Consider the following 72089-nt stretch of genomic DNA (forward strand, 5'->3'; position numbering starts at 1 on the left):
CAACCTGAATCAAATAAATACTTAAGATTGCTTAATATCTGCTTGAGTTGTTCATCTATGGTCTTCTTTGACTTCTCATAAACAAAAAGAAAGCTTTCAAAGCGTGGAATCTACCTATTTCTTCACCATTGCGTAGTTTCAAAAATACTATCAATTAAACTCAAGCTACTGAGATATCATTGGATTCCAATACTTCGATAAATTTATGACCAAAATTATAACCAAGATTATACCCTAAACAGTTTACCGTTAATTTAGCTTTTTTAAACCAATTGTCAAATAATATTTTGTCTAGCAAACGACATCCTTGTGTTTTTACTTTTATCTTCGATCTTTGACGGTTTATCATTGGCTACACTCCCTGAAAGGTCATAAGTCTGGTTTCTGTCTAAAGTCCAGCAATTATTTTAAAAACTGCAACATTTTATGTCTATCCAAATCTAGGAGTCTCATGTTACTTTGTATCTGAGAGTACTTCATAGCATAATTCCATCAATTTGATTGTGGCAAAGTTCAACTTTTTCAAGCTCACTTCTGAATATCAAATATGGTGAATTTTCACCTTTGATTGGCCAATAAGATTATCTTTGTCTCCGCCAAGCACTTATATAATTATCGAATAGCGATTTTCCACGGTCTCTCCCTAAGAATTTCAATGACCGTGAATAATAACCCTGTTATTTCACACTTTGTTTTCGTTCAAATGGCAATAGCATACATTTAGGCTACTGAGTGATTCTTAACATGCTAAATAAATGAAATAGGTTAATACAACCACTTTTAATCCCTTTTTCCTGATTTCTATTAAAATAAGTTATAAGCTGTAGTTGTTCGATCTAAATCATTTTTTTCAATGGGATATGCCTTTAGTTTCGTTAAAAATAATAGAAATAATAGTTTTAATAATACAGTATGTAATTCTTCGAAAAATAGGTAGACCGGTTTTTAACTTTTCCAGACACTTGTATATTCCAAATATATTAATTTTTATAATTCAGGTTGTTATTTTCCGAGTAAATTGTTCAGATCGAATCACTATAGCATATAACTACAAGCTGATTGATCAAAATAAAGACACAGATTTTTTTTTACTTTTTTAGCTATAACAAATTCGTCTATGAAGGGCTTGCAGCTTTGATATTTTTTTCATCTTTTTGTTATCTAATATACATGTTTGTATATTTCTAAATACTTGTAATCTATTTGTAAATTACAATATTTCAATTACGAAGATAAAGATGTATACAAGGTCCGACACTCGAAGTGTAACCAACATCAGCTTCAGTAGCTGTCGCATTGGAATCAGCTGTTTATAAATTTTGAGAATGACAGTTCGGAGTATTGTTCACAAGTGTACAAAAGCGTTTTGCCAAAATTGGACGCAAAAAAACTGATCAGCGATGGAGTCCAAACGTAATACTATGATTGCTTTATATTTAGCAGGAAAATCACAGCCACCAATTGTTCGTGAGCTCAAACACCTTAATGTGAATAAAGTTTTTGTTTATCGCACCATCACTCGTTACAATAATACTGGTAGCAACGCAAAACGCCATGGAGGTGGTCATCAAAAGACTGCAACGTCACGTGAGATGGTTCGAAAAGTGAAGAAGCGACTTGAGCGAAATCTACGACGAAGTGCCAATCAAATGGCTAAAGAACTGAAAATATCCGACCGTAGCATCCGACGCATATTGAAAAATGAGCTCAAGGTCAAGCCTTATAAGTTCCAAACGGCCCATGATCTCACACCGAAGCAGCAACAAGTAAGACTTGAGAGAGCGAAGCAGTTGCTTCGCTTGGCCGAAAGCGGTCAAATTCCGAACATTGTGTTTTCTGACAAAAAAATTTTTCCAATTGAGCAATTCGGAAACTCTCAAAACGATAGGGTTTACTTGACCGACCGTTCATACGAGAATCTAAGTCATCGGTTGGCCACCAGGAGGTAGCACCCGCCACAAATAATGGTTTGGGCCGCTGTCACCGCAGATGGGCGCTCTCCAATTGTTTTCATCGAGCCTGGCGTCAAAGTAAATGCGACATATTATCGGGAAAGTGTTCTGGAGGCTGCTTTGAAGCCGTGGGCAAACAAACATTTCGGTCGCAAGCCATGGACGTTTCAACAAGACTCAGCACCGTCTCACAAAGCGCGAGTGAACCAAGAATGGCTGAAAAACAACGTTCCGAATTTCATTACGACCATACAATGGCTCTCGAATTCACCAGATGCGAACCCAATGGATTATTCTCTCTGCACCATTTTCTAGAGCAAGGTCCGAAGTAAAAAATACACCAGTCTTGAGATGATGAAGAAGGCCATTATGGGCCAAAATACCGGCAAGTCACGTTCGGGCAGCTTGCGATTCGTTTTTTGACCGTCTCAAGGTCATAGTTAATGCAAAAGGTAGTCTTATCGATCAAAAGTGAATTGGTCCTGAATTTGTAATTATTTTTACACATTTTGTACTTTAAAATAAATAAAAATAATTTTCCAAACCGAATTTATGGCTATTTTAATTGGTTACACCTATATAAATAGGCCCATATATACAAATGTGTGTATGTACATGGGTAAACTCATGATCCCTAATTTCAACACTCACATCGTAGTCAGCATCTAAACAAACATATTTATGCGAGAATTATCGGGACATAAAGGGAAACATTTTATTTAATTTGTTTGAATTATTTGCCACCGAACATAAAAGCGCTGCCAGCGACCTTTATTGTCATGTTTACTGGCGCGCTCCTCCACTTCCATACATACATTCGCATATGTATGTAGGTGTGTGTGTATTTTTGTATAATATGGCCGCGACATTGAAGAAACGCCCTGTTGGTATGCAAGGGAAAGTTTAACGAACGCCACAACACTGCAGTTAACAGTATAGTGCAGTCGCCTGTGTTCACACAATCGTTTGGCGCGCTTTTTATTCAACCATCCACAACATGTGTGCCCACTAACAATACGTTCCGCGCTTAAGGAATACACTGCATACTACAATTACAAAGTTTACGAATGCAAAATGTATATATGTATGTAATATGTTCCGCATTTCTGTATAAGCCCCACAATACGTTTCACTGTGAACCGAAGCAAGCCGGTAGCAGCAAGCAGCATATGGAAGCCATTCAAGCTCGCCTGCGATTAATGTGTGAAACCAAACCAACAACACCGAACGTGTCTGAACATGTTGCGCCATGTTTGGCAGCAATTTCAAATGTTTTGATACACACACACACAAATAACAGACACCATCAGCGGCTGCGTGTTTGTGGAACCTAACCTCTTGCCGTTTACAAAACTAACTGTTGCAGTCGTTCAATTGTTATTCAGTTGATAGCAAGATGTCCGTCACGACGGTCGCGTTCTAACGGATATTCTGCAAAAGTGTGCGGCTATTTTAGTTACCGTTAGCGCGAACGTAGTCAGAAATTGGGTGCAAGTGTCGTAATAATTTCGCATTGATAAAGGTCATAAATAAGTTGGGGGAATGTGTTGAGAGTGTGAAACACGCACACATACAACAATTTCTGTGTGCGAGTTTGTATGTGTGTGCATAAGCGAGTAATCGTATTACATGCAACAACAAAGTGATTTAGAAGCAGAAACCGCTTTATTTTCCAATTGAATATGTGTTGTTACTGTTGTTGTTGTAAAAGTGATTTCTATGTGAAAACCACGTGATGGAAACAAGTCTTTTGATATTCGCCTGGAAAATGTGTCAACTACTTAGCTACTAAGCCGTTAACGGTTAACTGTTGCGGCTTGCGACTTGGAATTATTCAAATTGTATGAAATATGCATGTGTGTATGTGTATATATGTATATATCGCGTATAAAAATAATTTCGTAAATAAAACAAGAATATGCTTATTTAATTAATGTGTGTTTTAGTTGTGTTTTTTCTGTTGACAAAGTGTTTTCCAACTGTGCAAATAAAAGGTAAATTATAAATGCGGAATAATGGAAAGCATCATGAATTTCGAACGATAAAAATCGTGTTGAAATAGACAAATAAAATTTATTTGTGAATTGTGACAAATACATTTTATATACATGTGATTGTTAAGTGCGCATAAAACCACATAGTTACTCCCACATATGTGATATAAATCATCAATGCTAAAAAATAATAATTCAAACCCCAGGAAATGTTAGCGCTTGCAGCGCATTGGGTAAGCAGTGGTTCAAAAAAAATAACTCAAATTACATACATATGTATGTGCATATAAAGGTGTACTTGGTTTAGTCCATAATAAAAATAAAAACAATATAAGAACAAAAGGGGGATAAATTAGAAATGCAAAATGGAAAATGGAAAATGAGAAAAATGGCTATAAAAGTGAGATTTATTATATTAACAGTATTGACAAAATGTTGAATATGAAATGTTGAAGCTGTTGGATGCCCTACATAGAAAAATATTTCGCTTTTTATTGTAAAGTTTAACTTCATGGCTGACAAACTTATACTAGTGAAGCAATTTCAAGTAATAACAGAGATAAATATAATTAAAAACAATAAAGTTTTGGAATATTTTAATGTAAATAAAATTTTAATACAAATAAAATCAGAAAATTAAACGTACAAGAATAAAATAAAAAAGGATACAAAAAGCCTTGATTACATCATTAATCCTAAGTGAGTAATATTGGTTAGTAATTAAAAATATTGACTTATTTAAGAATATTTGTAAAATACAACAAAAAAATTTCGGAAACAATTTTAATAAAATTGGGTTGAAATAATATTTTCTTTGCTGGTTTCAGTGCCAGAACGACGATCTTCAAGCACTGTTTCTTCAAGATTTTCGAAATTATCGTCTGGGTGGCCGACTCCAAAGACTTCATGATTTTAATTGAATGATTTGAGCCACTCCGATTATTTTGTTCATGATAAAGGAGACTTCTCAAAATAGGTCTGCAAATTTTCAATGATCGCGTGGCCATGATTCCGTTCTAAACACAGAATTACTAGCAAACTCATGTTTCACATTTCATCCGTGATAAAAGTTCCCACAAAAAATTGTTGCGTACAAATATAAACACACGAGTATCAACAGGTGTGTACCAATCGAAGAAAAATATTTCATTATCGATTAGATTTACAGCACAGCACAGCTTAGATAGACAAGTCAGTGTCAAATTTGATCATATCAAAAAATACTTCAATTTTAACATACTTGTCAGCTACAGATTTAAAGGCTCTAAGAAATCTTCTATGTCAGCCAATTTGTTATTGATGAGTATTAATTTCGCTTAATAAACGTTGCGCCAAACATTTGGCGTTCGCAGAAAATACAGCGGGAATTGCTGTAATCTCAGCTAAAATATAAACTGGTGTGAGAAAACTCAAATCAGAAGCGATGTGAATATGTATGTAAGTCTGGATGTGCATGGAAGCGTCGTAAAAATTGTGGCAGAAGATGGTCAAGTGCTTGAACAATTCTCAAATTTTCTTCTCTGAGATGTATATAATTAAGAAGTCTCCAATTATTGCAGGTACAGGTAGAATCTTAAGTTTTTGAAACAGGTGTATACAACAGATGTAGAGACACATATATACTACTCGTATATGTATATAGTTATGAATTGTTTTGAATGTGTGGTACTGTAAATACCACAATTTTTATTGAGAAAACACGAGAATCAATACTTTCTTTTGACCTTGAATTGCAATGTAATACAGCCTTTTTGATTTAGAACAAATTTTGCATAAAAATAGTGTGAGTAAAAACAGACCCCGATCCGCCTTTAAGGCTTGTGCTTTGCAAATGCAGACATATTTACGTCTATATCGTAAAATTTTACGGTGCTCGACAAAGAATTCATGGAAAATCAACGTGGCAATTTCGTTTAATTTGGTAAACAAATTTGAAATTATTTGCAAGTAGCTTTTGTCTATTTCGTCATATTTTCATGACTTTGTAGCTGATAAGGGCAAACTTTCTACTAGCACAACATACAAGGTCTGTCGCAAAAGAAACAGGATTGCTAAAAAAAAACAACAAAAAATTAATATTTTTCAAAAGTTATATTTTTTTATTCAAAGTAGTTTCCTTGTGCTTCGATACAGCGTTTAGCCCGGTCAATTAGCATTTCAAATGGGTGTTTAAGGCCATTTTTCGGAATGCTCTTGAGAATATCGGTCGTCGCCTTTTGGATAGCTGAAATGTCCTGAAACCAGTGTTCTTTCATGAGCAAATGAGGATTTCCAAATAGGTAAAAATCACTGTGTGCCAGATCAGGTGAGTAGGGTGAGTAATTAATGGTTAATATTGAGTTTTTTGTCAAAAAATCAGTGACAAGCGTCGACCGATGACACGGCGCATTATCGTGCAACAGGCGCCAGGACCCTGCCTCACGGTATTGTGGTCGAGCACGACGAATGCGTGCCAAAAGATGCTTCATAACACCAAGGTAAAACACAGCATTAATCGTTTGGCCAGGTGGGACGAACTCTCGGTGTACAATACCCTCGGAATCGTAAAAACAAATCAGCATTGTCTTTATTTTTGACTTCTGAAGACGACCGACTTCTGATCGTCACAGAGGTCCTCACGACCTTCTTGGAATCGCTTAAACCACTCATGCACATTACTACGGGATAGGCACTGATCACCATAAACTTTTTTCATCATTTGAAATGTTTCAGTAAACGTTTTCCCAAGTTTAAAACAAAATTTAATATTGGCTCTTTGCATTTTACGACCGATGACCAAAAGCTGCTGTCACTTTTTGATCGATAACATCGATTGTAGTTATCCAATTGTTTTAAAATTTTTACGAAATGTCAACAAGAGATCAAACTTTTTATTTCATATACCCACCAATAGGTGGCGCCACCAGAAACAGTTATATTTAAAAAGTTATATTTAATATGCTGACTGCCAGCAGCGCTTCCAATAAAGGCACATACAGGCGAGACCCACTAAGAATTCGTCAAATTCCCCGGTTGAAGGCTATGCTATATATAGTTACATTTCTAAATGCATTCTTTCACATACACAATCTTATATATAAGAAAGTGTTTTTATGTAAGTGAGTGAATGTAATATAACCACAACCGCGTGGGTTCCGACTATGTCTTGTGATTAGTCGTATTCATGTCTCACATTCTGACAGAGGACAATCAAACTACATACATCAATGATGTATAACCAGAACGAATTAGTTTATCGCCACTATTTTGTATATGTAAATAGTTTCTCCATACCCAGGAATGACATACATATACATACTTATACATCTATGTATGTGTTACTAAAGTTAAATTTCAATAAGATTGATAACATCTGAGACATGTCACACATATATAATACACATGCATACATGCAAACATACATGTCGACATATTCCATATTAGCACGCTTTGGATTTTCTTTTACTATATGAGTGAAATGGATCCTTTGGTAATCCAAGTAATGTTGTGTAGCAGAGTTGACAAATGAGTGGTAAAAAAACAACACGTGTAACATATTACAACAAAAACTCTTTCTAAATGCTTGCCTACACTTCACTTAAGTCCACTGAAGTCTGATCTCACCTCGAACTGCAAAGATTGTTGACTTCCTGGAACTAATATTTACTCCAATAACGAATAATTTCATTGAACTTGCAATATTTAATCTTGTAAAGAATATTTTAGTGAAATTAATGATTTATTCTTGTTACTACCTCGTACCAAGATTCAAGAGAAGCCAAAAGAAATAAAACAAATCAAACGAAATATTGAGCCCAGAATAACTCTAATTTATGGGCCATTCCATCATTTGGCGATATGGTTTTGTACCCGTGGTTCTCCGATTTTGACATTTTTTTGCTGTTCATGAGATCAGAGTCCCATATTTTTGAACACTGATTCTTATGTAGAATTTAACGAGGAATCGAATGGAAAAGTCAATTTTGAAAAAAAGTTGGTGGAAAAGCACAAAAAACCGGGTTTTTGGAAAAAAAAAGTTTTTTTTGGATTTTGAAATTTTTTTTGGATTTTTAAAATATTTTTATCAGAAAGCTGCAATTTTTCCATATAAAATTTCTAAATTTTTTTCACTCAATTTTGAGGTCGTTAAAAAATAAAAGAAATAGTCATTTTTTTGTTTGATCTCAATTTGAATTGCGCGCCAAAAAACAATGAAGCAACTTTGACCACTAAAAAGTTAACAGATATTCTTATTTTGGTCTATATTATGATATTCTAAAGTTTAATCAAAATCGGAGAACCACGGGTACAAAACCATGTCGCCAATTGATGGAAAAGCTCTTATATATTGTAGACAAAAATGCAGTAGTACCAATTTCGGACTCTTACATCTGGTGCTTATACTCCTAGAAGTTGGGATGAGCTTCTATTCAAATACCTGCTGTGGTCTCTATATTTTCCAATAAATGCAAGGAGCTGATAGTTCTAAACTGACTCCGAACGTCTAATGGGTTTTATATGAAGTTTTTTCAGGGCAGAAATTTGCTAAAGAAGTAACTGCTATATTCATGACAGGAAATAGTATGTTGTTGGAATCGAATGCATCCTTTCCTCTTTAAATGTATTCATCCTACCTTTTAAATTTCGTTGCAATTAGTGTCCTTTTAAATCCCGAAATTATGGTTAGAGCTAAGTTTGTAAGCAGTGATTCCAAGAATCACCAAATATTTATTTTTGTTTTACCGATTTCTTTACTTTTGTGCTCGCCATGTAGCCATACTTTAATTGAAAATCCATTTCCCGACTTATATCAGATATTCATCACGGATGTAAATGATTTAATATTAATTGTTTTGTCTATTGGTTGTACTTGCCATACTTGTATATCAAATCGAATTTATGTTGAATCGAATAATTCTCTAGAAATCTAGAATAACCGGAAATACTGAAAAACTCAGGATCTTAGTCTCGTTTGTACTAAGAGCTTCATCATTATAACCTCATTTACGGAGTAAAACAAGCGAAAACACTGACGTTAACTTAAGAAGTGATAAATTATTGCTTATATGGGTTCTATATCCGTGTTTGTCAACTGTATAACGTCAAATTAAAATAGGTTATAAGCTTCGTTATTATGAAGACTAAATGCAACTTTAATGCCAAAGAGCTTCTCATAAAGAATCACTTGGTATTCGGTTTTAACGGTTAACATGAAGCCAAAAGTATAGTAAATACATTTTCTTAACGAAATCTACAGTTTGATTGACTGAACTTGATTATGCACGGCCAAGTTTTGAGTAAATGCAGAAATAATACATTTTACAATACAAAAAAAGGAGGTAATGTTCAAAAGTTCTGCAGCCAAAATTTAAATTTAAACTTCGCTGCTCGAAAATAAAAGATTAATATACATAGTTAAGAGAAAAATTTGTTGAACAATTTGTTCGCTAACTTATCGTAGCCAAGCGCTCCGAAGGAACCAAAACGAGGCTGTCAAGCTTACAACTTTTGTTAAAAAAAAAATTATGAAAAATGAAATAAACATGAATATGTTTCAATTTAACTAAACTGTAAGTTATATCCACAAAGCGAAAAGTTTTCACCGTAAACAAATCCTAACGCTAACAAAAACGGTATTAATTTGAATACAAAGGAATTTGTTGCTCCAAGGTTTAGCAGATTTGCCGCAAGCATCATAAACAAAAAAAAGCGAAAAATTCAATTTCCGCAATGAAATTTCCACAAACGAAAGTTGATCCATACTTCAAACCCTTTTAGGGCTTACTCGCCTAAATAACGGCTTTTCTATTAGCCTTTCGTAAAAAATTAAATATTTATAAAATGGCTCGCCAATCATGGCAACATATAAACTACAGTAGACCTATAGACACGCACAAGCGATTGCCGTGAGTGTTAGAGGCACCAACACAGACACACAAAATTAAGTCGAGCTGCGTAAAAGAATTTACTTCCTACCACATACTTATGGTTCGTACTATATGATGATCAGAAGTTGGTCAAATAACATTAAATTAAATTTAATTTTGCTTCAAGACTGGCTCTACATTCCATACACAGATGTCTTTAACAAGAAAGAAGTAAAGTAAAAGCTTGGGTGCAAGAGGATTACACGAAAAACTCCTACACAATTTCAGTGCTATTGACGAATATTTAAAGAGGAAGGAAATATATACTTGTATATACAGTTATTTACTCATTGCTACAGCGGTTCTTATCATTTCTCGTTTTTCCGTTGCACGCATGAAAGCTCACGCGGCAGCAGCGAATTTTTTCATGAAAGCGAAACGGCCAATAAGCCACGAACGTGTAAACTTCCTTCCTAACTTACTTACTTTTAAGCTAACTGAAAAGCGGCAAATGTCTATAGAATTGTGTTTTGCGCATTTCCAGAAAAAATTAATTTTCCAGAGCTGTAATTTTTTTGTGTATATTTATGGAAAGAGAGCCGGCAGGGTGTTACTAATGATATAATTTTGTGGGGATAACGAAATAAAACAAAACAAATTTTGCGAGATCAAACCGCAGCGCAAATTCTGTGCTTTAATCTTCCAATGTGTGCTCTATAATCTTCAACCATTTGAGTATGAGCTACAAGGAGTGTGATTTAATCTTACTCCATACCCAAATATTCATATGTTTGAATATCTGCTTAGTAGAGGACTATCCCCCAAAAGCTAAACAGCGAACCAGTTAGAAAAGATACCATTTTACGGTTAGAATTTCACGACTAAAATCTAAAGAGTACTTAGCTTATTTAAGTTGCTTCATAAAAAGGGCTTATTTCCAATCGAATGGCAAATATTTTCAATAAAAACCGGGAGGACTTACATGAAAGTCTCTTTTTAACCGTCTATTTTGAAGACTAATAGAGTAATCAACACGTTTTAATTACTTTCTTTTCATTTTCTAGTTTTAACCTTAGATAGATAGGTTGATAGATAGGCAAATTGATGCTTTGCACTGCGACCTATGCCCTGTGCCCTCCCCTATATCACATATGTATCCAGCATCCTGAACAATTCCAGGAACCTGCTGGGCTCGACCGAGTTGATGTGATCCCTGTCCTCTTAGTTGACGCCTAAGCCCTTTAGCCTGCTTTTGCAAAAAGCTGGGCAATCAAAAATCAGGTGTTCTGGAGTTTCGTGTTCCATGTCGCAGAACCGGCAGTTTGCGCAGGAGAGTGCTTCCTGAGCCTGTAGTGCCCTGAACACAGCGCAAAAAGGAGGCGGAATTTGTCTCGAGGGTGATTGATTATTTCTCCTCCGTGCGGAGCAGCTGTGGAACACCCCTCCAGTATATGGTTCAGCATCCTGAACGGTGCCACAGAGCGGGCTCATTGTCAGCTAACCCCTTATGCCCCAGCACCCAGATTAGGTGTACCCGCTTGCACGCTGAAAAGCGGTTCAGGCCTTCTATGCACTGTTCTTCAGTGCCGCTTGACTACCAAGTATGGCGATACGCTGGTTGCAATAGTTGCTGCATACTGTTTTATGGCAATGACTTTTGCTTGAAAGATGCACGGAAAACGTCTCATTGATATGGATAGTTTGGTATGCGGTTCCACAATGCCTGCTCCAATTCCTTCCAGTTCTTTCGATCCGTCAGTGTAAGGCAAAATAAGGTGTAAAGAATAATGGATTTTAGGAAAGTTTTCCTAAAACTGGCATATTTTTCATGTATTTTTTCCTTATTAGATTAGACCGGAAGTGACGACTGCTTTACGACCGACTAACATTGGCCGGTTTAAGTCTTCGTATGTCTGAGTCCACTGAAATAAATAACTAATAGTTGAAGATACAGTGGATCAGAGTTTGGTAAGGAGAGCGGTTAAAGGGAACAAATTTTTGCTAAAACACGATGTTTTTGAAATAAAACTCTAAGCGGCTATTAGCCTTCTTCAAGTTTAGCATAAAAATGGTTAATGCATTTCTGAAAGAATCTGAAATCACCGTTCAGCAAGCGAAGGATTGGAAGTAGTAGGGCCAGCTTCTCTTTTTCCAATCTCCATAAGCCTTTTTGATAGCTGCTAAAATAATATTAAGATGTTTATAATACAAACATACTATGTACACTGTTGATTGCGCACTTTTTAGCTCTACTCTTTTCTGATTGACAATTTATATTCAAACATCAAATAACTGGATTTTAACTCAACCAAAACCTTTCATTATCCACAAATAATGCGAAAAATTCGCTTAAGCCTCAGCTATTTTACATACATACATCACAAAAAATGTAAATAAATACCCTTTAGTGCCATTAGCGTTTGTAAACAATCGTTAGGAGTCAGTAGAATTAGCGAGAATGCATATTTGATTTCTTTCGGCGCTGACTGAGTCTTTCTTCGGCTGATTTTGTTTTGCTAAAACGATAAGTGTACCGTGCGATTCCCGTGGCTAATGGCACCCACTGCTGGTTGCTTTTTCGCAGCAAAATTTATTTGAACACGTGCTCCTTATTTTATTTGAAAGCTTGTCTGGCGTTTCTCTCTGGTGTATAAAACAGTTACGATTTTGCAGCAATCTCGTTACGCTCGCGGGCAAGTGAAGAAACCTTATTATAGGCAGCGCTGTTTCTTTTTTCATTGTTATCCACTTATTTATGCTCATGCACATTATTACATATTTATATTTTATATAAAAGTAAAAACTATGTCAAGAAGAGTATGGAAAACAGTTTTTAATCTTTTCACTTTTGATTTGACAGGTGAAACGTGAGAAAAATTAAAAGCTATAATGAAAGGGATGATGGTGAAATTATAATTGTTTTCTTCTATAATTTTTTTATACTCTCGCATCAAAGTTGCTAAGGAGAGTATAATAGTTTTGTTCACATAACGGTTGTTTGTAAGTCCTAAAACTAAAAGAGTCAGATATAGGGTTATATATGCCAAAGTGATCAGGGTGACGAGTCGAAATCCGGATGTCTGTCTGTCCGTCCGTCTGTCCGTCCGTCCGTGCAAGCTGTAACTTGAGTAAAAATTGAGATATTTCTTGGCTTCATAAGAAGATTAAGTTCGAAGATGGGCAAAATCGGCCTACTGCCACGCCCACAAAATTGCGGAAACCGAAAACCTATAAAGTGTCATAACTAAGCCATAAATAAAGATATTAAAGTGAAATTTGGCACAAGGGATCGCATTAGGGAGGGTCATATTTGGACGTAATTTTTTTGGAAAAGTGGGCGTGGCCCCGCCCCCTACTAAGTTTTTTGTACGTATCTCGGAAACTACTATAGCTATGTCAACCAAACTCTACAGAGTCGTTTCTTTCAGGCATTTCCATATACAGTTCAAAAATGGAAGAAATCGGATAATAACCACACCCACCTCCCATACAAAGGTTATGTTAAAAATCACTAAAAGTGCGTTAACCGACTAACAAAAAACATCAGAAACACTAAATTTTACGGAAGAAATGGCAGAAGGAAGCTGCACTCAGGCTTTTTTTAAAAATTGAAAATGGGCGTGGCCTCGCCCACTTATGGACCAAAAACCATATCTCAGGAACTACTCTACCGATTTCAATGAAATTCCGTATATAATATTTGCAACACCCTGATGACATGTACGAAATATGGGTGAAATCGGTTCACAACCACGCCTTCTTCCAATATAATGCTATTTTCAATTCCATCTGATGCCTTCTCTCTATAATATATACATTAGGAACCAATGATGATAGCAAAATAAAACTTTACACAAATACGGTATTTGAAAAATATGTAAATGACGGATAATGAAATCTCGATTATCACTTTATCATGCGAGAGTATAAAATGTTCGGTGACACCCGAACTTAGCCCTTCCTTACTTGTTTTTATTTTTTATTTCATTATTACTTTATTGATTTCGTTTCTTAACAGCTCTCATATTAAAAATAAATATACACATATTCCATTTAACTGTTTCCCTAAGAAATAGATCAGAGAGAAGAAAGTTTTTAAATTGATTGTTCTCTGCTCACATACTGAGAAGAGATAAAATAATGAGGAGCAGCCGCTGGAGAAGGGGTGCAATGAGCTTTTACAATGATGCGTAGACACTAGGGAAAAAATTGAAGGGGAATTTTTCCTGAAAAGAGTATTAAGTTTTATAAAAATATCGCAAATGCAAATGAAGCTAATCGAAATTTTATTCCGGATTTTTTCCGTTGCCACTTGAACCAAACAATTTGCAAACTTGTCTGAAACAACATACTATATGGTCACCGCAAAAAGACGAAATGGGTCGATGAAACAAACACGAGCGAGTTAGGGCGCTGACCTCATAGCGCTTATGCTATTAAACAAAGAAAGTTAAGCAAAAAATATATATTTTATAGATAAGAATGTAGATAACGAAACAATATTATTAATCTAAGTGATTCCGAGTGAGATCTAATGGCCGAATTTGTACTACACAATGAGTCATTTCGCTACTGTTTCTTTTTTCATTGAAAAAATAACAAAAATTTATCAAGTTTTTTGAAGTTACCATTCAGAAGTAATTTGACATATAAACTAATACATAAAATTCCAAAATATGTATATAGTGTTGAACACAATGTTTGGATATGGTCATCGTGACTAAGCCATAGAAAGTTCAATTGATCGATTGATCTCTCCAAAAGATTATATTGCTTTCCAATTGGTCAAATGTCTCAGGAATACCCAGTGACTTGTTTTATATTCACAAAAGCTAGTATATGGAGGCATATCTCATAACCCATTTAGTTGGCCAATGGGCAGGCCTTTTTCTTCATACCATACGGTCCCCAAAAATGTATGCCAGTGAAGTGCTAAACATGTTTTTGCACTAAAAGTGTCAAATGTCATGTGTGTACCTTACATTAACAGTTGTTTTACCACACTAGGAACAGAGAATCTCTAAGAAAACACCACTTATTTTATTATATTTGAACTAGCAATATCTACTAATTGATCAACAATAGACCTGCATGAGAGTTTACTTCAATTATATTATATTTATGTTTGTAAATATACAAGTGTACATCTTAACTGGCTTCTAAGAAGCCTTCGTCAAATTTCCAATTTGTCAAAAACACAAATCTTGCTATTTGCTCGCTTGTACGTGAAACGCAAGCCTTTTTAATTTTGCACAATAGAAGCAATTAAGAGTCTTCTTGATGGCCTCAAAGCTATTCCTATATCTCAACAATGAGCGAGCGCGTCAAGTTGGCCTTGGTCAGTCATACACTACTCGTAGATGTACATAGAAATATACCATAGTGTCGCTCTATATCAGTAGCGGGATTCAGAGGCTAGAAAATTATGAAACAGTTTTATGCTCGCAATCAGATTAAAATCATAAAACAGAGTGAGGACAAGCGATTGCCAAGCGAAGATTATGAATGAGTTGGGTGATTTACTACTTTTGACAAAAAAACTGTTATCCTTTAATGCGTTTATGTTTTATAAAATCACAAGCGGAAAACTGCTCAGACAACAAGTTTAATAATATAATTTAAATTATAATTTTTATGAATACAATTTCCTGTCTTTTTATTTTCAGAATCAACAAGGTGGTCGTACTTGATAATACATACAGAAATGTGAGACGCATGATATATTCCGAAATCTCTCGAGAGTATTAAGGTAATTCAATACAACATAACAACTTTTGTGCAAGAACTAGGAATGAATTGATGTCTGTAAGCAATTTGTAAACTCTCAAAGAGCTATGTTTAGAACGAGCATAAGAAATGCAACTCCATTTTTGTGTTCTCAGCCAGGATTATTCTCTTTCTAATCGTTAGACTCTATACAGTTTTTTCTTACTTAATATGAACCTATTTCAGTAGTGAGGCTTTGAGTTCCAGCAGATGAGATGTTGGGTATGAAACTAAGTCATCATTAACAGAAAAAATATTGCGCAATCTCACTTTAAGTGTCTGCATTCCAAGATATTTCTGTGTTTGTTTTCAGAAATATTAATTGTAAGATATTTAATGTTGATAGCTACTTTTTATGGTTCAAACACATACATACAACTATATATTCAACTGTATCCAACTAAGTATTCATGCAAGTATATAAATATGTTTGTATTGTGACCATTTTTCGTTTGTAGCACAATCTAAGCGCATCGTAAAAGCACTTTATGTATGAACATAACTGTTTAAATGTATATATATATATAAACATATGTATGTGTCGGAAAGCATTATTTACGCGTGTTTTATGTGCGGCAAAAGTAAACAACGCTTTTGTCCGGCCGAAAAGAAAGTTTCTTTAAAAAGTTTACCGCAAAGGGGATGTGCCAAAATAAAAGTACTTTTTAGGCAGACATGTGCAAACCTATATACAAAGTGCGTTCCAAAGTAAACAGGACTTTAAAAAAAAAAACAGAACAAATGATTTTTTCGGCAAACTCAATTTGTTTAATTCAAAAAAGTCTCCTTCTGCTTCAATACAGCACTTTGCACGGTCCAAAAGCATGTCGAACGAGTGTTTTAGCTCGTTGGCAGGTATGTCCGCCAGTATGCCGGTGCAAGCCTTTTGAATGGCCTCCCACGTCTGCATAACGCCTTCCTTTCATGGGCAAATGCATTTTTCAGAAAATGATGAAGTCGCAAGGTGCCATATCAGGTGAATACAGGGTGTGGTTAATGGTTAAAATGTGATTTTTGTTCAAATAATCGTCCTTCGAATGTTGGATTCTGAGCAACTTTTGGTCGTCAGTCAATTTGTGCGGAACAAACCGTGCACACACCTTTCGTAAGCCCAAATGTTCAGTCAAAATGCGATAAATCGATGTTTTGGAGATGTTCAATTCCATTTCCATAAATTTCAATGATGATTTCGGCTAATTTTTGATGAATTCACGCACAATTTCGATGGAATTTCCGGTGATCACGGATTTTGATTAGCCCACATGTTGATCGTCATTTATGTCCTCACGATCACTTTGAAAACGTTGAAACCACTCGTGCACTCTGCTACGGGATAGGCAATCATCGCCATAAACTTGTTTCATCAATTGAAATGTTTCGGTAAAAGTTTTACCAATTTTAAAACAAAATTTAATGTTGGCTCTTTGTTCGATGCTCATTTTCGCACCGATAACACAAACATACTGACGCTTAAAACGCAATAACTTCACTTTCAATCAATGAAAAGTCATGAAATTCTCACTGGACAATCGTTATAGAAGATAATTAATAATTAATTAATAAACTTTGAAAAAGTTGCCTCAGTTTTTGCTCTAAAAAACGATTCAGTATGTAGTTCGCCTTGCCGTATGAGCAACAAATTTTGTATAAATTACTCTTATGAAGGTTCAGTACATTTTATAAATAACTTTGGCTGCTTATAACTTTGAAAGGAATGTTTTTAGAATATCTCTTCTTCAAAGTTTATTTTTATGTATATTTCCATCTATTTATTCAAACATTGCTGAGCCAAGCAAACACAAAGAAAAATAATATTAATAATATATTAAAATACTTAATTTTGCGTTGTCGACAAACAGTAATAAGTATCTTCACAATAGTCACATCTTCATACTCCCCATTCCATCCGCTACCGAAAACAACAACTCATTTTAGTCCTCAGTGGAAGCAAAAACAATCGAACCCTAGACAATGCCACTCACTTTGTGAGTTAGTAAAAACAATTAGAGAAAGCTGCAAAAAAATGTGTCAATATGTTTCTGACATTACGCCCCAACAAAATACTATTAGCAAGTAGAAGTGGTCCGCATGAACGCTTATAATGTCGTCAAGCAGCTTCATCAACGAAACCAATTAAGCGGAAATGGCAAAGCATTCCGTGAGGGAAATGTTTAGAATTAAGCAAAAGTGTATTTGCATATAAATATATTTTTAGTAAATTTGTTGAGATTCTCTTTTAATTTTAAAAGGCATCTGAGAATGCGAAACTCGCCATGCTTATTTTAAGTAAAGTACAAATGTCTGTGGGACGATAATCAGAGTTAGTTAGTTAGCAGCTAATTAGCGCACCGGAACAAGCTTGTTATTTGCTTAACCTTGTATGCATCATCTAATAGCAGTATGGATTTTCCTAGCAAATGGAGTCCTCTTTAAAATTAAGTCACTTGAGTAATTGATTGTCTATAAAGAGGACGCTGAAGAACATTTTTTGACTATTTTTAGTAAAAATTAGTTGGCGATTGGCGAAACCGTTTTTGTTTACATAGAGCAAATAGGAATATATACGATATATGTATTAAAAGAATGGTCAATGACGTTGAGAACTTTTTATAAACTTTCAGCTTTTGTGAAATTTTTCTAAACTAAACATTTTGGAATTTAAGTTGGAGTTGGTCCGGTACTAAAATCTAAGATCTTTAAGAACACTCATTTCTATGGTATTCTAAGTAGACCCGAGATCTCAAGTTGTACCAGTCTCCAAATGCTGAAGATCAAATGTGTCCCGGATAGGTCGGAGTCTTCGTACCATCGTCAGTGCCTAATACTATGGTGCTATAACACCATAAATTTTCCGGAATTATAAATAAAAGGTTCAGTCGAGTAGAACCCGATTACGTCCAATATTTCAAGTACAATAGGACCGTCCAATTTTCTCGAGCACATTCATTCTAATACGTGATAGTGGTTTTTTGTAAAATTATCCGCCATTATTGCCGGTTTCGGGCACCTAAAGGGGTTCCTTCAAATCCAAAGCATAATCAAGCTGAGGCTTGTCAAATCAATCTTTACGGTATGCCACCGAAGGGGGAATAGTCCCCGTTCAATCTAAAGTATGATAGTGGTGCCAACGGAAGCTAAGGCTAAGCACTTAATGGCTTAGCATCCTTTCAAGATGTTTTTCCTTGTCTGCTGTAGTCAAGCGCTTTCGGAAAAGGCATTTTCTATAATCCCACAGTGAGACCCTGCTATGCCTAATTTAGCTACGCGATATGCAAAATTTTATTAAATCAGTCACCTAGATACATGAAGTCTTCAGACTGAAAAGCTTTAAACGGTTATTAAGTAGCATAACATATATACTTTCATACGAGGGCTCTATATATATTCTGGCTAGGGCAACACTAAGTGTTGCCAGGTGCAATCTGACATTTCCATTGGAAAGTCTGACATTTTTTAGCATAACATCACTCAGAACGTTTTGTCATTTAATCATGAATTGTTTTATTTACAGACAATTAAAAAATTCATCTCGGCCAAAAAATGGAATTAACTCGTGAACATTTTCGTGCGATCATTTTTCACAACTTTCGACGTGGATTATCACGACAAGAGTGCATCGATGAACTAAACTCTTTGTATGGCTATGAAGCACCATCCTATAGCACTGTGAAAAACTGATACAACGAATTCAATCGTGGCTGACGCTCGCTCAAAGACGAATTCCGTGAAGGTCGTCCAAAAACAGCCGTTGTGCCAGAAAACATCAATGCCGTACGTGAACTGATAATGCAAGACCGTCATGTAACATACCTTCAGATAGAGGCATGCGTATGCATTTCTCCTACCAGCATACATTCGATATTGCATGAACACCTGGCCGTAAAAAAGGTTTGTTCTCGTTGGATCCCGCACAATTTGACAATCGCTCAAAAAAAGGCTCGTGTGGATTGGTGAAAAGAAATGCTGAAAAAATACGATCGCGGTGCTTCAAAAGACGTCACAGGTGACGAATCATGGATCTATGCGTATGAGCCCGAAAAAAAACAGCAATCGATAAAAAAAAAATTAAAAAAAAAAACATTTTCGTTGATAAATATTCCTATTTACATTATTAGGCCAGAAATATATATAGCAACCTACCTATGCAGATTCTCGACATAATTCATGGAAATTTACTTAGGCCACGTGACCCTTACAGACTTGTATACAGTTAAAGTTGTACAAAAAATGTTCTAAGTACTCATCATCAGTTCATTTTGTATTGCTGCATTGCTCATACGACATGGTGTACACTATGACTGCAGTATATTTGATGCATAATTTTAAATGTGTATAAGTTTTAAGGGAAAAAAAGGTTATTAAGTTTTTATAATTTGTTAGTGCAAATAAAGAATTTATCGCAAAAGATCAAAAAATCCCACAGAAAATAGTTGGAAAAAGTTAAATGATTTAGTATGTTCACATATACATATGCATGACCTCTAATATTAAAGCACATCCACCAAAAGGGTTAGTAATGCAAAATGTTTAAGTCCAACAAAGTCTATGCGTGTATATATTAATGTATGAGTGTGTATATATGTACGAATATGTGTGTTGCATTGCATGTTTGAATGCAGCAAAGGAAGTCCCACACGTCAAATTAAAGTCTATTTTTATGTCACCTCCACTTGCCAGCCAATGCTAGCTGCTAAGTAATGGATGAGCTTGCTTGTATGTACATACAATTGGTATATATACATATTACATATGTAATTGTGTTAAAAGAATGTTTGAAAGAATTGCGTAAACACATTGACAGCACTTTCTTTTAATAATCCCCTGAGGATGACTGAGAAGTGCGTGTAAATGTATATGAATACTAGTATATATGTATGTTTGTATATATGTGCCTGTCACCTAGTGTCAAAACCGAGAATGACTCTGCATAGAGCAGTGACTTGACTTGACGAGGTCTCTTAACAGACATACTAAGTATCTGCTGTCATGGTATCTGAATCACAGCTCATTTGACTTCAAAGTCAAGCCATATACATTTATATACACTTCCATATAGGTATATAACTGCGCTACCATACTTAAAACCGTTATTTACGGTACTGCTTTGAAATCAAATCAGCGGTATACGAGAGAACTTCAAGCACGAAATCCGTAGAAAAGCAAGAAAGGCGTGAGAACTTATAATAATATTCGAGTATATGAAGTCTAGCATGGACGATGACAACATCTGATGAGTCGACGTTACGAATTTTTGAAAAACGTTCTGCTGAAGAAGAAGAAGATATGAAGTCTAGCAGAAAGAATTATTCTTGTATTAAATTGAAGATTTTATATAGAATAATTATAGTGATCCGATTTAGGTTATATATGCACTGCTTTGCTTGATAACTTGTTGAAGATAATTTCATAATGCCAATTTTATAGAAACCCTCGAACTAATTGATAAAAAACGGGGACGGTCGATTTTTACTCGCTGGGTTTGGAGAGGAGAACTCTTCACTCGCAAAATTATTCAACAACAAGTAAGGAAGGGTTAAGTTCGAGTGTCACCGAACATTTTATACTCTCGCACGATAAAGTGATAATCGAGATTTCATTATCAATCATTTACATATTTTTCAAATACCGTATTTTTGTAAAGTTTTATTCCGCTATCATCATTGGTTCCTAATGTACTATATATTATACAGAGAAGGCATCAGATGGAATTCAAAATATCGTTATATTGGAAGAAGGCGTGGTTGTGAACCGATTTCACCCATATTTTGTACATATCATCAGGGTGTTAAGAAAATATTATGTACCAAATTTCATTGAAATCGGTCTAGTAGTTCCCGAGATATGGTTTTTGGTCCATAAGTGGGCGACGCCACACCCATTTTCAATTTAAAAAAAAAAGCCTGGGTGCAGCTTCCTTTTGCCATTTCTTCCGTAAAATTTAGTGTTTCTGACGTTTTTTGTTAGTCGGTTAACTCACTTTTAGTGATTTTCAACATAACCTTTGTATGGAAGGTGGGCGTGGTTATTATCCGATTTCTTCCATTTTTGAACTGTATATGGAAATGCCTAAAGGAAACGACTCTATAGAGTTTGGTTGACATAGCTATAGTAGTTTCCGAGATATGTACAAAAAACTTATTAGGGGGCGGGGCCACGCCCACTTTTCCAAAAAAATTACGTCCAAATATGCCCCTCCCTAATGCGATCCTTTGTACCAAATTTCACTTTAATATCTTTATTTATGGTTTAGTTATGACACTTTATAGGTTTTCGGTTTCCGTCATTTTGTGGGCGTGGCAGTTGGCCGATTTTGCCCATCTTCGAACTTAACCTTCTTATGGAGCCAGGAAATACGTGTACCAAGTTTCATCATGATATCTCAATTTTTACTCAAGTTACAGCTTGCACGGAAGGACGGACAGACGGACGGACGGACAGACAGACATCCGGATTTCAACTCTACTCGTCACCCTGATCACTTTGGTATATATAACCCTATATCTGACTCTTTTAGTTTTAGGACTTACAAACAACCGTTATGTGAACAAAACTATAATACTCTCCTTAGCAACTTTGTTGTGAGAGTATAAAAACAGGAACTGATAATAATCACTTGGCGCCAGATCCAGAACATAGTGTGGTTGAATAAGATCAAACTCCCAGAGCTTGTAGTGAGTGATTGGGGATCTGTGTGCTCGAGCGTTGTATTGATCAAACACAATTGCTCTTCTTTTGGCCAAAGATAGGTGCTATCTTTCTTCAGATCTTCCAATTGTTGACTGCTGTCGCCCTTTCAATTGGGCTTGAAGGAGACAATTGTCAAATTCTATCCTTAATAATCCATTCCCACCTAACCTAACCTCATTATTGTCTGCTCACAGAGATATGGCTTTATAATTTTAATTTAATTATAATCCTTAACACTTTTTGCTTGTCAGCAAATTCATTTAATTTAATCTACTTAGTAAACAACCTTCGCCATAAAGTTTTGTCGAACAACTTTAGAAGCCAAAAATCTAATCTGAATAAAAGTGTAAATATTTAATTTATGTCTCAAAGTGTCAAGGCTGCCACCTTATTAGTCTAATGAAATGTAATGAATAGTGTAGGCAATAAACAACAAGATTACAAACAATTAATCTGACGATTGGTAATGCGTGGTTATGTCATATACCAGAGTGTGTGTGTCCGTTTAGGTGCTGGGGCCTTCGTGCAGCTAGCAAACAGTTTTCGGTTGCTAATGAGGGTCGGAAAATGCTAAATATTGTATCTTAATTAAGTTTTAATTTATTTGTCACAACGATATTATAAAGGACACTTGTTTTGCTGGCATAGCCTAACGTGTGCTGCGTAGATCTTGTACAAGTTACGCATTATAGTCAAAGATGAAAAGGGTTGATTTTAACTATGAGGTTTGTGGCCTCAATTTTAACGTCCTCAAAAAATTCAACAGCCCAGAACTCATTAACCCAACACTATTTTAACAAAAGTAACACTTCAACACTTTGAAAATTGATATAGACCTTTGAGGTTAGACATGACACTAAATGGAAAAGGGCATAAGAAGTAAGAAGCATTACGTTAACTAGAAGCTTAGCTGTCAAATTAGCTGTGAAAGGTAACATTTGTTTGATAGTAAGGTTCCGTGGACTAAATTGTGCTGGGTTTCCGCACTAAGCATTGTAACGGAGTTTATGAAAATACTTGAAATTTATATTAAATATTTCCAGATACAAAAATACACTATATATTGAAGGTATCTGCTCTCATGAAAAGGACCTCGCTCTCTTAGTCTCCAAATTTCTACAAAAATTAATCTTGCCTCGACCTTTACCGTTAGCTGGCCAAGACAATAACAGCGTTCGTTGTCGGTAACTAAGAAAAGATACAACAAAAACAACAACTGTAATTGTCAATAACTGACTTTTGCCATTGAAATATCCGCTCCTCACTTGCATTCGAGCTGACACAACACACCCACGCTTTAGCGCCTAAAATTAGATTAGAATTTATAAACATTTAAATGTGTTCACTTTCTAATTTTGCGATTTACTATGCATGAACATTAGCATTTTGTGTCAATTGAAGTTGGTCAAAGCAAAGTTCAACGTAAATGAGCAAATTTATTCAATACCATTCAGTGGCGGACAGTGGCTTTGGTCCTTAGTTGCAAGAGTACATACTTACAAATATATATATGTATTAGTATTTACATATGTATTTGCGTTATGTATTTGTATATAAATATAGTAGAAATATTTGAACTTTCACACTTGCTGTGATTGTGTTTGCCCTCCAACCTTCCCTGCCATCAGACCATTTTGTAAGTTTGTCCGTTTGCCAGCTGGAGTTCGAAACTCTTAAGCTTCTTGGGAAACAAAAGTTTTCTCGCATCTACAATTGGGATTCTTCTCATAGATAAACACAGCACTGTGGTGTGAGTGACTTTTCTATGCCCTTCACACTTTGTTTTCGTTCAAATGGCAAAAACATTAAATACAACAAAAAGAGCAACAGTAACAAAAACAAGAATGAAGCTTAAAGTCACAGACGCATTTCCGCTGATTTTTGACCTTTTGTTGATTGCCGTCCGGAGACATTGTGATTCTGCCTCGCAGTCAAGGCACCAACACACAGCAAAAGATATGCACACAGGCACAACATGGGCACTTTTCCAGCCGAAAAGTTTCGCCAACCTGTCAAAGCCGATCTGCTTGTGCTTTGTCAACCGTTATTTCGTCGGTACAGCGGACAAAATATCTCAAGTTCGGTATTTGTATTATCAATACGGTAAATATAAATGAGTGTATTGTATATATAGACGCATGTGTGCTTATTTATTTGTTTATAGCATACATTTAGGCTGCTGAGTGATTCTTAAACAGCAGAGCTGCGAGATGAATAGATAGTGCTAAATAAATGAAATGAGGTTAATACGACGGGCAGAAGCTACAAAACAAAATAAACAATAAGATGGAAAACAGAAAACACACGCTCAAGTGATTACCCTAGAAAATCAATTTGTTCTCACGACAAAAGCGGTTTGCCTCCAGTGTGAACAACATAAACAAGATTAAGAATTCGTATCAACAATGATATACTCGCACGTGTGCTTTTATATATACAAATGTTTAAGCAAAGTATGTGTGTGTAGTTTTTTAAAGTCACACATATATATGTATGTGTGAACTGCAAATATTAAAATTGATTTTCTATGAAAAAGTTCACCTATAGTCAACATATTGAATTTATATTAAGTATTGGATTTTACGAAAAACATTTTGAAGTTACTGAGGTTGAAAATAACAACAAACACATAAACACACTTGCACATACCTAACTATATGGCTGAGTAAGCAATGAAATAAACAATGTGTTGATAAGACACGTAAAGACCTAAATTCGAGGAAATAAATAGGATTAAGTTAAAAAAATAAAATTAAATTGAACTGTGTTATAAAATGGCGTCTTCAGACAATTTTCCAACTCATAACAAAACATATTGTACTATTGTTTTTAATTGAAACAAATATTGAACTTAAAATGAAAAAAAGTCGTGGTAGTCACACTCAGTGATAGCGGTCGATAATTTAACGTTTCTCATATGCCATTCGAATAAAAAATTGACAAAATAATGTTGATCAGTCTTTAATGACAAATTTTAGAAATTTGAAATAGGCGTCTATTTTCCCACAACTCTAGATGAGATTAATCAATTTCTACCTCGTCTGAACCATACATAAATAATTAACGGTTTTTCTCCAAATGTATTGGTTTTAAGTCATAGGTTTAGCAGAATAAAGCTTACGATCACTCGATAATGAAAGCGAATATATATATATATTTTCATACAGTTGCAACTTTTATCAAGAAAAATTCATAAACATTACTTATTTATTTATAAGAAGCCCCATTTATTTATCGGAAATCCCATTCATTGCGACATCATATCAAAGAGTCGCCCCCTGTTTTAACTATTATTTTTTGATAAAATATATGAAATATTACTCAATGTTACCGCATTAAACATCTCGTACTAAGTTGTATGCAAGCACAGAGAACTACTCTGCGTATAGGTAACATTTAACGAAAATCTTCTTTGATATGCGTACAAATGTAAGTTCAGCCTCAGCGAAGGCGAATAAAAAAATTCGAAAAAATAACGTGATCAATCTTAAATCATACTTTTGGAAATTTGAAATATCAATTTGATTGAGTACCTTTTTCACGTCAAATATGATGACCATCACCTTTGTAGCCGATAAGACAATCTTTGCCTCCACCAAGCACTTATATAATTATCGAGTAGTGATTTTCGACGGTCTCACTCTAAGAAATTACCTTGAAAAATAACCGCACTTTACTTACAAATCCCTTTGTTAACATAAGTAACACGAAAATCACGAGGGAGTGTACGCAATGCTACTTTCTGCACGTATTCTTCTATGATCTCCAACAAAAACAACGCTGTAATAATGCTTTATAGGCATTTGCTTTGACACAGCAGTTTATTTCATGAACACACTCCCACTAAGACTGAAACGAACAAATATAGAGTCTACGAACAAATGAAAGTTCGCCGAAAAATTTAATTTAGCCTCCGAAAGGCTCGACAACTCACGGCCTGCACTTCTTCTTTTATAAAAAAAAAACATTGTTGGGAAGAAGATGTTGTTGTTGTTGTTGTGCGACGTGCTAAACTCCTAAATATTTCCAGACACGAAAATTTCCGAAAAAGCTCCTGCCATTTACGGAATTTGTTAGAAACGCTGCGGCATCCACTCAGCGATGAGTATCAGTATGAGGCATATACTTGTTGTATAATCAATTAGTGAACGAAAGTGAAGGTTTGTAAATGTGTAAGTGGTTGTATGTGTCTTTTCACCAATTCCGTGCTAAGTACTCATGTATGCGGTCTTATTATGGCTACGCAATAAACGCACACTTTTGTAAAAACACAAACAGTTAAGTATTCTCATACCCACACTCGCTAGTTATCAAAGGATTTCGTGAGCTAAAGGTATAAAATTCTTCTTGGAATTTTGAATGTCAATTTAGCATAACCACATGTGAGAAAACAATACAAATGCATGTGTGGTGGCTTAGGAGCACATATACATACATTTAAACATAGATATAACACATTCGGTTACACTTTGAAGAGTCTACCTTCAGCTCGGCATCAGTTCACACATTTAAGATGAACTTAGGCAAGCAAAAATTATATATATTTATTTGTATGTGTGTGTTTTTTACTTGTGCGCCTTTGCATATGCTTCAGTTTGTGCGTGTTTGCTGTTTTCGCAAAATTTAATACAATAAAACTGTCATAAACATTTAGAAACAAGACAAAACGTAAACTTCACTTGCGCCAAATCCATAATACCCCTCACAGTTGTATTTTTATGAAATAAATATTATTTATCTTGATATTGATAGGTAACTTTTTACGGCAGCTATATGCTATATTGGTTCGATCTAAATATTTTTTCAGAGGTTGTTCAGCAACAATCTTTGCAAAATTTCGTGAAGATATTTTTTTAAATAAAATAGTTTTCCATATAAGTTTTTAATTGTGGTCGCTTAGTTTTTGTGATAGCTACATCCTATATTCCTTTGATGTGAACCATACGTTTCGTGATCATAGCGTTGCTTTGGTTAATAATATTTGCCAAATTTATTGAAGATATCAGGCCAAATGTAAAAGTTTTCCGTACAAGAACTTGACTTCAATAGATCAGTTTGTATGACAGCTATAACCTTTAGTGGTCCGATTATAATGGTTTAGACAAATGAGCAGTTTCTTGGGAAGCAAAGGATGTATGCTAAATTTCAAATCGATATCACAAAAATTAGTGTCTATTTCGCGTATATACTAACAGACAGAATGACAGGCATGACTAAATCGACTCAGCTTGGCACGCTGATAATTGTTTACATATTTTACAGAATCTCCAACGTTTCCTTCTGTGTCTTACAAACTTTGCGGCAAAATAAATCAAAAAAGTCTTGTTTTTATTGATTTTTTTTTAATTGGTGAATTTTTTTCATGCCCAGCTCTTGACCGATGCTACGGCTGCTACTATTTTTTTGGAAAACCGTCATATAATATCTTGTGCTGGGTATGAACACTATGTGTAGTGAATTTCAATGTTTTAAATTTATCTCCCTGCTCTTCCTTTGACATGTCTTCACTGTTCTTAGCTACATACTTATTTAAGTTGCAAGAAGTGTTCAGCCGCATGTGTTTACTTATTTTCAAAACTTTACCTTTTATTTTGAGGCATTTTGTCATTGGGTCGATTTGTTGACAGCTTCTTAGTGGGTCTACACTATTAATCATGCGGTGCCGACAGTCCTCAGGCAACAGAAAGCAATCAATCATTTTACAGTTTTCAGACTGAAAAGAAGTGGGCAATAAGAGATACAGTGTAACTGTGTTGAGACTAATAATGCCAGAATACATATGTCTTTTCTCAAATTTAAACACTAAAATATTAATAAATATACAAAAATATATCATGATGCAAATAATGTTATTAATATTGAAGAAACATAATAATTTAAAGCAGATAAAGAAATTCCGAATGAGTATGATTAATTGAAATTGCTAATATATGATTTCAAACTGCTTTCAAGAAACAAAATAAAACTCTGATTATAAAATTGTACTCAGCTCTTATAAAAAATCGTCCGAATATCCTAACACTTGTATGCATACACATATGTATAGTATATTCTAGCATGTATTTCGCTTTAATAACATATACATTCAGACAAAAGAGCACCCGGAATTTATAATTTAATTCCTCAGGGTAAAAGATATTTCAAAAAATTTATTTTTCTAAGTTGATAGGGCCGTCCTTAATTACCCTGCCAAATATGAGGGCGATCGAATGATTGTGGTTGATATTTTGGGTATGAAATGCGCTCTTGCTCGACTCGTCTCGATAAAGCTGAATTCTTTTCAAAAAGAGAACCGTAAACAAGTTTATTTGCACATGCTTGATCGTGCGAATTCCGATCCCACATTCATGTAGAGTTTTATAATTGTCGATCAGACATGTGTTTATGAGTTTGACATGCAAACAAGTCAACAATCAACGGAATGGAGGGAAAACGAGCCGAAACCAAAAAACAACGCCAAAGCCGCTCAAAAATCGAGGTGATGCTCATTGCTTTTTTTCGGTGTTTGTTATTTTGTGCATCATAAATGACTACCATCGATCAGCCACCGTATTCACCAACATTCGCTGAAGGCCATCCCAAAAAGTGCTTATGAAAAGTGTTTCGAGGACTGCAGAAATCGTTGGCATACGTGTATTGCCTCTGGTGGGAATTACTTTAAAGGCGACCAAATAAATATTGTTTAATAATTAAATATTTTGTGTTTTATTTACAATTTCCGTGTACTTTTTTAACACAATCTTTACATTAAACCTATTAGGAAGAGGGGGCTTTTCTAGAACTCATGTATATTACGGTGAAAAGTTCAGTGAACTCGCCAAATTTGTTTTAATTTTTATTTACGCTGGGGAATACCTACTTAAAACAACAAAACGCTTTTTTGTCACATCTCAAAGTTCTACAAATACACACATGTGTATATAAGTAAATATGATGAGTTGTGATCCGACATTTCTGCACTCACAGTCATATTTATACTGAAAGAGTCGAGACATAAAGGGAAACATTTTAGTTAATTTGTTTGGATTATTCGCCAGCGAACATAAATATGTTGCCTGCGAAAATACGACTCCCTTCACTGTGGAGCTCCTCCACATACACACATTCACATACATATGTATGTGTGTTTGACATTGAACAAACGCCCTATTGTAGCGAAGGAAAGTTTTCCTGCCACCACCACCACAGTCACCGATGCGTTGCTAGTGCTGCTATCGACTGTGTTAACAGAAGCGTTTGGCGCGCATTTTGTGCAAGCAAAAGTTGCGAAACACAGCTTTCAACAACTTGTGTGCCAGCGATAAATACGTTCCACATCTGAGGAATACGTTCCAAATTCAAATAAAACGTTTCTTCTTGAAAAAAGCCGCATAACAAGACTAAAGAGACACAAGTACCAACGAATGATACGTTTCACATTTAAGGAATACGTTCCACATTTAAAGAGTATGTTCCACACTTCAGTAAAACTTTCCATCCATGTACAAAAATCGAATCGCACTTCATAAATACGTACCACATTCGCACACTACGTTCCACAATGGGTTCCACTTCTCTACAATTCGAGCCGGTGGTGAGCAGCCGCGTATGAATAACATTAGCTTTCGTGTTTGCTCGCAATTTATGAATGAAACGAGAAGCACAACAACGACAGCGAACATGTAGGAACATGTTGCGCCATGTTTGGCAGCAATTCCAAAAAATTTTACATACACACATCACAAATACAACACTGCGTGTTCGTGTGGCTTGAACGTAACTGCTTGCCATTTGGAAAGAATAACTGTTATTTCACACACACATACATTAAAAGCTTGTATGCTTTCCTTGCTGTCATCATAGCGGTTGTTCGTTGTTATTCAGTTGATAGCAAGATATCGACCAAGACGGTCGCGTTATAACGGATATTCAGCAAAAGTATGCGGTTATTTTAGTTACCGTTAGCGCGAACGTAGCAACAAATTGTGTTTAAGTGTCGTAAGAATTTCGGGCTGATAAAGGTCATGAATAGGTGATTGTGTTGAGAAAGTGAAGCACGCACACATACAAAAAAGCGGCGTTTGTGTTTGAATGTGTGTATATAAACATGTAATCGTATTATATGCAACAACAAAGTGATTTAGAGGCAGAAAACCGTTACAGCTTTAGTTGCCGCTGGAATTTGTGTTGTTGCTATTATTGTTGTAAATGTGATTTCTAAGCGAAAACCACGTGATGGAATGAAGTCTTTTTTTTTAATTTTTGCCCGGAAAATGCTTCAATTACTTAGCTACTAAGCCGTTAACTGTTAACTGTTGCGTTCACTTGGAATTATTCAAATTTTGTGAACGCACACAAAAGCAAACAAATACCTTAGGGCACATACATATACAAATCCGTGTTATAAATATATGCTGTACATAAATAATTTCGTAAATAAAACAACAACATGCTCATTTAATTAATGTGTGTTTTTGTTGTGTTTTTTGTGTGTTCACAAAGTGTTTTCCAACTGTGCAAATAAAAGGTGAAATATAAATGCGGAATAATGGAAAGAATCATGAATTTCGAACGATAAAAATCGTGTTGAAATATGCAAATAAAATTTCATTGTGAATAACGGAAAACATATATAAATATGATTCTTTAGCGCGCATAAAACCACATAGTTTCCACCACACAAATAAAGTTATGTAATATAAATAATAAATAGTAAAAAATAATAAAAATTATAGTTCAAACGCCAAGAAGTGTTAGCGCTTGCAGAGCATTTGGTAAGCAGTTTGACTAAAAATTCACTTAAATTACATACAGACATATATGGAATAGTACATAAAAACTCATCATACTATATAATATAAAGCCAAAAAAAAATAAAGGAAAAGAAAAATATTTGAATCAATAAAATAAATGGAAAATATGAAAGGAAGTTGGGAAAAATAAGAGCTCAAATAAATAAAATTGAGATTATAGTTGGCAATGAAACGAAAATTTTATTTTTGTTAATTTTGTTTATATTAACGGTATTGGCAAGTGTTGAATATGAAATGTTGAAGCTATAACATACACTATAGGGAAAAATATGATGCCGTTTAGCGTAAAAATCAACTGCGTGGCTGCAAAATTTTACTACTAGAACATTTTGGAATAAAAAATATATAATTAAGAATTTGAAATAATTAAAAAGAAAAAGGTTTGATTCTATGAAATTTCGATACAAGTGAAATAGATGTCTTAGCATTGGAAATTAAAGTATTTGGCAACATTGATGTAAACAAGAAAGTGGCACCAAATAAAAAAAACTATTAAATGTCTTAATTACCTCATTACCATCATTAAACCTGTGTGAGTAATATTGTATAGTTATTAAAAATATTAATTTAGATAAGCAATATTTTGTAAAATTTAATTAAAATGTTTTAGGAATCGCGATTTCAACAAAAAAAATTATTGACAAATATTATATTCATTATCTAAAAAAGAAAAAAAAAAATTGAATGAAAATTTTGTACTTAAAAAAACAATAAAAAATTAAATTCTACTAAAAATTTTAATAAACTTTTTCACGGCCAAATAAAACTCCTTATTGACCGTCTGTCCTTCCGGAGCAAATTCATGAATGCACCAAACCATGAATATCGAGAAAAACAATGACCATCACCTTGATTGTTGAGCGTCTTTGGTTTTTTGGTTTCGGCTCGTTTTTTTCCCACATTCTGAGGATTGTTGACTTGTTTGTATGTCAAACTCATAAAACCATGTATTATCGGCAGTTATAATGCTTTCCATGAATGTGGAGCTTTAACGAGACAAGTCGAGCAGCGTTTCATTCCCAAAATATCAACCAAAATCAATCGAGTGGACTCGCGAGAGATGTCAAGCTCTCTCACCTTCTCTGTAACACTTGTCTGACGATTTTCAAGCACCATATCCTTCATTTTTTTAATATATTCATCAGTTGAAGAGATCGAATCGATGGTCGTCCAGAACGAGGCATGTCTTCAACGATCTCTGACCGTCTTTGAAGGCTTGTGCAACTTGTAGGCTTGTGTTTTTGATAGAACTGAATCACCGCAAGTCTTTTCCAATATTCGCAACAATTCTCGACACAAAATTTCGTTAGAAATACAAAATTTGAGACAAATTCTCTTTTTAATATTTTTATCTACATATTGTAAAAATCGCAATGAACTGCTGGGGTATACCAACTTAAGGAGCACTGAACTGTAAACAAACTGGTTAACAGATCACGCTCATATTGGCATAATAATTAATGACAATCCTACCAACTTAGTAAAATACATTTTTTTGAAATATCATTTACCCCGGGGAATTGAAATATACACTCATATCAACTGTAAAGTGTGGGAATGACAAAAAAAAAAACATTTTCACGTAATACACATTGCCAATATATAGTAAGCTTGATAACGCTTCACCCAATTTTCGATACACTTGTTATAAGGCTTGTAACTTTTTAGGTAATGACTTTTAATGGTTTCATTGTACTCATGTTACGTTTCTCGATTCGGAATTTGCAGCTTCAAAATCAGAGAGATCTCAGGGAGCCAATTCTGACGATAAAGATAAGCGAGCTATGATCACAATCATGCTAGAATACGAAGACGAATTATCGGGGTGAAAAATTCACTCCAAAATTTTGTCGTCTACGACGAATTGCTTCACAGAAACGCCTCAAAACCGTTAAGTTGTAGGCCTTTTTGATCATTTGATCCTGTGTAATGAATTTGTGGAGAACCACACTACAATAAATAGAAAACGATGAACATCACTCTAATTTTTGACCAACTTTGATGTGGTGTTTTCGGTTTCGGCTCATTTTCGGAATGCCAGGCAACATTGTTAAGCAGTTTCGATGTCGTATTGATAAGCCCAAGGCTCGTCGCCATTAATGATTCGTTTGATGAACGCCCTCAGCTACGCTGTTAAGCATCTCTTTTGCGAGTCTAGCATTGACACGTTTCACATCCAAAACATTAACCAAAACAGCTAAATCAATCCATCAGAAATGTTGACATCCCCAGCTATCTCTTTGATGCCAAGCATTTCACACACTGCTTCTTCAATCTTTTCGATATTATCGTCATTAACAGAGATGAACGGAAGACTCGCACGAATTTTCGCTGATCTCACCTTTACTGATTGCTTTGTGTTACACCGATACTTATGTTTCAGATAAAGTCTATTCCCCAAAACACTTCTGTAATATTTTCAATGATTCCGTAACTGTGATTCTAATGGAAAGGCAAAATTGCAAGCTAATTCCTGAGTCAATTTTTTCCATAGAAAAAATCTACGGATAAACTTTTTATATACCAGTTCGGTTTTCCGAATCAAATTTGATCATATGGTACATCATAGTAGTTTGACTAAATAGTGAGAACTGGATTTGAATGAAATTAGTTAATACGTTTATTTAGTCACAGTGATACAATTTGTATTTTTTTCGACTAAAATTTGATTTCGTTAAGCGTTTTCGTATCCACATAGACTCAGTGAGTAGATACTTCTTTATTTGCATTAAAAAAGTAAAAAAATTGGCTGTTTGAACAAACTGTTGTGTAAGTTCTGGTTGCCTTCTCTAAGATTTCATCAAAACTTTCGAACTCACAAACAAATTTGCCAAGCATATATACATACATGTTTCTCCAAAAATACAAAATTTCAGTTTTCTATAAGAGTACCAGAACAAAACCGCTCAGTTTTCGACGTTCTAAGGCAAACTATATAGTCGTAAGTTCAAATGCGAATGCTAACGCATTTCAAGTTAACTAAACTGACATGTTTAACAAAAGTAATATAGTATTTTGTTGCATTTGAAGTCAATTAGCCAAACTGTCATGTGAGATGTTCTGCTGCCTTCTGTTTGACTGTCGTCATGTGTTTATCGATCCTAGCCATAAGAACTTTGGATTATTATTCAACCATAAAGTACTAATTAAGTTGTATCAGTGGTAGTAGGGGAAATTACATTATGATAAATTTAGCTCAAGTTACAGGCGGTCCGCAATACGTGTATAGAAAATTGAATTAATCATTGACTTGTTTGTGCCTAAAAGCGTAGAACTTTGAAAGCTATTGTTATTAATATTTTTTATATATTTTGCACTTAATGTTTAATGTTAAAATGCAGTAATTGTATGTTAATGACATAGACATAATTACATAGACAACCGTTGCAACCCAAGTCGGCAATTTGTTCAATGTGCGCTCCAGTAAGACTTTGAGTACTTTTGTAGTACGTCTGTCATGGGAAATATTTCAACAACGTAGCTATTATTTTAATTTTCATCCCTTTTGGAGTTGAAGGGGTTAAATGTTTAGGACACTTCACACAAAGCATTATATTGTCCATGTGACCGGACCACTTTTGATTTAATTTTTATACTCTCGCAACAAAGTTGCTAAGGAGAGTATTATAGTTTTGTTCACATAACTGTTGTTTGTAAGTCCTAACACTAAAAGAGTCAGATATAGGGTTATATATACCAAAGTGATCAGGGTGATGAGTAAAGTTGAAATCCGGATGTCTGTCTGTCCGTCCGTCCGTCCGTGCAAGCTGTAACTTGAGTAAAAATCGAGATATCAGATCGAAACACTTGTACACGTATTTCTTGGCTTCATAAGAAGTTTAAGTTCGAAGATGGGCAAAAGCGGCCCACTGCCACGCCCACAAAATGGCGAAAACCGAAAACCTACAAAGTGTAATAACTAAGCCATAAAAAAAAGATATTAAAGGGAAATTTGGCACAAAGGATCACATTAGGGAGGGGCATATTTGGACGTATTTTTTTTGGAAAAGTGGGCGTGGCCCCGCCCCCTACTAAGTTTTTGTACATATCTCGGAAACTACTATAGCTTTGTCAACCAAACTCTATAGAGTCGTTTCGTTCAGGCATTTCCATATACAGTTCAAAAATGGAAGAAATCAGATAATAACCACGCCCATCTCCCATACAAAGGTTATGTTGAAAATCACTAAAAGTGCGTTAACCGACTAATAAAAAACGTCAGAAACACTAAATTTTACGGAAGAAATGGCAGAAGGAAGCAGCACCCAGGCTTTTTTTTTTAAATTGAAAACGGGCGTGGCGTCGCCCACTTTTGGACCAAAAACCATATTTCAGGAACTACTAATCTAATTTACTTGTTTTTTTTAATATCCAAGAAAACTGAATTACTGGAATGCCTTAATTGACCGCACGTCTTTTCTAGAGCCTTCCTCTATATAAAGACTCCATAGAACATAATGTGCTTGACTATGGTGTCGTAGGGTCAGAGGACCCCTTTCGGTGAAGGAGCCCACCTTTTTCCAATGGCACCAACACTGCAGTATAAGGCAATCGATGTCTTTTTTGCTGTCCCTTCGATATTCGGCTTCCATGAAAGCTCCCTATCCGGAATGAATTCTAGACGGATCTTATATCTTCTAGTAAATAAAACCATCTAGGTTTTATTTGGGTTGATGGCGAGATCACTTCCGACTGCCCAATTTGTTACTGCGCTGAGATACACTTGCGTCAAAAAAGTTGTCAAATAGATCAAAAGCTCACTATACGCCATTTATTTATAACTCAACATGAAAGTCTTGTCACAGAAGAGCATGGCCATCGTTACTCTCATATATCATATATATATTTCCATTCATTTTTAGAAGTAAGTTGTATAAATCTAGCTCGATTAATCTAACTAAGATTATGCCATATTCGTGTTAACATGGAGTCTGAACTCAGCAGCAGCTTTAAGAGAACTACCATGTTCATCCAATTTGACATAGAAGAATATAAATTCCGCTTAATAAACTTTGTACTAAACTTTTTGCTGTTGCAAGCATGAGTAGAAGTGCTGTAATCTCAGCTAAAGCATAAACGGGCGTGCGTAAACTGAAATCACTGGCGATGCCAATAGGTATGTGTATACGTGTGAAAGTGTCAGGGAAATGACAGTAAAACTGTAAAGAAGGGTGGTCAATAGAAACACATACACAGAAATACTGAAGGACATAACTCAAGCACTCAATTGTGTTAACTGAATGTGAAATACAAGAAATATATGATTCGTAAGTGTAGGAACGTACAAGTATGTGTGCTTGCGAGTGGTGAATTATTGCTTGTACCCAGTTATTTACAATTGTGAGTGGATTTTTTTAGAAGAAAGGCCCTACATTGACCCTCACGCATACACTTGCGTATTCACATATGTACATACATATATATTGGTATATATTCTTATGTTACATATGTGCATGTGTACAATTTTTTCATTCTTGAATTAATTTGTGTGTCATAAACACGCAAACTTGTTGAGTTTGAATAATGGTTCACAATAGGCGTGGAATAATTTATGACAAATTAGAAGCTCGAATAAAAATGATGTAAATATACAAGTGCATATATATGTATGTGCATTCTTATATAACTAGCACTTAAGAAATATTTGTCGGCAGTAAAATACATATAATTGGAGATATTATGGCCTGCACACATATATATATATATATATTGTAATAAGAAAAAGGAAAATAAAGAGAGCAAATAATGCAGTTGAAAGTAAGGCTTAGTTTTAGTACATTTTTTAAACAAATAATCAGATTAGTTTTGACCTAAGAAACTTTTGAAACTTTTGAACTGAAGTTTAACAACGATTTTGTGGTTATTGTTATTGAACCAAAATACAATATTCATATACAAATCTAACAGGCATATATGTATATATTATTTCCAAGTTGATCCTTTTTTAATTTTCAAGCATCCCCTGAAGCTTCAATTTTTGCCCTAAAAAAGTATCCAACATAAACAAGATCTTAATACTCATTTCTAATAGTGCCTATGTTAATATCCTTTTCCCATACATATAACATTGGACTTTGAAAAACTGTTATTCTAATACAGAAATTTCGGTTCCACAAAAAAGATCTTACAGATTTTTTTCAAAAAAATATTTCTTTAAATCTTATACGCAGTAAAAATTATACAACAAATGTATTGAGTGTTCATACAAGTGCCTTATAAACTTTGTGTTGCTCATACGACATGGTGTCCCATATAAATTACGATTTAAATATAAAATAAAGAGCTTGTTTACATTGTGTAAATTTGTAGAACCAAAACGGAAATTTTATTGGACCTCTGCAAAAAAAATCAACTTGGGAAATAACGGTTACCCTAATGCCCATTACAAATCCTTGGGCAAATACAAAATCTTAACATGCGCACATATACTTGACCTTGAGAAATATTTTGCAATACACATTGGGTATGTGCTCTACTATTATTTTTTAACCTTTCCATCGCTTTTGTAGTTGTTGTGCTTTGATAAAGGACGTTTATGAGTTGTCATGTGCACTTTATGTGGAGTGAAGCGAGGCAGCCTCGCTGCAGACTCGCAAGTGATACGTAATATCGAGACTTTCTTTTTATTACCTACTCATAAATATCCATCTGCCACTTGCCGCTGCTGTTGGGTTTATCTGCTTCACAATATTAAAAGATAGCTACTACAAGTAGCTATGTGCATGCAGTTTTCTACTAACTATAAAGGGTGAGTCGATTGAACTGTGCTGCAAATTTTAAACAATGGAACAAAGATAAAAATTATAATAGATATTTCAAGTAAAAACTATTGCAACAATTTCGTTGTGTAATTATTAGAAAAATAAAATTAAAAATGTTGCCACCTATTTGGACATTTTAGAAAAACAATTTATATAATAAGTTAAATTAACACAAAAATACCGGTCTCAAACTAAAAAACTTGAAGGGCGTTTGGAGCTCAACTTTTTTTTTTGTAGAGAGTTGCCACCTGTTTAGAAATTTAGTACAATAAAATTTGTAAGGTGAATACAATAGTACAATTTGTGTAACATTCTGATAGTGTAAGGAAATTTGTAGTATTACATTTTTTAATAGAGTTGCCACACGTTTAGAAAAAATAATGCAATCAATATTTTAAGGTGAATGTAATAATACAATTTGTGGAACATACTGTTTAATTTAAGCTGAGCGTATTTTTTATGAGAGTTGCCACCTGTTTAGAATAATTAATGCAATTAATTTTTGAAGATTACAGAAATATTACAATTTGTGTGACATGCTGACAGTTTAAAAAATTTTGCTATTTCACAATTTTTAATAGTGTTGCCATCTGTTTAGGAAAAAATGATTTGACTTTATTTTTATAATTAATGAAATGTTGAAGCATAGTACTCAAAGCAAAATAGTTTGGTTAAAGCATATACATTGTTGCAATTATTTTTCAAATAGCTAGCTGTTAAATTAAAGAAAATTAAAAAAAAAAAACATATTTACACATATAAAAATAACAATTTAAAAAAATTTGGAAACACATTACTATGCTCTGAAGTGAGCCACAATTATTGGCGAGCAATTACAATTATATTACATTTTCTGTACTGCATTATTATTTTTTTTATTGCGAACCCACGACGCTATTTATTATTTTTTATCAAGAATTACATAATTCGTGCCATTAACCTTAAACTTTAGTATACGCAAGGTAAAACTGTTCAACATGATCTTGAAAAGTTTTGGAGAATTTTTGCTTGACTAGAAGCAGACCTCAACCAGACAACTGCAGCCATATTTACGACTATTACGCGACAATTTACGAATAAGCTCAATAATGAGTTCGTGGAAAATCACTCAGAATATTTCATTTGAACTAATAAACAACTTTGAAATTACTTGATAATAATTTTTGTGTATTTCGTGATATTTTCATGACTTTTTAGCAGATAAGAAGAAGCGTGCTACTGTTACAATAGAACAAACTACAAATGGAAATTTTTACTTTAACTCTTTAACTGTCTTTAAAAGTTTCAAGCACGTGGCATCATTTCGTGAAATTAATTTTGATCTCAAGCATACTTATACCACCTTTCTAATATACTAAAGAACCGAATACATTGTCCTTGTTCGATTTGAAGAACGGGTGGCCACCCAGCTTATATATGTAAATTTGCAACTTTGGTGCTCCAATAATTCTTTTTGATATCCCATAGTTCAGTTATCTCATTAATTTTATATTAATTTTATTAAAGAAAAATTTTTTTAAGATGTGGCTACACTATATGTATATGCAGTCAATAAATTTTATTTCACCGATTAGCAATATAATCTTTATTTTATTGATTTATTTAAATATGAAATAGGCATAGTTCCACATTTTGTTTACAATGTAATTAATTTGCCCTATATTCTCTTTTCCATAATTTTATTAAATCAAATAATAAATGTTCTTCCAAAAAATGCGGGGTTATAGCATTGACAGACGGCAGCGTTAAACCAGATTAATTGCATTTTTTGGGATCAATATCAGGTAGTTATCAGCTTCCGTTAGCTGAATCCAAACATAACTCAATCAAAATTTTAGGGAGTTTGTGAGATTTTCGTTGGCAACATTGTTAAAAATGGCCAATTTTCATCTATTGTGAATGAAATACAAGCAACCCTGACAGCTGTTTATCAAATTCTCAATATAATATCAATAAAACTTCTATGTTATGATGCAGTTTTAAAAATAATATGTTGATATGCTTTTGTAATAAAAAATGGTTTGGTAAAAATTGGTCGGCTAACAACTGCAAGGTTTATCTTCTATCAATTTTCATAGAAAATATTATAAAAAGGACAATGAGCTGTTTATGAGAGCTTCAAACTCTCATAGCTGCCGTCTGTCACCTACAAATTTGGATCTGATTTAGTGCGCAGTTAATCCGGATTAACGCTGCCGTCTGTCAAGGCTTTTACTTGCTACTCTCATTATTTTGACAGCAACCTTTGTTTTACAAATGTCCACATCAAAGAATATCAATTCCGCACCCACTCACACTATCACGTATCACTTCCGTTAGATCGACTCATATCATGTCAATCAAAGATGATAGATTGAGGTCAACTAACTGAATACTCTGTGAATACGAAAGGGTTTATAAAGCCAATACGCATATATGTAGTTACCCAATTATAGCAACACAAATAATTATGTGGCATTTCATGCGGCCTACTCACTACACAGTGTAATGGTATTTTGTCCATTAGACGTGCACTAAAATAGAATTAATTCGAAGGTGTAGGAAGGAGCGGAAGTAAATAGAAATTGTTGCATATTTCAAGTGTTAATTTGAGGTATTTTTAAGTAAAAAAGAGTTTCGAAGAAAAACAGTCATAAATGCGCAGTTATGTATGCAATTTACTAGAATCTTTTCACTCTTGAGCGACCTTTGGCAATACGACGGCTTTATTCTGAGGTCCATACGTCTAGATAGGCGAACTAATCTGAAATTTTTAACCCTCGAGCGATCTTTGGCAATACGACGGCCTTATTCTTCGGTCTATATGTCTAGATACGCGAACTAATCTGAAATTTTGCGCACATACTTTCCTTTTCAGGAACTTAGATTATTGTCCAAGAAAATGCTATAATGTCCTGAACAATCAAAATCAAGATTAAAGTTCTGTATACCCTTTTATACTATAAGAAATGCACTTTTCTAGGTTATTAGAGCTTCGGCGCAGCCTAGGAAATTTAATTTAAAGATCTGGGACGCTAACCGTAGGTCTCATGAGAGCAGGTTATGTTAAACCTAAGCAGATCCGGATTTAGAAGCGGAAAAGGACTTTAACTCGGCAGCATTCCAAAAATTTTTTGGTTGATGTTGTTATTACGGATACCTAATCCCCGTTTGGATAGTAAGGATTAGATAAGTCTTCGTCGACGTCATCCAACGGTAGGCTCAAGAACGTGCTGTTTCGAAGGGGTCAGACCAAAGGTAGAAGGATGTCAGATGAGTGGGGTTAGTGGAGCATTCAAAGAGGTGGCCAGTGCCATGCGGAGACTCACTGCACACTGAACATATTATATATTAGATACACCGGGGTTTATTCTGAATAAGGTAGGAGTTTAACCTGCTACAGTATCCAGAACGAAGCTACGCAAGGAGACTCTCTTTTCTCGCGGCATTTCGAGGTCTTCGACTCGATGGGTGGTGATTCGGCTCCAAGTACGCTGTTCACAGAGAGGAAGCCGGTGAAGGTGTTGGTGGCTCCACTGTGAATGACAGTCAGTGCTTGTTGGAAATTGGTTGCCTCCGAAGTTTGATGTCGTCGACGTAATTGAGGAAATGGCCTATTGATACTCCTAGCAATTGACTGCTGAGATGATTTCTGCGAAATAAAACTGCTTGAAGAGGATTTCATTATGTTTCTTAGCTGGGAGCATACGGGCCTCGCTGAGCAGTTGTTCGCCATCAACAGCCATCCTGTTTTAGTCCGGAGTGCAGTGTTCTGACACTCTGTGGCTTCCTCGTCTGCGCTTCACTGCATTCAGGAGACCATATTGATGCAGCGTAATTAAGAACCGGCCAATCGATTGCCTTGTATGTTGCCAACAACGTTTCTTTGTCTGTTCCCCATGTGCTGCCAGCTAGTGACTTGAAGATTTTGTTGCGGCTTTGACAACAATCGTGGTTGTGTGAAGAGTGAAGGAACACAGACTATTGAATGTCACACTTAAAATCTTCGGGTTATTCACAGTCGAAATTTAACGCCATCGACTGCAATATTAAGGTCAAGTCTGTACTCTTTCATCCAGTTAGTTAATATGGTAGCTTTAGTAGGCGAGATTGTTAGGTTCCGAGGAAGCATGAACGACTTTTTTTTGGTCTTCTAATGCGGTTACAATAACAGCAGGCGAAAGAACTTAGAAATTTGAATTTTCCTGAACTACTCGAGCATGGATAATGTTAACTTCAAAATGCCCTGTGATTAAGTCGCATTCAAATGTACCAACATAATTATCATTAAAATATTATTACAACAACAACAATTACATAATTTTCGTTACAATGTACCAATTTCGCTGTAATTAAATTTTATATTTCTATACACTTATATGTTAGTACTTATATACATACATACATACATATGTAATTTAAATAAGACGATTGTTATTAAATTTGCTTTGAGCAAAATTGGGTAGATTCTAAATTTCGAAAAGTGTTTCATGCTTCCACAAAACAAAGCAGCAAATAACATTCTTTTCCTACAGGCCAACGTCGCATTCTCACTTTTATTACAGTTATAATTGTATTTGTATTCAATATGCTGACAGTGGGAGGTTAAGTGCCCGGGTAAATGTGCCCACCTGCCAACAGCGCCACTGGTAAGGGCACATACAGGTGAGCCCCCGCTAAGAGTTCGTCAAATTCCTCGCTGAAAAGCTGAAGTTTGCTTAGTTACCTTTCGAAATACGTACTTTCATGTACATAAACTTGTGTATAAGGGTGTTTGTATATATATGTGTATAAAAGATATGACCACAACCACTTGCGCCCAAAATGGTTGAGTCCATGTCTTGTTATTAGGCGTCACTAATGTCTCACATTCTGGCGGAAGACAATCAAAGTACACAGAACCGAACATAATTGTGAACAAATAATGAATGACCAAAACGAATTAACTTATGGGCTCTGTTTGTAAGTGTAAATAGTTTTCTTCATAAGAGTGGATGGTATGTACATTATATATATATTATATACATTGTGACAAATTGGAAAGGAAATTGTAATTAAACTCCCCGTTGCAAATGATATTTCAAAATAATGTATTTTTCTAAGTTGGTGGGACTGTCCTTAATTACTATGAAAAATATGAACGCGATCTGTCAACCAGTTTGTTTGCATCAGCTGCTCAAGTCGGTACACCTCAGTAGTGCGGTGCAATGTTTACAATGGATAAAAATATCGAACAAAGAATTTGTCTCAAATTTTGTATTTTTAACCAAATTTCGTGTGTAGAATAGTTGCGAATGTTGGAAAACGCTAACGATGATTCAGTTTTATCAAAAACACAAGCCTACGAGTGGTACAAAGCCTTCAAAGACGCTAAAAACATCATTAAAGACATGCCTCTTTCTGGACGACCTTCGACCTCATCAACTGATGAAAATACTAAAAAAGTGACGGATATGGTGCTTGAAAATCGTCAAGCAAGTGGTAGAGAGGTGGCAAGAGAACTTGGCATCTCTCGTGAATCCGTTCGAATGATTTTGGTGGATATTTTGGGTATGAAGCGCGGTCTTGCTCGACATATTATCTTAAACAGGTCTCTTTGAACATACTTGATTGTACGAATTCTGATCCCACATTCATGGAGAGCATTATAGCTAGCGATGAGGCACGGGTATATGAGTTTGACATGCTAACAAGTCAACAATAGTAGGAATGGAGGGGAAAAACGCGCCGAAACCAAAAAACCACGCCAAATCCGCTCAAATATTAAAGAGATGCTCATTGTTTTTTTTTTTTTAATATTGGTGTTTTGGTGCATCATGAATTTGTTTCGGAAGGCTAGACGATCAATAAGGACTTTTATTTGGCCGTGTTGAGGCGTTTGCGTGAAAACATCAGTCGGTGAACTAGAAAAATCGTTGGCATAAGTGTATCTCTTTGAAGGCGACGAAAATTGATAAATAAAAAAATTTTGTAGTTTGTTTACAATTTTCGAGTACTATATATTTATACAAACTATATACTACATATACATACATACATATATACATAAAATATGTTAAGAACATACAAAAAGAAATGATGAATCGGCAGCTCAAATAAAATTTTATAGTTCGGTGCTCCAACGCAAAAACAATATTGGCTGCGTTAAGAAAGAAATTTGTTAAGCAACTTGTTCGCTGGCTTGTCTTATATACTTTTGCGATGTGTGTGTGTGCCGAGTACATGTCTTCAAGCAAAGCACGTTTTCCTACAATCATTTGTTTCCGCTTACACTGCAATATTTGGACAAAAAGCTAATGAAGGTATAAAAACCAATATTATAAACACATATGTACATATGTATATGTATATATGTATGTACATAGATATATGCCATCGATGTCAGTAAACTGTTCATTAATTAGAATCGAATTGATTTGCTGCTTAATATGAATGTATGGTTTATATTGCCATTTACGGTAAACAAATCCATGCTTTGACTGCATTAGGGCGATCCAAAAATATGCGAATTTAAGCACTCGCTAATGTTTCTTTTTGGTAATTTAAGTACACCTGAATAATAATATATCAGATTTTAGAGCACACCCTAATGCTTATTTATTGTCAATAAGAAGCATTCTGCTAACTACTTTCATAATATTTCAATTTAAAACCATTATGATGCAACATTCTAACATTTAATTACCACCTTAATGTTCTTTTTTATACTTAATGACCACCCTAATACTACCCAGTGTGTGCATAAATTTTCACGGGTATTTATTTATATATATATCCAAGCATTTCCGCCAATAGTTAGTCAACGACTTTTTGCCTTTGCTCTCAGAACCAGATATTTAGGAACTAATTAATTAAGAGAAATGAAGATGCTGATGCCGCAAGCTTAACGTCCATAAATTACATACAAAAATAATTGAGCACATGACAGAAGAAATACCCAATCTCTAATGTTAATAATAATTTAAGGCAAAAATATGTGGGATTTGGTGGAACTTTGACGGGTTCCACTTTATTTATGGTATAAAGAAACCTTCCTCCGTCTAAGACGTTTAATAAAGATACCCTTTAATAATTCCTGCCATAAAGGGCAAGTAACAAGTTTTGTATATAAAAAAAAACATATTTTAAAACTGTCCGAACGCTTTCAAAAATCAGCCGAAATTCTTCAAAAAAATTATTGAGTGATAGTAATTTGTTGTCGACTTTCTCATTAGATTTTTGAACTAGTTTGCAGACCATTTTATGGGCTGGTCAGGAACTATTTTACTCTCGTAGTCGATTGCCATTGAACGTTAGATTTGTTTGCAGAAATCATCAGGTATTTCAAATGACAGTTCCGAGACGTTGTAGGAATATTTATACTTATGTGGTTTAAAAAAGAAAGATTACTTTGAAAAGCCTCCCTCAAGATCATGAAAATCATTCATTCGAAATAATCATGACTACAATTCTAGACATATGATGGTGCCTTCGGGTCTTTTCAGTAGTCAACTTGGTATGAAAGCCTTGGAAGTTCTCCTTCCTACGATCGGCGTTCAAAAATTTGCTTGCAACACCGTTTGTTTGGTAAGTCAGATTATATATTATATCCACCATACGTTCCAGGAATCCTTGAGCGCCTTTATATTCGGTTCACTATATTCACCCAGTAAGACGTAATTCAATACTATTAAAGATAAATTATTAAATAGCATGTTTTTCTATTCCAATAAAAATCGGTCAAAAGAAAGCTTTGCTTTCGTTAGAGTTTGATTTGGAATTTCGTAGCTGATCGTGAAAAACTTATTAAACTTAAAATTCAAACTTATAGATAAATTTTTTTCATGGATCAAGTTCAGTTCACTTCAAACCCGCACTCTATTCAAATCTGTTGTCATCTTCTATATTTCTCCACTAAATTTTGTTCGCCTAGAGGGCAGAGGGTAACAAACCTTTGCAATTATAAGGCTTAAGGCGGTATTCTAGTCTAGAAATGTTATTTAACGGCATTTTTTAAAGTCCAATAAAAAAAAAAACTAAGAACATTTTTACTATCCAATTTTTTATCAGATATTTATTTATATTTTGAACAAAAAAAATAAAAAAAATTTTTGTGATAATTTAAATGGTGCGACTGTTTGACACGATTTTTTTGATCTGACAAAAAAAAACATTAATCACTATAAATGCCGTTATCGTCTGAACTAGGATAAATAAAAAAAAAATGCTTCAGTAAATGGCGACTGTTTGAATTTTTGCGCCCGTTTTTTGCCAAAGATCAAAATTTTTTAAAAATCCTAGTTCCAACCATAGAGAGATACATAACACACCAAATTTCAAGTTAATCGGTTCATTAGAACTTGAGAAATCATGTCAGAAGTGTTGAAAATAGTAGTTTCGAGAAAAACGCGATTAAAGATTTGAGTCTAACTCAGCCGGTTTGCACGCTGCGTCACTAAAATAGCTATAAGTCGGTAAATAATAGGAATTTTAAAAATTTCTTTGGGGAATATATTCTTAAAGGTCCAGTCTTTAAGAATATGCAAAAAAAATCGATTTTTTCAAAATTCTAGACTAGAATACCCCCTTAAGGTTCAACACCACTGCATTAAGCGGTTCCTAGACTCTGCATTTGGCAGTGGAATGTATATATTCTGGTTATGAATTTCAGGTAATTTTAAAGTGTCGTAAAAAAGGCAATTAATATTTTTACTATCCATTTTTTTATTAGTTATTTGTTAATTTTAGAAGAGTACAGAAAAAAATTAAAAACTAAAAAAAGTAAAAAATTTAAAAAATTATGAGCTGACGAAGTGGGGGGTCTCTAAAAATTTCCACGTGACCATACCCATGATTTCAACTCTCCTAGTTATCTGGAACCAAAAAAAAAACAAGATTATTAATCTAGAATAATATTGCAATGGCCGGAACTACGGAAAAGTGGGAAAAAATTTGTTTCACAAAATGGCGACTGCCAAAAAAAATAATCACTTTTTCTGATTATTTCGAATTTTGTAAAAATAATAAAAATAAAAATTTGGGGATGGGGCTAGTTCCAACCGTAGACAAGCCTATAAAGAAGACTTTATAAAAATTTCAAGTAAATCGGTCCAGTAGAACCTGAGAAATCGTGGGTATCGTTCCGAAAAAGTCAGTTTTGAGAAAAACGCGTTTAAAGTTTCGCGTAAAGTCTTTTGTTCGATTAGTTCCGGCCGAACCAGTTTGGATGCCGGGTCAAAAAAATGCCTATATCTCCGAAAATAATTTGAATTTTGAAAAATCCTCTTGTACACATATTCTTGAATAGTTAAACTTTGAAAATATAAAAAAAAAATCGATTTTTTTAAATTTCTAGACCAGAATACCCCCCTATGTTAGTAAGACGTCTGTTCCCGCACACTATCAGATCCATTTACTTATTTTCTTGATAATATCTAGAAAATGTAATCTTCATATAACCCAGACTTCAACCGGTAATGTTAAACAAAATTTCAAATCATCCGACCGTTTCCTGCTGAATGACTCCTTACATTGGCATTTATCCAATACAAGTTCGTTCTGAATGCAGCAGATCAAAATAACGGGTATGAGAACTAACATATAATAAGAGAGAACGAGATAAAGACCAACATTTATTTCCTATCACCATTGTAAAATATTATTAAATTAGTAATATTCTGCTAAATAGAAATTTAAATAACCTGTCTTCATACCTAACCTAACCTAACTGCTTTTATCTTCTCAGTCTAGTGGCTGTTGAGTATATGCTTAAGAACCGCACTTTACCTCAGCAAGCGCCATAAATATTGATTTAACTTACACTTTAGTATGAAAGGGTTAAGTCAATGCAAGCTTTCTTTCTTTTTCTTATTTAGTGTTGGATTTTTAATTTTGATCTTAAGTGTGTCAAAGTTCATTTGGTGTACAAATTTAATTTACTTGTAAGCACAATAAAGGTCTCCCTGCACCTGGAGTAGGGTAACCGGAAATTTAATTAGGTGTTGGATATGTTTTTCTTTTCTTTCCCCATTATTTTCGCTTTTCAAAATAAATCACACAAATTTTGTAAATAAATTTGGGGTTAAAGGATGGCACACAGCACAGCAAGCCTCCAACCACTTAAGTTTTAAAACTTATGTTTAGAATGAATGAAGAAAGAGAAGAAGTAAAGCTAAATTTATTACATTCTCGCCAACTCTTGTCATTCGGTAGACAAAATTTAGTCAGAGAGTTTTAATTGTTTTCCATTTCTTCAATGAAAGAATCAAGATTGACACGAGATAAGAATAACTCTTCTCGTAACTAAGAAAAACACTGCAATTTAATACAGGAAAGTACAGTAGTAAGGGACACCAGAGAACTAAAAAATTTTAAATAGTGGGTGTGGATCCCAAATAGGTTTCATATATGTATGTACATATGTATATGACAAAATACTGCAGTCAAATCGATCTAACTTACTGGAACAAATCTTTCTGATATCTCCCCACAGAGCGCGTGTATAAATGTTCGGTTACAGGCGAACTTAACCGTTTTTTCACTTATTTCTACTCACTGCCCCTCAGTTTGAACAACATTTTTCCAAACTTGATGGACTTTACTTGTACTTGACTTACATATGTATACATATACACCCTCTTGATACTTTCGCTTGGATGTCGAGAAAGTATACCAAAGTCATACACACCAGACACTCAATGAAACCAGCAACACATTTTTGAAATCTGCTGGGTCCATGAACAAACAGTTTTTATTTCCTTGCTGTTATTTCTACTTATAGGGGTGCCACATGATGGTCAAAAGTTGATCAAATAACATAAAATTAAATTTAATTTTGCTCCTCGACTGGCCCTACATTCCATACATAGATGCCTTAAACAAGAAAGAAGTAAAGTAAAAGCTTGGGTGGAAGAGGCTTAGCCAGAAAACTCCTTCACAATTTGAGCGCTATTTGCGAATATTTAAAGAGAAAGGGAATACATAAACAGTTATTTACTCATTGCTACAGCGGTTCTTATCATTTCTCGTTTTTCCGTTACACGCACGAACGCTCACGCGGCATCAACGGACTTTTTCATAAAGACGAAACTGCCAATAAGCCACGAACGTGTACACTTCCTTACTAACTTACTTACTTTTTAGCTAACTGAAAAGCGGCAAATGCCAATAGAATTTATATTTGATGCATCTGCAGAGAAAAAGCAATTTTTCAGAGTTGTAATTTTTTGTGTGTATATTTATGGAAAGAGGGAGCTAAATGTTTTTAAACAAAAAAACACAACATAAAAGCTTGGAAAAATATTGCGTATACATTTTTTACGACTTAAAAACATACTATTTCTATCATTAGAGCATACAGTGGTAAAAATTTAATCCTCCAACGTGTGCTCATAATCTTCAGCTACTTGTGTAGTTAGCTAAACACAGCCAACTTCACTTAATTACGAAGTCAAGCCATAACCATATACGAAGACATCATAAAGTAGGCGAATTTATGAGACATGTGAATGGGTAAGCTGGTTAAGCCTCTTAAGAAGTAGGAAAAACTTCAGAATCCAAAAGTGGAGTAGTGAGTAGTTTACAGAAGTGTAGAGGAACCTTGGTACATACTTAAAATTCATATGTGTAAACGTACAAACGTACACTTTGTATATGGTGGGCAGAACAATATCCCAGCAGTGAAACAGTGAATCAGTATGAATGTCAGATATATCTTATACCGATATCGGTATTATAAATTTCATGAAGCCGATTAATTTTTTTATTAAGTTTGCCACGAGGTTTGTAAAAACTAAAAGGAATGTTGGAGACCCTATAAAATATATATACATAAATGGTCTACATGACGAGCTTGTCCGTCTGTCTGACTGTATATTAGTTCCTCAGTCTTTGAGACATCGATCTGACGCACACGTTCTTTTCTCCCCGAGAAATTGTCTAAATCGCCGATATCGGAGTACCATAGTATATAGCTACATAGCAAAATGAGCGATTAAGATCAAGTTCTTGTATGGAATCTTTTGTTTTTATGAAGAGCTCTTGTTTAATTTTTCAAATTACAGTTATTTTTATGATAACGTGGCAACTCTGGCCAAACACAAATTTTGCAGAAAAATGTATCTCTCCTTTAACTAATCCTAAAAAAATCAGTATGAAGTAAGATGCTTAGCAAAGAAAATATTCCATTGCCATGTAACTTAATATTTTATTTGTATTTTTTCTTAGAAGTTGAATCAGTTCATTAACCAAATACTAAATGACTGATATGAGGACAAAAAGTGTTACTACTCCACTGTTAAAATAGAATAGAAAATAATTGAGGCTCTGCACTGCGACCTGTGTCTATTGTGCCCTCCCAATATTTATAACATATAACCTATAATTCTAGGAGCTTGCTGGGCGCGACAGAGATGACATGATCCCAGTCCACGTAGATGGAACCTAGGCCCTTGAGCCTGCTTTTATAAATTGCTTGGCAATCTAGAATCAGGTGTTCTGGAGTTTCCTGATCCATGTCGCAAAACCGGCAGTTTGCGCAAGAGACTATGCCCATATTGGACAAGTGTTTCCTGAGCCTGCAGTGCCCTGTATAGGACGCGACAAGAAGACGGAATTTATCTCGGGAGAGGTTGATCATATCCCTAACCCTTGCATCATTGTACCCTCGCAGTAGTAGCTTGGCGTAGCGCATTCCTGTTGCCGCAGAGCGGGCTAGTTCGTCAGCCAGTTGATTGCCGGCTACCTCCTTATACCCCGGCACCCAGATAAGGTATATCTTATTGCAAACTGTGCAAACTGATAGGTGGTTCAGCCTTCCTACACACTGTTCAACTAAAAGCGATTTGACCTCATAGCCTCCAATTGATATGGATAGTTTTGTATGTGGTCCTGCAATACCTGCTCCAATGTCTTCCGGGGTCTTCGAGACGTCAGTGTATTGTTATATTGAGACTAAATAACGAAGAAAATATTTTTATGCAATCAGATACGAGTTCCAAAAAAATTTATTCCAACGAAGTAGAGATTCATAATTCTAATAAAGTATTTATCGTATTTGACCAGACTAAAATTTTGAAAATTGAAATTGAAAATATTCAAAATTAACAAAAAACTTTTCCCATTTCCTCATTACAGAGAAAACACATATTTACCTGGAAAAATAAATCACTAAATGGAAGGTGCAAGTGTGGTGGCAACATCCATTCTCAATTCACCAGCAGCCGTGGGAGCAATGCTTGAACATATCGCAGAGAATTTAAGCCACCCGCAGCAATATTACGAGAGTCATGAACCCCACGCACGAGTGGCGGCAGCCGCAATTGCTCCAACAACACTACCAAATATAGCACTGTCACGCTTGGCGCAAGTTCTCACAATAACACAAAATTTAACGGATAATACCACAATATATCCTTATCTGCCAGACACTTTAGACACAACACTTACACCGTCAGCAACGAGTAAAGAAGTTTTCTACACACATGCGCCACAATTCTCCACCACCACGCTGATAAAGGTCTGTGTGCTGGGTGTGATGGCGATTTTCTCACTCTTCGGCAATATGCTCACCATGTGGAACATCTATAAGACACGCTTCAAGCGGCGTAGCTTGCGCAACTCTTGGAATGCCATCTATTCGTTGTTGTTTCATCTATCGATCGCCGATTTGCTTGTAACGGGTTTCTGTATTATCGGCGAGGCGGCCTGGGCGTACACGGTGCAATGGCGTGGCGGTGATCTCTTGTGTAAATTCTTCAAGCTCTTCCAGATGTTTAGCTTATATTTATCCACCTACGTGATGGTGCTGATCGGTGTGGATCGTTGGTTTGCGGTGAAATTTCCCATGCGTTCATTATATATGACCAAGAGATGCTATCAATTTCTGGGCATTGTCTACATGTCTTCGTTCATATTGAGCATACCACAGGTGAGTGGAGTTGTTTTTATTCCAGGAATATTATCATAAATCGCAGTTATTAGAGTAACTGTTAATAGCTTATATAGTTATAGTTAGTTCAACTTTTACTTTTACACAAGCCCTCCAACGATTCAGACATTGTAGTCCAGTGCACCCAAATCATTTCAAATAAGTCTTGACATTGATCTGGCAGATAAGTTCATTTCTCATAACATAATTTTCTGTTTTAGAAGGAGATATCTGCGAACACGAATTTATGGCAATTTATGGTATTGCTGCGAAATGCGCTTTAAGGCTCAGGAAAGCCAGGTATATGAAGAGGCCCGAACAAGGAAACGCCGAAGTTGTCTCTTCCTTCAACTGCTTTCTTGTAAACTTGGATCACTGCTTTAAAACTATTATTACCCATCTAAAGAGGCCTTTAACCGAATAAAATCCGGGTCAATTCCGGTATCGGAGAACTGGCTGTCTTGGGAATTTTAATTCCGGTTTCGTAGAACCGGCTGTCTTTGGATTTGCTTGTGGGAGTCTTTCCTTGCTTCTGTACTGACAGAGTCGCTGGAGAAGAGGCATAATGCGCTTTTCCATAGAAAGATCGAAGCTAATGCGGAAGATTGGAGGGAGACTGTAAGGAGCCCTCCGTCAATCTTTAGGCTATCGGACCACTGCAGTGTTTTTCGAGCAGAACTGGCTGCTATTAAAGTAGCAGTAGACGTACTCTTACGAAGTATAGCTTATTTCAGGGAGTTAAGCATTCACTCCAACAGCAGAGCCACAATACTAGCGCTGAGCTTGCTAACTGTGCTCTTAAAGCTAATCAAGGAGTGTATGTCCTCAGTAGAAATAGCTTCCAGTTACTTTATTTTCTTAATTAGTTGGGTGCCTGGTTATAACGTAATCGCTGGTAACTACCAAGTGATTAAATTAGCCACACTGGGCACCTTTGTTTCGCTCACATCGGAGTAGGACCGACTTGGAACTCCATCTTGTATACCTTACGTGCACTTTGGAGGGGCTGGTCACCGACCCGCTCTTGTGCGAATACAAGATCCTTTTGTCCTAAAGTAGATTAAGGAAGACAGGAAGATATAGCAGAGGATATATATTGAACTACTTGCTCTTAGCAAAGTTCTTTTTGCTGCAATCGTAGGGATTCGTACTGGACATTGTACAATAGGCAGTCATGTGGTAAGTTTAAAAATTCTGTTGGATGCAAGTTATCAAAGCTGTATGGAAAGAGTTATTTAACCTTTGCAAAGCTGAGATTAAAAAGTCGTGTCTTTCTTACCTTAGGCGGAACTTAGACGTGATAGACTCGAAGCGCTTTGTAGATTTTTGAAAGTCTTATAATCTAAACTATAGAAGTTGTATGTGCCACAACGGATCCGCGTTGCAAGCTGTTCAAGAAGCATCTCCATTAGGATCGATTACATGAACTAACATAACTTAACCTAATAATGTGTAAACTGCAGCTACGATATCGAAAATGCCATATCGTGTGAACGGTCGCATAAATTTTTATCGAAAAAAGTATTAAACGTATTATTAAAATACTCCTCCGTACTCTAGGAAAGACCAAAGTAGAAGAAAAGCTTGAATTAAAAGGTGTAAAGCGGGATTGTCCACCTTAGACTTCACATATCTCCACAGGAAAAAATGTAACGGTGTGATATCACCGGTGGTGGCCAATTGATTGACCCAAAACGTGAAATTATCTGTGCACCAAAGTGTTCGCTCAATAAATCCATTGATTGATGCGTTGCGTGGGAAGTGGCGCCGTCTTGTCGAAAACCAAATGTCGCAGAGATCACGAGTTTCAATTTTAGGCACCAAATAGTCGGTTATCATGTCATAGTCATGATTGTTATGGTCGCCTTTGACGGTTGCATGCTCACCAGCATCATTTTTGAAGAAATGTGAACCGATGATTCCACAGGCCCACAAAACACACTAAGCTGTTATTTTTCTGGATGAAATGTCAGCTCTTAAACCTACTAAGGTTGCTCTTTATCCCAAATGCGTAAATTTTGCTTGTGGCCAGAAATGGGCTTCATCACAGAACATCGGAACAACATTAGGATAGAAAATGTCGGATCTTTTCCTTTCCCTTTTACCCTATTCTTGGAAAGACCGAAGTAGAAGAAAACCTTGAATTAAAATGTGTAATAATTCGATTTAAGCCCCAGGCTATTTTCATTTTAGCAAACATTGAAGAACGGGGAATCAAACAACAATTGGTATAATCAAATAAAGATAAAAATTGGGGTTCAGACCACTTTAAAAAGGTCTCCTCTTGTATTAAATTCAACGGCATACCTTTGTTGCTACTTTCATAGGCGTACAAAATTCTTGCCAAGACAGTAGTGCTCAAATTTAGCGAGCGAGAGTAGGGATAATGTCAGCCTTTAAGACTAGAGAATCACTTACCCATTTTAGTTAATTTATGTAAGTAAAAATCTTCAAACGGTTAAAGTGCCAATCAAGAAGAGAAACTATTAACAGTTACGAGTACCACTCAAGAAGAAAAGCTCCCATTAAAGACTCTCCCTGTTTCTAAGCATATCAAATGATATTTTTCTGGCAGAAAGGACACAAAGTAAATTTGTGCAAATTATATTTCACGCACAGACATGCATTAAAGACGTTTTTATTAATCTTTTGCAAGACCATATATATGTACGATATATACATATATACCCGCAAATATAAGCCAAAGTTGCGGTTAGCATGCTCTGCAATCGTAAATAAGTTAATGCAGATTTCTGTAATTTCGTGGGCCGCTACCAATTTCTCTCAGAACTTTGTGTTTTTATTGAGAATTATTTAATTGGTAATATTTTCTTGCAACTCCCGTCGTCGGCCGACTTCATATTACACTGCATTCCGTTCCCCATCGCCAGCCTCACTTTGTGTTCGCGCAATTTCGTCGACTAAACGTGCCACCGAACTTTTATAATTTATGCTCTGTTGTGGTCATAATATAACGGTGCACGTATTATAAAGTGTAAGCGCCATAAATACAACGTTTGATAACTTCTACGTGTGCCAATATACTGTGCCCTACAACAATAACAATAACAGTTACAACGTGCGCTGGCAGTGGCTTGTTTTCCGAAAAGCTCGCTAAGTTTTGTGGTGCGAGTTTGAAGTGTGCTTGAATGCTTTTGAAATTGATATGCATACGAGGTGGCGCTTTCAAGTTTATAGGCATCGTTGGGCGCCGTTTAAGTGTTAGTCCATTAAATGATTCGTTTAACTTTGTCATAATTATAACGTTAGTCGGAGTGTGCCGATTATACATATTATGGAAAACATTTGGATCATGTTACAAGCATGAAAACATGTTCCCAAGAAATGGAACTGAAAAGTACAGGTTATGTCTAAACTCTGAAAGCTTAGTTGAAGGACTGTTACAATTCATTGTGCTTTTTTGTACTTTTATGCTTTAAGATCTATACTATCAAGTGATCTTAGGTTCCTTCATGATTCCAGCTTCCGTCTTTAGATATCGAGTCTTTTTAGCAGGTCAATTGAAAAGTCCTGGCCATTATAGTAGGCTTACGAGGTTATATCCGAGGTAACAACTCGCGTCGAATACTTTCAACATGACCTAGCCAACGCAGCCGCTCTCTCTTAATTCGCTGCACTATGTCAATGTTGTCACATAACTCGTACAGGTTACATTCCACCGAATGCCATATTCGCCATTGCCAATGCACAAAGGACCATAAATCTCCCGCATAGCCTTTCTCTCGAAAACTCGTAAGCATAGGAATAGTGAGTGACTTATAGAGTTTGGTATTTGTTCGTCGAAAGAGGACTTTACGTCTTAATTGCCTACTTCAGTCCGAAGTAGCACCTGTTGGCAAATTGTTATTCTGCGTTGGATTTCGAGGCTGACATTGTTCGTTAATGCTGGTTGCAAGATAGACGAAAGCCTACAACTTCGAAGTTGTGACTGTCAACAGTGACATGAGAGCCTTGTCGCGAGTGCGACGTCTGTTTGTTTGTTGACAGGAGATATTTCGTCTTGCCCTCGTTCACCACCAGACCCATTTGCTTCGCTGCCTTAAACATTTTGGAGAAACCAGAACAACTGCACGGGTGTTGAGGCCAATGATATGAAGATCATCGGCATACGCCAGCAACTGTACACTCTTTTAGAAAATTGTACCTGCTCGATTAAGTTATGCAGCTCTAATTATTTTCTCCTGCAGCAGATTGAAGAAGTCGCCACATAAGGAGTCGCCTTGTCTGAAACCTCGTTTGGTATCGAACGGTTCGGAGAGCTCCTTCCCGATCCTGATGGAGCTTTTGGTATTGCTCAAAGTCACTTTACTGAGCCGTCTTAGTTTTACGGGGATACCAGATTCAGACGTCGCGGCATAAAGGCTATCAAAAGCAGCTTTGAAATCAACGAAAAGGTGGTGTGTGTCGATTCTCTTTAACGTCGTCTTTTCCAAGATTTGGCGCATGGTAAATATTTGGTAGGTTGTTGATTTGCCAGGTCTAAAGCCACACTGATAAGGTCCAATCAGTTGGTTGACGATGGGCTTCAATCTTTCACACAATACGCTCTATAGAACATTATACGTGATGTTTAGGAGGCTTATCCCGCGGTAGTTGGCGCTGATTGTGGGGTCTCCTTTTTTATGGATTGGGCATAGCACACTTAAATTCTAATCGTTGTGCATGCTTTTGATTGACCATATTTTACAAAGAAGCTTATGCATGCTCCTTATCAGTTCTTCTCCGCCGTGTTTGAATACTTCGGCGGGCAATCCATCTGCCCCGCCGCTTTGATGTTCTTGAGACGGGTAATTGCTATCCGAACTTCTTCATGGTCGGGCAATGGAACCTCTGCTCCATCATTCACGATTGAGGAATCGGATTTAGCATCTCCTGGTGTTATGCTGTCACCACCATTGACAAATACCAACTTTAAAAATCTAAATGATTGCCCTCGTACTCGTATATATGTATATGTATATACTATGAACTAAAGAATGCCCTCCAAGAATTTACGGCATGCATAAATTTTTTTACGTTGCAGTTATGGGAAGTCATTATGAAAGGTTCATGTACATACCATACTATATTTGTTATTGACTTCAATATTGTTTACTTTTAGTACAAGGCACACACTACACACACAACCTATCAAAACAAATAACTATAAAACATGATTATTTTTATTATTCCCCCATCCACTCGTATAGTTTTTCATATTTCATTTATCGCGCGGCCCGTTCATCGAAGACTTCCATCAATGCGTGACGCATGGCACCTACACGGCACCCTGGCAGGAGCAGAGCTACACCACATTCACGCTATTCAGCACCTTTCTGATACCCTTTTCTGTGCTCACCGTCACCTACATTTCCACGTTCCGCGCGATTTCACGTAAGTACATACATACACACACACACACCTACAAGTAAAATTGGCGAACGACGAGAGAAAGTGAAAAAGCGAAAATGCGGAAATTTTAATACAATACCATTGCAGGAAGTGAAAAGATATTTTTGGGTCCGCAACAGGAACCGCACACGAGCGCCAATTTAATGCACACGAATCGACAACGGCTCATACACAAGGCGAAAATGAATTCGCTGCGACTGTCTTTTGTGATAATAATTGCATTTCTCATTTGCTGGGCACCCTACTGTACCCTCATGGTGCTGCTACAGTTTGTCGACATCGACGATGCGGTGAGTCTGAGACAGTTTTTGTAAATACAAAATACATACATACATAAGTAATAACGGTACTATAATTCAACTGTTTTTTTTTTGTATTTTCTTTCACATTCAGACCAGCAAAAGATTAATTGATGGCATATTCTTCTTTGGCATGTCTAATAGTTTAGTAAATCCTCTCATATACGGCGCCTTCCATCTGCACACCATAAAAGAGTAAATCGAGCGATAAAGGCGGGAATGGTGGCTATAGTCTAAATAGGTGAGTAATTTTTTGTGCTCCTTTTAGGTTATGTATATACATAAGTATAATGTTAATGTTAATGTTAATGTCAATGTTAATGTTAATGTTAATGTTAATGTTAATATTAATGTTAATGTTAATGTTAATGTTAATGTTAATGTTAATGTTAATGTTAATGTTAATGTTAATGTTAATGTTAATGTTAATGTTAATGTTAATGTTAATGTTAATGTTAATGTTAATGTTAATGTTAATGTTAATGTTAATGTTAATGTTAATGTTAATGTTAATGTTAATGTTAATGTTAATGTTAATGTTAATGTTAATGTTAATGTTAATGTTAATGTTAATGTTAATGTTAATGTTAATGTTAATGTTAATGTTAATGTTAATGTTAATGTTAATGTTAATGTTAATGTTAATGTTAATGTTAATGTTAATGTTAATGTTAATGTTAATGTTAATGTTAATGTTAATGTTAATGTTAATGTTAATGTTAATGTTAATGTTAATGTTAATGTTAGTGGTAATCAAGAAATCAAATAATAATCTTTCGATAATCAAGTGTTAATTAGATGATAAATCAAAGGCAAATCAATTGATAATTAGATGCTAATGATTATTAGACGGTAATTAGTAGATAATCAGTTAGTAATAAATAGATAATCGGGTGGTAGTCAATAAATCACATGATAATCACATGATACAAACAAGGCAGTAAGTTTATAATCAGTAACTCAGATGATAATTAGTCGATCAGATGAAGATCCATTGATAATCAGATCCTAAATCAAGTGTAATCAATTGATTATTAACAGATAGTAGTTAGTAGATATTGAGATGGTAAGCAAGAAATGAGATATTAATCATTAGATAAAGCAATAATAATCAATAGATTATCAGTTGTTCAAATGGTGATTATTAGGAAATTAATTAGGGCATACATCGTGTGATGGCCATAATTTTTACATTTATACAGGCAAAATTAATTTAAAAATGCTTGCTTCACTAAATCGACATAAAAAGCACTAGAACAAAAGTTCATCTCTCTCATAGAATGTTCAATGCAATATTACAGTTTATATGTATTTTATTATTAATATTATATCTAAATATACTGACAATATTTTTATTATTAAAAAAAAAAAATTCTGCATGAAATTTCCACCCAACAATGTTATTTAAGAAACGCGTTTCTCGCAGCAGCTCACACAAATAAATTTTTAAGGCTACGTCAATCAACCGTACTAGATATTGAGCTATTTAATATTGTTTTAGACAAGATGATAATAATAAAGCTATCACATTTCACGAACATACTCAATACGAGCTAATACAATCTATTTACAGAGCCGACTCGCAGCGTAATCCATCCATGCTAACGGCTGTTACACAAATCGACGGCAGCGGACGCAGCACACGCGTCAACCGACAGCCCAGCTATTATCGCGCCCAACACAATTTCAACAACTCCAGCAAGGAGCAGGCCAGCCTCCTGCAGATGACTCCCACCACCGCCATCGTGCATAAATTCAATTCGAACTCCGAACGCAGTTCAGTGGGTTCATCGCCGCAAACCTGCTCCACAAATTTTACACGCAGCGAGTTGGGCGACCACGACCACGAGAGCGGCTGTGAAGGGAGCGGTGGCGGCGCTAAGCGCGATGCAAATACACACAGCACCACGGTGGTGTATAGCTTTAAGAAGCCAGCCATTTTGCGTGCACAAAGTTTCGAGGCATTAGCAATTGCGCCGCCCAATAATCGCATGCAAGCGCCGAAAGCTGCGCCACCTGTGTCCGAGAATGGTTTCCATCGGTCGGTGTGTGTGTTGAGCTTGGAAGATTGTAAGATATGCGCCGATGAGCATTGCTCTAATGTGTAAGCGAGTGTCTGTGGCGGGGAGTATGTGTGTATGTTGGGGATTTGCATACAAAATACTTTTCGGAAAAGTTCCTTATTTAAGTAACACATCCGGTTGTGTGTGTGTTTGTGTGTACATAACTGCTTGTTTACGTAAGTATATACATATGTAGGTATATATTTACTTTCTCCGACAATATGCTATATGTGTGTGTATGTACTGAATTGGATTTGTATATTTATGTACATAAAATGTAAAGTAAAAAGTTTTGTTCTTTTGCATAATAGTAGGAAGTACTTAGGTTATATTACAAGTATGTATATATGAACGTCTGTGGCAATAAGGAAGCATAATATGAAAATTGTGTAAATTTAAAAATTATGTACATACTTATGTACATATTTGCATGTAAGAAAAAATTAAAATTACTTAAATTTATACCAAACAACGAATTTTTAAGCAGAAAAAGTTAGAAGACAAAAATTTATGAAAATTGCTATATATTAGAGTGTATGTATGTATTTTATTTTATTTAGTAAATATATATTAATGTTTGATAATTATATTTAAATAAATACAATTAATTAATTATGTTTAAATTATCTTATTAACACTAGTGAGCTCAATTCGTTTACAAAAAGTAAGGTTAATTTCTTTTCGAACGAGTCCCATTTTAAAAATGTAATAAGAAGAAAAGAACAAACGTTTACTTTGGCACCAAAGCTAGAATACCCTTCACAAATACAAAAGATTCCTTACAAGAACTGTGATCGGTCAATTTGTATGAGAGCTACATGCTAAAGTCATCCGATTTGAAAAATTTTTTCGGAGATTGCATCATTGTCTAGCCCATCCAAAATTTCGTGAAGAAATCTTCACAAATTAAAAATTTTTCCATACAAGCATTTGATTACGATCGTTCGGTTCGTAAAGCAACTATATGCTATAGTGATCCGATTCGAACAATTTCTCCGGAGATTGCATGATTGTCTTAGACAATAGCCCATCCAAAATTTCGTGAAGAAATCTTCTTAAATAACAGTTGTTCCACCCCAATTCCATTAGTTAATTAATTGTTATTTTTCAATCTGTTCAAATTTTACACGGACCAACAAAAAAACAAATGTTTACATATTTTAATACACAAATAGGTTTATGAGCCAATAAAAGCATGTCAACGCTTACTTCAACTCCGCACCTTTCAAGAATCTCCTTTTCGAGCACTACTCGGCACCCTTTTCGCAAATATGCAGATCTTTTGGAACGAGTCGAGCAATGACAAGCTTTACTATATACCCAAAACAATTACTGTATACCCAAAACATTAACCAAAATGTGTTGAGTCGATCCATAAGAGTTGTTGAAATCCTTTACGATCCTTCTAATGACAACACGACGATTTTCAAGTGGTGTTTCTTTAACTTTTCCGTTGATACCGTCATTAACAAAGGTCGACTTGCATGATTCAAAAGTTCGATAACTTCACGACCTTCACTTAATGCTTTCAGCCAGTCAAATACTTGTGTTCATGATAAGGTAGACTACCCAAAACATTTCTGCAACATTTTCAACAATTTTATAGCCGTGATCTTATTGGCAACACAAAGTTTCAAGCAAACTCATTATTCTTTTTTTTTCACAATAAAAATTGTGGGTCGAACTTTTCGCGACTAAGAGCAAACAGCTGCCAAGCACACACTAATTATGGAGATGGTGATCAAATTTTACATTGCATAAAAATAGGTTATACCAATCTAAGAAAAGCAGTTTTATCAACCCATTATCGAGCATAATAGTTTTCGAAAAATCTCTTTTCACAAAAATATAAATATTTTTAAATTTTTTCTACTATTTTCGAAGAGTCCAACGACCATCCACAACAATATTTAATGCCGCTCGGGATTACGTCATTCTTTCTGGTGTGGGGCATACGCCAGTTAATAGTGTTTATTTAGAATAGTATTGAGAGCTTCTGCTTGCTATTTGGAAAGTTCAAGGTTGAGGTTATGTCTTGTAGTGATGGCATTCATTAATAAAACAATGATCCCTTTTAACGTACATATATTACGTTCTTCTCTTAGGTTCCTGCTACGTTAGTTGCTCTGCCGAATCTATTTATGGAACAGAATCTTTAAATAACAACAAAATTTTGTTTATACCCCACTTATATACTGTTATACCATACTACAACGCTCAATTAAGCCACTAACAGCACTAAATTTGATATAAAAAATTAATTAATCCCCGAGAGCAATATACAAATTAATATCAGGTGTATCAAAAATAATTTTTTTTTTATTTTTTTTTTTAATTTTTTTTAATTTTTAAATTTTGTTATTGAATTGCATTCAGATCAATACATTAATTAAATTAATACATATATTGCAAAACTGTAGTACAAAAGTTCTCAAACTGTTGCCCACATGAGATGATTTCTAATTATAAATAAAAGGTGCAGCCTAAAAGTATGCAAGTAATTGAAGATGGAATAGAGGAACCGCAGCTCCATCCAAAGTCACATTTCTGAAACAGTCAGAAAAGACTATACAGGAAACGTCAAGAAGATGTCAAAGTGACAACAACAAAAACAATGCTGCTATTCAAGCTATAGCATTCCATTAAAATGGCGACTTTAATACCATTTTCTTCAATAGTTTCTACTTAATAATTAGAAGAAAACTTACCTTACTTGAATTTTAAGTTGCAGCGTTCATCTAAAAATGGCCAAGACTGCATTAGCATACACACTTAATGACAATATTACACAAACGAATACCAGCACATCAGTTTCCTAAGCCCATTTGGGCACACTGCAACTACTCACTGATCAAAAAATCACTTGAAAAACACTGCACCGCCATTTATTTTATTTGAACACCATTTAGTGCGCACACCACTTTAAGATTCTACACAAAAATCATAAATTTTTACAATATTACCGAAAATTTACCAAACTCTCACAAATTGCAACACACCCGACCGGCAAACAAATTCGGAACTGACGCGATTGAAATGGCGGCGGAAATTTGACAAAACGGTTAGACTTTTCTGGTGTGCTATTCACAATGAACTTTTAAAGTTGTTTTTTTTTAATACTTTTTTAGTATAATTTTTATAATTTATTGCTTTTGCAATAATCGAAAAATTGTTTAATAATATAGATATGTATAAAAAATATATATTGAATTTATTATGAGCCGATTTGATTTATTTAAATCAATTTCAATTTTTCAAATATTTATTTATTAGAAAATGTATATGTATGTACATGCTTCTACCAAGGTTGCCAGCTGGCCTATATTTTTTAGTTTATTTCAAAAACATTTCAATAGGTTTTGCTTAATATACATTCTATACTTTCAATAACAATTTTATAAGCTAATATTTCTTTTAATATGGCATCTCTGTTTATTAATCAAATTATTTTAATAGGGTTTCCTTAATATTTATTTAACAGCTGACTTTTAATAAAAATTTTATTTGCTAATATTCTTTATAAATATGGCGATTCTGTTTACTAATGCTTCAACCAGGATTGCCATCAGGTCTATATATTTTATTTTATTTAAAAAACATTTAAATAGGTTTTGCTTAATATTTACTTACTTGCTGGCTGCCATAGTAATTATATTTATATATGTACATATTTACTAAATATAATAACAATTTTATGAGCTAATATTTATTTTAAACATGGCAACTCCGTTTATAAGAAAATTTTTACAATTGTGCTGCTCAATATTTACTTACAAGCTGATTTCCATGCTTTTAATAAAAATTTTATAAAGTAATATTTTCTTTAATGTGGCAACTCTGTTTACTAAAAATATGTTTACAATTGTTTTGCTTAATATTCACCTTGCTGCTGACTTCAGCACGTTTCTCCAGCAACTTTAACAGTTAATTTTTTTAATATGGTAACCTTAATTTTTTAATCAGATTATTTTAATAGGTTTTACCTAATATTTATTTAATAGCTGACTTCCACACTTTTAATGACAATTTTATAAGCTAGTATTTTTTAAATATGGCAACTCTGTTTATTTTTCTAATTGTTTATGGGGTTTGATTAATATTTACTTCTAATCGGACTTCCGCACTTTTTATAACAATTTTATTAGCCAACATTTTTATCAATATGGCAACACAGTTTCTTAATAATATTTGTTATAATATACATAACTTTTTTAATATAGCAACTCTGAATATTTATAAAATTGTTTAAATGAGTTTTGATCAGTATTTACTTAAAATCGGACTTCCATACTTTTTGTAGCCATTTTATAAGCCAGCATTTTTTTCAACATGGCAACTCTTTTTCTTAATAAAATTTATTATATAAAAGCTCTTTGATATTTACTTACCAGCTAACTTCCGTACTTCTTATAGCAGTTTTGAATATAAACAAATATTTTTCCAATATGGCAACTCTGTTTATTAATGAAATAATTTACCAGATATGTACTTACATACATATGTATATGTAGTTTGCTTAATAATTACTAATTGGAATTGGAAAATGAAAACAAACTCTGAAAACCTTTAACATAAATCTCTACTAGCGCTATTGGGTAGTTAACCAATAACTTAACCAATTAGTGATTTAGTTTTTCAAACTATTGTGAATACCACAACAACCTTTCAACCACAAAAAATGCGACGCTGTCTGTCTGTCAAATTTCCGGCGCCATTTTAGCAGTTTCGCAAATATTTCCGCGTCGTGTGTGTTGAAATTTAATTGAAATTGTGCATATTCTGTGAAATTGTGATAAAATTGAAAGTTTTTGTGCATAATCCCATAGCTAAGTGTGCGCTAATGCGCCAATAAGTGAAATTAGAGAAAAGTAGTGTTTTGCATAAGCTTTTTCTAGCCAAATGCTTAAATGTAGTATGTGGGTGGCTGTGTGCGTACTTAGAAGAAAGAAGAGTGCAAAGGTTTTTGTGTGTGCAAATATGAAGAAGGTTGGAGCGGCGCAAGTGTTGTTGCGGCTACAAGCAAGCGGAGTTGCGCAATCAGTGACTTAGTCTTGTGGTAAGTGGATTTATAGTCAAAATTATATGAGAAACATTTTCAATAACCACTTGTCCTTGAAATTTGTGGTAAAGTGGGTGGAGCTGCTTTTGAGAAGCTTTCTTTGTACTTGAGTTAGGTTAGTGGTGCAAGACATTTGTTGCATATGAACATCTAATCCGCAATTAAAGCTGCTGAGTTAAATTCTATAAGATTTTTAGTCGTGCTTGGCTCATAAATTCCTGTTGTGGTTGAACAAAAGTAGGTATGTGAGTGAGGTTATGTTACAATTTCTTAATTTTTTTGTATTGAAGTTTGAATAATTGATAAAAAGTCATATTTCCTGGATGATGCTGAATGAGTAAGTTGCTGTTTTCTTGGACTTCTAGGGTTTTTGTTTTATTATCACAATTGATTTTAGTTGACAATTTTTTAGAAATTCTCAATTTATTTATAAAACTAATTTGACTAAACTATATGTGTTTATGTATGTATGTACATATGTATAATATATATATAAGAGCTTACATTTTTATGTAAATTGGAAAAAAATCAAAAAAGTATAAAATCAAATTTTATTTATTTTTATAAATTTTATTACAGACTTTTTTTTTATAATCAAAAATTATGTAATATTGAAAAAATATTAAAGAAAATAATATATAAAAATATTAATTTGAATTATTAAATTTTTTTATATGTGTACATATTTATTTTTTTATTAAAAGTATTAAACTCAACAATTTAAAAAAATTTATATTAAAAAATAAATAATTTTTCTTAATATTTAAAAAAATAATTTACTTGATATTAAAAATATATAAATTTTACAATTAACTATGTATAAAATATATATAAATTAATTTTTTATTATTAAAAATTTGTTTTTTAAATATCTACAAATCAAAAATTTTTTAATAAATTTTTTAAAAAATACGTTTAATTTTATAAAAAAAAAGTTTTTCTCTATAAAAATTGTTATTTAAACTTATAAAATATTAATAAAAATAGTACAATATTTTATAAAAACATTCATTTTTTTAAAAAAATTTATATGTACATATATTTTTTTTATTAATTAAAATACTAAAACTAAAAATTTAAAAAAATGTAAAAACCCAAACTAATTAAAAAATCTATAAAATGTTGTAATATAAGTAAATATTTTACAAATATTGGTTGTGCATAATATTTAAGTGTATAAAAAATTAAACTGTAAATTTAAATACGAGTATAAATATAAATTTAAGTAAAAATTAAAATTTAAAAATGAAGTATTTCATTTTTCAACTTTAGCCGTGAAATAAAGTAATCTGCTGCCATTTGAAGCATAAAATCAAATATATTACATTTGTGTGAAATTACAGCTATAAACTTCTGGCAATGCCACTTTTATTACTATTTTGCTTCCTTTGTCATTTAATGACCATCTCAGGCGTTCTTCTAGTTCATTAAGGTCACAGGAAAGAGACAATTAAAACAATATTAAAATTAAAATCGTTGAAGTGTGTGTTACGGTTTGTCAAGTACAAAAATTGTATACCAGCAAAAGTTATATAAATGTGTAATTTAAGTATTTCACACTTAAGATGATAAAAATTATATTTACACTAAAGTTAAAGTCAATTTTTAAAAATAAATAAAATTTATATTTTAGTAAATATTTTGGAAATATTTATTTAGATTTTTAGGGAATATTTTATTTATTTGAAAGATCAAAATAATATTTTTTACAATTATGGTTATATATGTATGTTCCTTATATACGTAAGTATATAACATGAGTCCAGTGAAGCGCCTTAGCATGTACTATTTGCAAGAAGGTGAGTCATACTGAACTGTTAGTTAAATCAATTGAAAATCGTAATTTGTTATTATAGTAGGTCTCCTGAACTTATATTTTTCTGCAAATTACCTGGTCATTGCTTATGCCATATGATCAAATTTGACCCGGACTCACAAAAAAAACTCAAATCTTTATTTTCGCATTCAAATATTTTAGGTATACTATAAATTTTATTATATAATTTTTGCCTTGTCAAAGCCTTGAGGACGCTCTACTTTTTGACCAGAAGTTTATTCATGAACACCTCTTAAAAGGATCCACAAATTTTTGTTTCTAATTTAACATAATAAACTCTTCCTACTCTCAATCATCCCTTTGAGATCAGCTAACAAGAGCTCTTACATGCATATATTTAAGAATTATTGTTATAATTCTATTACGGGCCCAAGGCTATAACCAAAACAACGAATTCGGACGAAATTTCGTTTTAGATACAACCGGTAACCGCCCTGGAACCGGAATTTTATCTTTTGAACAACTAACAGACATTTTGCGACTTTGATGTTAGAGGCTGTTTCTTGCAACTCTTCATAGTTTCTCTCCTCAACCGTTCCGATTTCTTGATTCTAACTGTTTCAGAAACAATTTGTAGTTTCTAATGTGTCTAATGTTGGATCAATTTTTACTGCATCTAACCAGTCAAACAGCTACACATTTCTTAGTCCTCTAAAAACCTATTATGGTTCGAGAGTTATTTATAAAATAGTTTCAAAATCCATAACGGCGTAAATTTCTACAGAAATTAATGGACATTGAGGATATTTGGCGCCAATTCGAGATATCAAGTGCAGTCAGGTCCTTCTTCTCCTAATCCAGAGTGGCCTCAGAGCCGCCGCTGTCAATTGATTCGCTATGTAAATGTCGCCGTATATCTTGTACAGGTCGTCGTTCCATCGACCGTGGTACTTGTCGTTGCCAATGCACAAAAGACCATAAATTTTCCTTTTCAATATCAGATGATGTCATTGCCTCCGCACCATAAATGACGGGAATTATGAGTGACTTATAGAGTTTGGTTTTTGTTCGTCGAGAGAGGACTTTGCTTTTCAATTTCCTACTCAGTCCGAAGTAGCACCTGTTGGCAAGAGTTATTCTGCGTTTGATTTCGAGGCTGACATTGTTGGTGGTGTTGATACTGGTTCCAAGATATACGAAATTATCTACGACTTCAAAGTTATAACTGTCAACGGTGACATGGGAGCCGTCGCGAGTGCGACGACAACTGTTTGTTTGATGACAGGAGGTATTTCGTCTTGCACTCGTTCAGTACCAGATCCATTTGCTTGGCTTCCTTACCCATTCCCGATCCTGACGTAGCTTTTGATATTGCTCAACGTCAGTTTACATAGCCGTATTAGTTTTGCCAGGATACCAAATTCAGACATAAATATGTAGGTGCATAAATGCAACTTCTCTTCGTTCTGTCGAAGGCGACTTTAAAATCAACGAATAGGTGGTGTGTGTCGATTTTCCTTTCACGAGTGCTTCCCAAGATTTGGCGCATGTTAAAAATCTGGTCGAGCAATCACACAAAAAAATATTAAAATTGTATTTTCGAAAAATGCGAGTTTAATAATAAACTGATGAAGTTCATAGAACTGAGAGGTTATATAGTACTTTAGATACCAGAAAGTCAAAGAAAATATTAAGATATCGATTTGAAATATTGATTTGTTATTTTTAAAGGCATAGACTATCAAAATGTAATCATTGGACTGATTTTCTTTTATTTCCCACTTGAGGTGCCTCTAACCATTCATTGTAGATGAATAATTTTAAAAATGAAAAATCTTCAAATTAAAGCTAACTTTAATGTGCTTGAGTAATATTTAAACAAATCGTGTGCAAATCATATTTATTTGCCACGCATTCATGAATTCGGCCCGAAACCAGGTAAGTGCCATAATAAATTTTATGCGGGGCCACACATTCGTGTGCAATTATGCGTTTAAGAAATATTGCAATTTAATAATATGTGTGCACATTTAACGGTATATATGATTGTTATTGCCATTGATATTGATATACTGCGGCCACCTTATGCGTTCACATATAACGGAATAATAACTGTGTTGCTCGCTTTTAGTACAGGCATTAAAATTTGTTATAACCAACAACAGATGTGAATTTATTTCACTCGAATCGTATTGAAAATACAATAACAATGAATAATATGGCAGCGTTAAAGTTGAAGCATGCGAAGGAGTAAGGCACATTTACATGAGCTTCAGGCACATATAACCTATACATACTTACACATACATATGTATGCTTCTTGTGACGTTTGAAGGTGGTTAGGCGTCTTGCGTCTTGCGATTTATGACTTCCGTCTAATGGAGTGCGACCCTTCGCGATGTCAACGGCTGCCGCTGGGTTGGTTGGTTGTGCATTTTGCTTTTTATTTATGCGTTGCTTATTTTATTTTATGACTCCTGCGCCCCAAGCGGAAATGGCAATGGCAACTTGTTGACCCAATATCACTGACCTTCTAATGACATTCCGATATGGTCGCCATTTATGGCAATCGTTTTAACGCATGCTTTATTTAACGGCTTTAGATTTGTTTTTTATTGCAGGCGCACAAACAACAACACATACAGAAGACATACAATTGTGGCAGCATAATTCAATTTGACTTACGAACTTAGGGGATCGAGAAAAAATGGTATTAGGGTGGTTTTATTTCATTTCTACAAATGCTGTGTAGTTGTTGTAGCGGTAAAAAAAACAGTGCTCAAAAAATTTTCAGGAATTCCTATAGAATAGTATGTGCAAGAACTGAGGCCGCTCGACCTCTCCAAGCGACATCGTTTCATTCTATGAGCCCTTGAAAAGTTCCAAGAAGATCCAACGTTTTCGAAGCAAATTTTGTTCAGCGATGAGGCCCATTTTAGCACAATGGGTATGTAAACAAGCAAAATTGCTGCATTTGAGACGAACAGCAACCTGAAGAAATACAAGAACTGCCATTTCATTCAGAAAGAAACGATTTGATGTGGTTTTGTGGGCCGGTGGAATCATAGCTTCATATTTATTCAAAATAATGCCGGTGAGAACATAAACATCAATGGTGACCTTTATGATAACCGAACATTCGATGCCTGAAATGGCTCGTGATCTCGGCGACATTTGGCTTTAACAAAACGGCCCACTTCTTACAAATCGCAACAATTAATGGATTTATTGACTTTGGTGAGCAGATAGTTTTACGTTTTGGGTCTTTCGATTGGCCATCAAGATTGTGTGATATCACACCGTTAGACTTTTTCCTGTGGGGATATGTAAAGTCTAAAGTCTATGGGACAATCCGGCTTCAAGTTCAAATTTCCGATAATATTCTCAATTATATACACATATATTCGTTATACATATAAATTTGCAAAATAAAAAATCGATTTTTTGAAATAAACAAGTGGATATAATCTCTTAAGCTCACAATCTCAGCTGGAAAGGATTTTTTAAATCAAAATTGCTCCAAGAGCAAATATTAAAATAAAAAATTAATACTAAATTCTTATTTTCTTATTATATAATCATTAATCATATTTTTCTTTCATTACTGTTTTAGTTTTTCTGTTTTTTTTTTCTTAATTATTAGCTTATTCTAAATAAAAAAATAAAAAGAATTTTTGAAGTCAAATTTAGAGCAAAGTTCTTTAATTCCATAATTAAATTTTAAATTGCTCTAAGTTTTCTTTCTAAATCGTAAATTTTAATTTTATAATTTATCTTTTAGCTTTTCCGTTTGCTGGCTTGAAATTTGTTTCCCAAATAATCCGACTCCAATTAAAATTTATAAAATATAACCTGCCCTAATGTATATGCACCCGCACATTACATACAATTAACCGCCGGGAATGAAACCTATTTCCTGTTTCAGGCGAGCAGGAAACCTTTTTGCTTGCAAACCGTAATGGAAATATAACTACCGACAAGTTTCTTACTTACTGGTTGATATTTGTGATTTTCGATATTTAAAGGAAAAATGGTAGCTTGTGCCTTAAGGACAGTAAATTATGTATGCATGTACTGAAACATATGCTAAACATCAAATTTCTTTCAAATATTTACGCTGAAATATCGTATGTTTACAATTCCTTGATGGGTACGTCCTACACATATTTTCTTTTGTTGTTGGTTGTATGTACATACACCTCAGCACATATATGTTTTTAAGTGGATATACAATCGTTTAATTTTATTTATTGAATTCGATATTAAAGGATGTGTAATGAAATTAAACAATTTAATTTCCTTTGTTGTTATGTCAATAAAACTTCTTTGATAGCCACGCGCGAGATATACTGGGCGAATGAGTTGTGGTTACAAATTTACGGTTATTCGTCATCCATTGCAAAAACTTTATGTAAGAGCACGATAGTTTAACCAGCGAGAGATGAGATAAATTAAAAATAATTCTGTAAAAAAAATTTGGTTCATCCTAACCTTGTATTCCAGTGCAGAAGCCCTTTAGAAATAGTAAAAAAAAAATGAAAATAATTCAGAGTTGTTTAAAATATATTGGAAAAGGAAGATAAAATACACAAATTGAAGAAATATTTACTTACGTGCGATCTGAGATGAGGAAGAGGAAGGGTAGAGCGTAGTTCCAACTTATTAAGATTTTGTGTGCTTTCAAAAATTATTCAACCTGGTCTAATGGGAGTAAAATTATCAGTTGGTTATCACATGTACATACATTTTCTTGACACTATTATTTAGAATATAATACATTAGTCAAAAAACTTGCTTACACTCAGGCTTTTCTCGATATATTTTGCGACCTTTTATATCGGAAAGCAACAAGCTTGTTAAATTAACCCACCAATTGCTATTTTCTCTTTGTTGTCGTTGGTGTAGTAGTTGGATAGCAAACATTTCCCAAATAATTAGGAGGTAAGCTACCGAACTATAACCGGTAAAAGGTGTCTACGTTAGTAAAGAATAAGCTACCGAATTGACAGTTATAAATCCCATTTCATTGTGGTTACGTAAACTCAACTGCCAAGGGAAGCTGAAGCGTCCTCTAACATGCACAATGTACACTTCTGAAATTTAAAACCATTTCTATTAATCAAATACTTTAAATAAGTGATCATTCAACACGATTTGGCATTTGATTAAAATTTTCTAGCTTAGTTCACTCACATCATAATTTTTATTGTTTTGAGAACTACAATTGTACTTGTATAGTTATATCGGTATATTTTTAAGTGGTAATATCTCTATCACTGCAGCCTTAAACTCCTAAGTCTTGGTCTAAATTCACTTATTTCACTCCGGCGTCCTGTTCAGCACATTTTGCACCAACACATTAAAACAAAGCGTTCAATTACAAAATTATGCACTTTAAATATTATTGAACCGATATACATATACTTGTGTTTATAAACTACATTGGAAATGTATTTATTTTATCTCGTGCTCACTACAGCCTCTTTGCGAGCCGCGTCCTGTAAAAGTTGTGTGTCTACCTCGTCACCTGGCAGTTGTACGTACCGCACAACTGAGCCACGTATGAAGCAATTTTTCACAGATAACATATGCGGGTATTTATCCGGATCTGTCACATTAATATCGGTCAATTTGATATTCAAATATTGGTCCACCGAGTGCAATGTGCCGCATATGCTAGATAGATAATAAAATTAACAAATTGCCGGCAAAATGTGTGCAGCAAATATGTACTTACCTCAAGTCATTTTTTAGCTCGACCACAACGTCTTTGCCCACAAGGGATTTGAAGAAAGA

General features: G+C 34.5%; 2 protein-coding genes across 2 annotated transcripts in view; one reads left to right on the plus strand and one right to left on the minus strand.

The window, feature by feature from the left end:
* Positions 1-30941: 30941 nt before the first annotated feature.
* On the plus strand, positions 30942-59982 carry LOC126762661 (gonadotropin-releasing hormone receptor). The gene is given in 7 exon segments (XM_050479566.1): positions 30942-30998; positions 50891-51683; positions 56894-57077; positions 57183-57385; positions 57489-57590; positions 57592-57635; positions 58968-59982. Coding segments are annotated over 6 exon segments (1824 nt in total). The 5' UTR covers positions 30942-30998; positions 50891-50927; the 3' UTR covers positions 59503-59982.
* An 11683-nt stretch (positions 59983-71665) lies between these two features.
* The window catches only part of LOC126762665 (U6 snRNA-associated Sm-like protein LSm2), a 607-nt gene continuing 183 nt past the window's right edge, over positions 71666-72089 (minus strand). Inside the window, exons 2-3 of the mRNA XM_050479575.1 lie at positions 72031-72089; positions 71666-71969 (exon numbers count right to left, since the gene is read on the minus strand). The exon at positions 72031-72089 is cut by the window's right edge and continues 9 nt beyond it. Coding sequence (XP_050335532.1) covers positions 71753-71969; positions 72031-72089 — 276 coding nt within the window. The 3' untranslated portion in view covers positions 71666-71752. The remainder of the gene's footprint in view (positions 71970-72030) is intronic.

This window comes from Bactrocera neohumeralis, chromosome 6 (genome assembly GCF_024586455.1).
Source record: "Bactrocera neohumeralis isolate Rockhampton chromosome 6, APGP_CSIRO_Bneo_wtdbg2-racon-allhic-juicebox.fasta_v2, whole genome shotgun sequence".
NCBI lineage: Eukaryota > Metazoa > Arthropoda > Insecta > Diptera > Tephritidae > Bactrocera > Bactrocera neohumeralis.